The sequence below is a fragment of the Dinoponera quadriceps genome, unplaced genomic scaffold, assembly GCF_001313825.1.
Source record: "Dinoponera quadriceps isolate SergipeBrazil2010 unplaced genomic scaffold, ASM131382v1 scaffold278, whole genome shotgun sequence".
Taxonomy (NCBI): domain Eukaryota; kingdom Metazoa; phylum Arthropoda; class Insecta; order Hymenoptera; family Formicidae; genus Dinoponera; species Dinoponera quadriceps.
Genome location: NW_014554664.1, coordinates 647,012 through 717,936, shown reverse-complemented (window position 1 = coordinate 717,936; position 70,925 = coordinate 647,012). Strand labels below are relative to the sequence as shown.

Below are 70,925 nucleotides of genomic sequence, written 5' to 3'. Positions count from 1 at the left end.
ACGTTGCGGACCGGAAAAACAAGAGAGAGAGAGAGAGAGAGAGTGTGTGTGTGAAGAGGGAGGGGGAGGAAGAGAGACAGAGAGACAACGCAAGAGAACGAGCGAGTAAGAGAGAGATAGGGAGAAAGAGAGCAAAAGCGGGTGGCGTAAAAATACACTCACTGCGCTCGTTGTTCATGCTGAATGGCCCACTGACCGGATCGAACTGACGACACTGAACACACCGTCGTCGCCGGACAACCGGGTGTCCATACGTTCACATTTTCCTGCCCAGTGGTTCTCGTGCGTCGAACCGGCCGAACGTCAATTTTTCCATCCGCGCGAGAACGCCCACGCCCGCGACGAAGCGGCCACACTGGCCGCTCGGTATCTTCCACCATCGGTGGGATTTTAACGGTCTGAGCATCGTCGGGACACGTGGGACACCAAGGAATACTCAAGAGTCTCTAATCGGTATAAACGAACGACGAGAGACCACCGAGGGTGGCTCCCGTCGCGAATCATGGGCACCTGCAAGTCACAATTTCAAATGTGTATTTCAAACATAACAGTTGCTGGAATCGAGGGGTGATGGGGAAATACGGCGATAGCATTCCGCTGTGTGGTAATATAGCGAGCGAATTATGGAGAAATGAAAGGAAGGAAGACTCCGGGAAATTATATAATTGGGAAATAATAAACGTGTAATTAATACAATTCAAATAATGAATAGGATAAATAAAAAGATCAATAAGTAAAAAATATTTGCAAGTAAAACAAGAGTAATAATATAAGTCAGAAGTAATAATTAAATAATTTGGAAATAAAAGAAAATTGCAAGAAAAGGAATTTGAAGATTAGAAAGTCTGAAGAATGAAAATTCTGAAGATTAAAGATCTTGAAGAATGAAAAGATTGAAACTTAAAAGGAAATTGAAATCAACTTTCAACGAGTCAGGAATAAACAATATTTAAACATGTCGTGAAGAATAAGAGTCAACCTTCAACGCTAAATGAACGAGTCAGTTTCTCGCAGAAATTTTCTTACAGAAACAGGCCGGGAAATCGGATTAGATTTGATTTATAGTAATTTGTGCGAGGATTCAGTGAACTTTCTTTCCTTCTCCAGAAAGCTTCCCTCGAACTATTTCACGATTCTTATTACTCGATTAGAAAATACGGGGGCGTTTCTGCAATAACGCTCGCGCCTCCGCGTTCCTGGAATCGTTCCGGTAATGATTTTTAAGCACACGTTATTGCTGTCATTTACATAGAACGGCGTTCCGCAAACACGTGGGCGGGCGCCTTGAAGCGGTACGGTCGATATCATCGTTTTCCTTCGAATACCGCTCGAAGTTCAGCTTGCGGTGATCGCTGATTAATCGCGCACCGAGCAACACCGTTTACTCTCTCATTTATACCCGCCGTGACTGCACGAATCAGATTAGAAACCACTATGCTCGGCTTCTCCTGTTTATGGCATTCCGTCCGTGTGCGATTTAACGCGGCGCAAATATGGGACGATCTGGAAAAACTGCTGAGAAACTCGCGACATCTAACGTTGTCACAAGAATCGATGCAAAACTGCATTGTAATTTCATAAAAAGAAAAGAAGCTTATCATATAAATCGTAAAAATAATTTTACGTAGTTAATAAATATGTAACATATAATACATAATATTTCTATAATTGATAATATAAAGTGGAATTTAAAAAATAATATAAAAACATAATTGTCTTGTTAAGTATTACATTATGACTCTGCCATCTTAATTATGTAATGTTTAATGTCTCGCGCCAAACTTCGAAATTTTTTATTTATATTTGACGATACTACTTATTCATTTCTTTTTTATCTTAAATACTCATGTTTATTTACTTTTCATTTATATTCGATTCGATCGTATTATTATTAAGTCAATGACAAATTCTGCCTCGACTTGCGAGTCGAATTCAAATCTATCGCATTGAAAATGATATTCGTCAACCAAGCGATCGCCATGTCTGTCTCTTATCCTTCGCCAATGACTCGCTGAACAATCGATTTGGATCGAAGGCAATAAGGTCAAACATAACTCAAAAAAAGAAAAAAGGAAACAAGCCAAACTTTTCGACCGACTCCGACATCTTCTCGACTTCCTCGAGCCTTCGCGCTGAATTATCCGCTGTCGTTCGCGCGGAAACGCGTTCGATTTTCACCGGCGACATCGAATTTCCCAAGACGAGAACGAATTCGCGGGATTTCACGAGACGGCGGCAGCCTCTCTCTCTCCGTCTCGCCGCGAAGTGAAATCCGCCTTTCGCGTTCGATCGATCGTCTCGCGATTGAATTTTGCGAATGAGACGATTAAAGCGATTGCTACGACATGTAGAGAGCGTGATGCCGCGCTGTCGGGAGGCCGGCGACGCTATTAAGGGGCCTCATTTGCGTAGAAAAAAAGGGAAAAGCGCTTCCTCCTGCGCGCAGTCACGAAAGAAAGAAGTGCGTAACTCACCGAGACGCTTATGTAACTCCAGTTCCGCCGCTTCCACCTGAAAACGAAAACATGCATCAGGCTCGAGAAAGGTCCTTCCGTTTTCTCATCGCTCTTGCGTGCACGCGCGCGATTGGAGGAGCGAGCGATTAACCGAGTGAATTGAATTAGCGTTCATCAGCGAATTCGAGAGGGGAAACAAAGCGCGTCCGTTTGTCCAAAGCGACGCTAAAACGCGGGGATAAAAATTACGCGCGTCAATCACACGAAACGTACGCGTTCGTAATATTAATCAATCACGCGCATAATTCATCATATCGTAGGGGAGAACTATTACGGGGCGGAAATTACGTGTACGCTATTAAATTAAATACTCTGTCAGGCTCGATCGACATAATCGTCGATGAGAATTAATTGGCGAAGGAGTCACGAGTCTCATCGAGGTAATGACGATCGAGGACGATCGGGGACGATCGGGCGAGCCGATCCGCCGGTAGGTGAACTACGTATCGATTCGGTATTCCAGGGAACGCCGAAATTCCGGCCGGAGGTGCGCGCGGTGCAACGCGACCTCCTCGCGTGGCCGAGGAAACACTGGGTATCGCGGAAAAACGTTTATTACGCGGGGAGAGAAAGTGCGCGCCGGGGAACTACGTAAGACACACCACCACGCCGTATTCATTATTCATGCAAGCGAGACGGACAGATAGCGAATAGAATAACCGTGTACACGCGCGGGACCGTTTCGCGTGTAACGCGCTCGCTCGTTAATATCAGGGGGGGAGGGGGAGGGGAGAGGAATCGCGGCCGTTTTCCACGACGGCTCGCCGCAAGAGTCGGGACGCCCGAATAAGGGAAATTCGGCCGGCCGTTGTTTGTCCGTCGCAGCTCGCGTTCGTGTTGTCGCGATTACGAGGAGAACGAGGACGACTAGGACAACGAGAACGACGAGACGTGGATGTGACATTGTAATCGATAAACAGCCGGCTGGAAGCGGGGTCGATTAGGAAGAGCAGCGTGACATCACACGCCTGTGCGAGCCCTTGGATCGCGGAAAAGATTAGGGAAACTCGATGACCCCGATAAAGCGAGATGTACATGTATATATGAATAAATGTCCCGTATATGTATATATAAATAAATGTGTAAAATAGAAAGTGAGAGAGAGAGAATTTTGGTTCTAGCGAAGGCCCTGTGAGGACTTGAAGTAATTGATGCACCGGGTGTCGTATTTTCAGCGGTGCATCAAGGGACATCGAGCATCGCTCGTAAATTCAGTAAGTATCGTGCAAAATTATGTTCCTATACATTTACTTCCCTATCTGAATAATAAATATTAACTCGAAACGAAAAGTCGAGACAGACATGTATTTATGATATTACAAATACGAAAATATTATCACTTTTTATTCTTTTCATTAACGCAAATTTTGTACATTGGTAGGGAAAAATATTTCGCTGGCGCGGTAAATTTTACACTGTCGCAGCAAAATCTGTCGGTTATTACTGTGGACAACGAAGCGATTTAAGTGTACTAATTGCTACTCGCTAGATATATTTTGCTGAATCTATGAATTATCGTTATAAGGATCACAATTAGTGAATGTAGAGAAGCATCATTTTGTTTTAACAACAAATTAATGTATCCTAAGGACAAATTCACTCGGCAGAATTTTCCTATCCTATCCAACAAAATGGTTACTGCTTTTCATTACGGATAATTTGCTGATTTGGTTATGTTAACTAAATTTTATCAATTTTATCGCGACAAACATGCAATAGCAATGATGATTCTGCCAATGGTAAAATTGTTCTCCGTGCAGAAAACAAATATCAAAGTACGTGTATACCAAGAATAAATACATGTTGCATATGTATTGAATAAAAATTATTCTACAAATAATTCACACACTAAATCTATTCTTTAAAAAATTTCGTGAATTCTATAAATATATTTAACAAATATCACAGCATTAATAACATTTTAATATTTCGACGAACAAGCATAGAGTATCGAATATCAAGAATAAGTGCAGGTAAGTATATCAAGCGCAAGTATCGTCTCGAACAAAATATTTTACAGGTGTGCAAACGTGTGTAATTGAACAATCGCCCCCAGGATTAATGTATGCGATGGAAAGAAAAACATTATTTACGAGACAGCGCAATCCTAGAGAAAATTGGGTCTCGAGATCGGCGCCGGGCTGTTCGCGATGTAATCAGGTGATACCCGCCTGAAACAAAGTAACACGGCGAGTGTACACACATCGCCGATTGTCGTAGGATATATCATCATCATCTAACCGCAACTGACACGCGAGCATAAATGACTGCGCTCGATTGATCGTAGGATAGTGGTGGTGCGACTGTGGGATAGTGATTTGAGATTTATCGTCGCCGAGTTTATGCTACCGGTAACCTGGCGACTGGAGGCTCGATTAACCGGCTCTTGTATAAATTATATTAAAGTATCGGCGCGTCACGCTTACTAACTGACCGAACTTTACGCACCAGTGATCGCGGTGGGCTCGTCGCGCGCGCGCGCGGTCATTAAAAATCGACCGCGATTGAAGTTGACGATATCGCGTTATTATCATGCCGACTAGTATTTTACATTATTAGACTGTGATATTAGATCGCGTTTTCAACTGCGACCGGTTGCCGATCGAGAGATAACGTGCAGGTTGACCGAGCGCGTGCGACCCGATCTCGGTTTATCTAACGTCATCGGCGTGTCTCGGTTTATCTAACTTCATTTAATGCTGTCTTCTCGTCGCGATTTCCCGAAGGGAACTTTGACAGAATCCCAGAAGAAATGATCGATAATATTTCAGGAGTAAAAGAGGCTTTCGAAGAGTCGAGTAATACGTTCGATGTAATGTTCACGTATTGGGTCGGTCAAGAAGCCCTTCCGTCTTGATTTTTGAGCCAAATTTCATTTTATTGTTATCGTATTCAATTTATATTATTTATAATATTTATTGCATTCAATGAAAACGAATAAATCGCCGTCCTGGTCTGCGATCTTTCGCCAATGTCGTGGCAATATTCGTACGTATCTACCGTGAAGTCCGTCGAAGAAGACGTTGGAAATCAAAGCGTGCGAGCTTCCGACCGACTCGATCAAATATTTCATTGATTATTGTTACCATATTCCAATTAAGCGATATTCTTGTATTCCAATTACTGCCCAATTGAATATGAATTAACTGACAATACCGTCGACTGCAATCAGACACGCAGTGTTGACGATTGAGCGGTATCTAATGATAAAAATGGGGACGATTGAAAGCGGGGATATCGCTTAATTGAGGAAAAATCTTGTTTCGTTTAATTCTTAACCGGATAGCGTCGACGGTACTGTCAGTTAATTGATATTCAAAATAGGCGAATGCCGACCGGCGAATGAGACAGGTTCGACGGAAAGTAGCACTGGATTACGAATGTCGCAAGTCGCAAGTCGCGCCCACGTGGTGCGCCGGACGCGTTGCGCAACCGAGGAGGGGGACGGCTTCGATCGGGAAGTGCACTTCGCTCGCTCGCTCGCTCTCGTATTTCGGGGCCGTAATAACGATTCTCTCTCTTTTCGCGCGGTCACCGGAGCGCACGGCGCCGTGACGTCGTCATAGGAAAACGTAGACCGCGATTTCCCGTACATACACTGCAAATCCAAATGTGTAATCAGTACACTTGTGTGTGTACGTGTGTGTGTGTGTTTGTGTCGTGATTTGATTTTCCGTATAAAATTTACACATTTTCTCGTGTAAAAAATAAATTTATATATTTACTCATTTATTTAACACATTTTATATGTTGTAATACGTGTATATGTTATAATATGATACTATACATATAGTAAAGTGCGTGAAAAAGAAGGAATGTGTGTATTTCCAATTAATATAAATATGTAAAAACACATATAAAACAATTTTATACATTTCACACACACGTTCATAGTTGACTAATGGTACATTTTTTTTTTTTTTCACAAAAACTGAAAGAGTGTAAAGAAATGTTAAATCCTCGCGCGTAAATCACGCGTTTTAAATACGTTAAATCTAATACATAAGCATGAAAAATGTACGCATTTAACTGTGCAAAACGACACAAATGAATCATGTAGCAAAATAATGTGCGCGGAAATGCGTAAAACTTGACTACGTGTTATTGCGTATACTATACGTATACTATAATGTGTGAAAATAATTGTGTAAAAATTACACACTTGGAGTTGCAATGTAACTGGGGAGTGCAACGCAACTGGGAAGAAAAAGTTTTCCCTCTCGCGGGCCAATCGGCGGCGAAGCGCGCGAAATAATTGCGAACGGCGAATAGCGACGGCGGCGACTCGCGAGCGGTCGTGCCGGGCCCGCGAGCGGCGTTCTAAAAGGAAAACAGCTCATAACGTTGCAGCTGCTTCCACCCTTTCTCTCCTGCCGCGGCTGTTCCACATGGAACGGCACTCGGCATTCCCATCAAGTTGAATGCGAGCGTGAGCACGAGACAGCGGGGGCGGGGGGGGAAAAAAAAAATGCAAAATCTCCGAACGACGTGCCGTAATTACGTGGCGGGCGATTGGGTGGGTGTGCGCGACACATCGAGAAGTCGGCCGTGCCGCGATAAGACGTTCACTTCGATGCAAATATCACGACGTCGCGAGCGACGTGCGGGTTGCTTTTCTTGGCAATCGTATTGTGAGAGCAAATGAATTTTCAGCGACAAGGGGAGGCATGTTCGTCGGGTTTGACCGCCGAGTTATTCCCTTTCTTTCTGTTTCTTTATCTTCGCGTTCGCTTTTTTAAGAATTATATCATGTTCTTTTCTTTTTTCTTTTTGATCAAGTAATACATTCGATGAAATATTCATTAGGTGTCGGGTCAATCGAAAACTTCGGTTCGATTCTTAAAGCAACGTTGATTTTACTGTTATTGTGTATATAGAATTTTTACATAATTCATAGCTTTTTTCATGTTCCCCGACAAATTCAACTTGTTATATCATCATAAGAACTAATAATGATTTCGTTATTCTTTTTATTATCTGAAAATTGCATCAGTAAATAAACTTTATGGATCCTCCTTTTGTTTCCTTCTTTATCTGCGCGGCAATTTTACAAAAATTGTCGTATAATATTTTGTTTTCTTTTTTACCTTAACTTTTTATATCACCGATAAATATTTTAATTCTTCTTCTCCTCCTTTTCCTTCATTTATTTTACTTGGAAGTCGCTTCGCGAGTGTAAATAAATTTTCACGAATTTCCGTTTTTGTCTTCACCTTCACGTCAGTTTTCCAAAAATTGTCATTATCATTTCGCTCGATATTTTCCACAAATCACAAATTGTTATATCATCATTCTATATCTTTATTATATATTCTTCCTTTTATACATAGAATATGTGAAAAGTCAACGCGACGTGTTGGATTTTTGGTTCCGCCACGAGGATCGAAAGTTCATGTTCGAGAAGTTCCGTGCGATCTGCGTTTTCTCAGCGCGTCGGAGCGGCTTTCCCCGGGAAACGAAGGTGCGCGCGCTCAAGAACTAAGAACACAACGCATTACGAGCGCGATTACGAGCGGCGCGAGGATTGCGTAATCGTGTCGACGAACGCGACGGGATATAATATCGGCCGGCCGGAGCAAAACGTGAACGACGAAACACTCGTAATCGCCGTAGAATCGAAGGTATGCAAGACGTGCGGAACCGGCCGCCGGCTTTCCTCGTGCATGTTGTTCCTTCGTTTCTTCGTTTCGCGGAACAATTCCGCCGAGATATAAAATAATTTGCACCCTCTCTCTCTCTTTCTCTTTTTTTCTCTTGTGCAATCATCGGCCGAGATTTGCCGAAAGAACAAGCCGTAAAAATTAACGATCGTAAAATCGGTTAACGATCGGCGTCAGAAGAGCGCTGGCTAATCGCGTTGAGAAATTCTCATCTCGATCTCGCGCGCTATTCCGAAGAAATCTCCGACGGGATTAATGAATCAAAAATAGGAGAAACGTAAGACCGTGAGTTCGGAACGTTAACATGAAAACAAGTTAATTAGAACCAGGCGCTTCTTGTGCGAAAATAAAATATCTAACATGGAAACCAAATTGTTTGTTTGACTAAACATTTAATTAACTTAATTAATTAATTCAATTATTTATTTATTTATTAAATACTTCTTTTTCATACATATTTCAAAATCGATAAATATTACGAATACCAAATACATAGCGTCGGAATATTTCAGCGAACTTCAGCAGGCAACACTCGAAATGGAAGTGAGTTGAAAAATCTCGTCACAATCGAACCACCTAAATGAATATTCGTAATATTTACCGACGACTGGATTTTCTTGAAACCAGCGATATCTCTTATCTGCCCGTTTTTTCTACCGATGTATATTAATAAATCGGTGGAAATCGCCGGGGTGACCTCGTTTTCCTCCCTCTTTCCTTTTCTCTTGCGAGCGAAACTCGCGGGGAGCGAGCGAGCGAGCGTGCGCGCGCGCGCGTCTGTCTGCAAACGGCGTCGCGAATGCGAAGAAATCGAATGGTAAGTTCCGAGCGTAAACTCGGATGTTGTTTCCCTCCTTGGGTTTATCAATGTCACTTCTATTTCCGGTCACGAGCGGGGAGAAGATCGCGCGTCGTATTATAAGCCACCTGGTGTTCTAGGACGTCTAAAGATACGCCTAGAGAAAAGTTCTTGAGCGCGAACTTCGACGTTACACCCTCACCTCAGTGCATCCACGCGCAGCACACATACACATAAGAGGAAGAGAGACAGGCGGACAGATAGACAGACAAACAGACAGAGAGAGAGAGAGAGACCAGCTGACGTTGCACCACGTTGCAGAAGTCTCCTCGACAGCTACACGAATACAAGAAGCTCGGACCTCGAAGAGCATCGTCGCCGCGGTTCCTCCGGCTTCTCCATCAGAGCGTGCGTTCCTCTCTTTTCCTCTCCCTCCTTCCCGCCCTCTCTCTCTCTCTCTCTCTCTTCCTCCGGCCGGTGACTTCGGTCGCGGCGCGTCGCGAATGGCGAGCCGATTAATTATGCGCGCGCTGAATTATTGCGAGAGAACGCACGTGGCTGTCTCGCGCGATCGACGCGCGTTTGCATCGCGCCCGGCACCCGTTTCTATCGTAGCGATAGAAACGACAGCGACACGGCTTTAGGCTCGGAGGGTCTGTTTGGACGAACCGTTGCCCGGCGACACGTTAGATTGATTCGCGAGGCGACCCGAGCGAGGAGTTTCTTCGCGCGCGCTCACATCCGGGTGCTCTTGAAACAGAGCGACGACTCGATCGGTCGTGAAGAATACGGAAGGGTCGAGTCCAGGGTGGAGCGGGGTCCGCGTAGAAGTTTCTCGAAATCTCACCGGGCGCTGTCTAATTCTCGATTCAAATAGCCGGATTTGCCTCCGAATGGAGTATCGGCTGTGATATCGATCGGAAATCCTGCTCTCATCTTAAATACGAGTCCCTTTCTTAAAATTGACTTTCCATTCTTTTTTTTTTCAACGGTTAAATCGATGTACTCGTGTGAAATGTACTTTTACGAAATCGAGTGGCAAATCTGATTTTTACATCAACACCGTTGAGAATTGGATGCAAATAGAAAATTCAAATCACGTGTATCTTAATTGTGATGAGCTAATGGAAATTGAGCCGGGTGGGTGTCTAGTCACGAGGTAATTAATTTGCATCTAACGTCGCTATTAGCCGGCCTAATGTAATGCTCGCTTCCTCGAGCGGCTAGATAACGGCTAAGTAAATAAGTTAACTAACGGTTAAACAAAAGAACCGAAGGAAGAAAATTACAGTTACCAGATGAAAAATCGTAACCAGTTACCTGGCTGTAATGTAACTCTCACTTCTGCTGTTTCCTCAAGATTTTTAAATGTCAATGACGGGTAATAGCTAGATTATATATTTTAGAACAGACAATGCCATCTGCTCTATGATATTTGATAAGTAATGGCCAAACGACCAGGTCGTAAAACCTGTATTTTAGTGAATAATTCGCCGGAAGATTAATCAACGCGTATTTAAATGTATCAATGTCTATTTTTAGACGAGTCTTATGACACATGAGTTGAAAGAATTTTCCGACAAAGACTGAAAATTATCAACGAATCTTCTTCATAGTCAAACTCGCAAACTGGCAAATGTATGTACGAGATGCCCTCCACTTTATATATATATATATATATAATTGTACAGTTTAGGGCCAATTTTGTAAATTCGTCTAACTAGACCGTCGACCTGATCGGACCTTATGAGACCACAGGCCATGTTGGGATCATCCACGTCGGTGTCTATTCAGGATCTACCTTTTCAGGCCGCATCTAGACTTAACGAGGACAGGCCTATTTCGGGACATACCTATCTAGGGTTACTATAGACTCATGTTACGCTTCGATTAATTTCCACGTGGGAGTATTGTCTTTCAAGTCCCGGCCGATTGCTATGATCCCGGGCGTCAAATCGGTATTTGACATTTGGTACCGTTCGCTAGAAATCGGTGTACTAAGCCAGTAGTTCGCCGGCAGAGTTATTTGAGCAGTTACATGAGATATCTATCACCGTAATCGCCGTAATACGCCGGGCGAAGTGGCGTGCAACGGAGAGAGATGGCCGAGTTGGAACCCCGTGGCGGAACGGGGCCGGATTGTTTACCCGCTCATTGTTGCGGCCTTGTTCGCGAGAGCGAACTTTCAGCGAACCGCTCCCGCTCTGTCGGCCGGGGTTGTTTGCTTCTGCATAATTAATCCGATACGCTCGTTGCGCCATCCGGGCATTGCGCTTTCACGTGCATACGCGCGTGCATGTGTACGTAAGCGAACGCGCACGTGTGCGTTTCGAAACACACGAGTAGTCGCATAGTCGTTCCCGTTTCTCTCGTTCCAGTTAGGCAATACTTGTTCGACGGTGTTGCGATATTCAGCCGGTAAGGATACCGCGGCCGGCGAGCGTTACAGGTGCCGACACGCGCGCACACAATCGCGCGTCGTGAGGGTGGATCGAGACAGAAAGCAGCTGGGTGGTCTTATTTTTATCACAAGACGTAAAAATCAACTTTTATTACAAAATAAATAAAAGTGTTGTTGCCGGGAGAGACGAATGGTGAAAGAGGGGGGGTAGGGGGGAGGAGAAGGGCGTCCGCTCTGATGTCATGGTGTCTTCTTCGATGTTATGCCGCACAATGAATTTCGAGATCGAGAAAATGGGCGAATGGTGGTTGTCGTCAGGGGGGAGGGGGTTGTTGTTGCTGGTTGTTGGCAGATGGATGGCCTGGCGGATCTCTGGTCGGATCCTTGCGTCTACGCGCGTACTCGGTGTTGCTTGGTGGTGATGTGTGGATGCGTGTCATATGTAGCGTCAAGGTGGCGAAGAGAAGAGTCATAGAAGAATATAGTCGGAAACAGTTGGTAGAAGAAGAAGAGATACAAGGGGGCTTTGCTTGGAGTCTGGCTGCCTGGTCTCTGCGGTCCTCGAGTGGCCCAAGACGTGCGGCTATCCTGAGGCAGTCGAATCCCACTGGTCGAGCCGCCGTCGGGCCGCGGCCCGACGGCGTGTCCTCCCGGCCATCTCGGGATCCTGGCCGGGAGTCGCGCACGCGACGGAAGATCGACGATTCGCCACGAGCGACCGGCCGATCGGTCTCACCGGCCGGCGGCCGTCCCGCGCGACCCGCCTGTCCGTGATCTCGCGTCTGCGTGGTCTCGTGCGTGTGAGTGAGTGATTATTAGCATGCTGCCTTCATATCAGCCTCAGGATGACGCGCTCGGCGTGGACCACCCCGGACCAGCGGGGGTCTGCTGGCCGTCTAAGGACTTCTTCTTAGTGGCCGTATCCGTGTCCTCCGTGTCCTCCGTATCCTCCGTGAAGAGCAATGTTCGTGACGCTCGGCTCGTAGTGCGGGGCATCGTGGTACTGCTCGACAGCCACCAAGTGCGGATGCCCTCCCGACCCTCCGTACCCTCCTGCGTTACCGCCGGAGTAGTGGATCCTGGTGGTGTGGTCATTACCATGGGGAACGTACGGGGCGGCCTTCAGGTCCGGGATCGGGGGGTTGCCGGCGACGTGGATCACCTGGGGAGCATGCTGCGGAAAACCGCGAGGGAGCATCGTTGATTAACCCCGAAGTGCCGGTTCCGGTGGCGGTACAGATGCCGCCGGTGGCGCGATCACGCTCGTTCTTCGCGCGCGTCCCCAACGCAGTCAGCCGCGAAAAAGTCGCGGTACTTTTCTTTTTATACATTTCGTCCGAACGTATCCCGTGTCCGATAGGAGAGTGCAGTTTTTTTTTTTTTTTCAATCATTTTCAAGAAATACGTGTATTTTTATAGATAGGTTTTTTCTATCGGATAAGAAGGTGTGTTGTGAAACACGTGGTGAAAATGGCGTTGCAACCTTTTCTTGCGGCTGACCGAGTTTGCTCGAGACTTGTGCGAAAAGTTCTTTCGATACGGTACTTTCGTCACTTTCAGGTCGGTATTTATATGTAATCCATTGCTATATTTGAACCAACGATAAGACAGAACGAGTCTAGCCTCTAGTCACGGTTGTTATAGCAATGTAACACTTTTCATTTTTGTGGATATAAATGTTTCATGTTTAATGTTGCATTTATATTTAAAATCTGAAATTTCTCTTAAAATATACATTTCTCTCGAGAGGAATTTATTTTAGGATAAATTTCAGATAGTTGTAGATATGACATTGTGATTGACATCGAAATTGTGTGAAAAAGTTGTTTTCGCTCTTAGAGTCTTGGTTCTCTTTTTTCCCTTGATATACAGTAATTGTTAGATCAAATCTTCGTCGAAATGAATATAATTTTTAAACTCGATCATTCGGGCACTTGACGACACGCGACGTTCGCGTGAAACATGTAAACATTGTAATTACGCGGGGGTTAGGCAAAAGGACTAAGTATTCGCGCTGGTCGTAAAGATCGTAGATACATCGAAGGCATTGCGAGAGTCGCGTCAACGAGCGCGATCGTTCGGATTGAACGATTTTCGAAATAACGAGTGCCAGTAACTTACGTGGTATCCAGCGCTGACAGCCGCCACGATGGCGAAGAGGACAATCTGCAACGGGAAGGCATGATTTAACGTAACACGATTAACGACAAATTAATATAATAACGATATAAAAAGAATTCTTTCGATAAATCTTTACAGATTCGCGGAGTAATAAACAGAAGTCGGCTCAACTTCTGCGACAACTTCGATTAAATACAAGCAATTCAACTGTGTTTATAAGTAATGAGCATCTCTAAGTAGATATGTAAAGAGAACTCAATTTTCAACAACTAGACGTTAGAAAACACAGATACTTTCGGAAAATAAGAATAGACCGCGGCTTGAAAAATGGTCTCTATTAAACTAAGAAAAGAACGTGCAACTAAATTGATAAATGGATATGACCAACCGCTCGTATTTTTAAGCAGCTACAAATGGAACGATATTCAATTCGGCAGCTAAAACGAGTTTAAAGCGAAGATCGCTCTTTAGACCAGAGCACAAAAGAAAGACGGGGGAAAACACGAGAAACGAAGTGCGACTATCAAGGCGATCGGGCGAAACGTGCAACGCGCGCGACTGGTTCACAGCGGCGGGCAAATAACGCAGAAACAAAATCTGCGACAGACGGACAGAGGTACGATGAGAATGAAGAAACGGCGCGACGGAGTCCGCCGTGTCTCGAGGAGGGGCCCACAACTTACGAAGCACTTCATGGCGAGCGGTTTTTCTTGCGTGTTATGCGGGGAAACACTACGTGTTCGAGGGGCGCGCGGTATGCTTTTATAGCTGAGCCCAGCCCAAGTCCAGCCGCTCAGGATCAGGCGGGGGGGTATAACGTTCGCGTGGCACACGGACCCCTTTCACCGGCACGTAGCGAGCGACCCTTTCGGACCCCTTATTGGGTGTACGCCCAACTGCGACCGGCCAATGACACTTCCGGTGTCAACGACGAGCAGGCGACGGAGACGACCGGGACAACGACGAGGACGACGATACCGGGCTTCGTCGCATCGCCCTCGGAGGATGCAAGGACAGCGAAATCGCGGACCGCGACGGGGAGACGCGCGGCTGCGGTTGCGGCGGCGGGGGCTTGTCGAGACTGCGCGTCATTGATCCGGTTCGCGAAAAAAATCCTCGGTCTACATGCGCCGCTCGAATCGAGAATGTCGGCGATGTCGTGTTGAAGCGTGACGCTAGATTACTGTGATTAATCGGCCCCGAGGATTTCGCGAGATCGCGCGCGCGCTCCGTATTTTGCGGGGTTTTGCGCGCCGTTCCGCAAGATCGCGCGCGCGGAAAAATGGGCCGGCGCTCGGGACGCATTCGCATAGTTTTTACGCTCCTTACCGTGTCTCCGTTTGCTTTTTCCCGAAGGATCGTCAAAGGTCGAGCCGACTCGTTACGCCGAGACCGGTCACGGAATCGTGTTATTCGATAAGGTCGCGTGTGAGAGGGGAGCTCGGTGCTGCACAACACGTATGTCTTCCTTTTTCTTTTTTCTTTTTTACCGAATATCGCAACATGCGTCATACGCGTATGTTTGGTTTTCTCTTGAATATCGTAATCAGCTTGTTGACGTTATCAACAATGTACCCAACGTTCCATTGCGTTATTAACATTCTCGGGATAATTAATTACTATCGTCGGAATTGGGGATTTCGTTATGCCGCGCAGCCGCGAGAATAGACCCGTTATTGGTCGATCCTGCGGGCCGCTCGGCGCTTGAGTTTGTTCGTAACTCGTTCTTTGTGATTTTCTAGTTGCGCAGCGTGAATTGATTTGTTTTCTAATTCCAGTTCCAAGCTGCACGCGCGAACTAATTCTACTAATCGAGTTACTTCACGATGAGAATCGCTCGAAATTCGAGGCCGGCCCGATCTCCGACACGATTCGAGGTTGAATCGATGAGGTTGGACGAGGTTGAACAAAGAGCTCTCGTTGAATCGGGGATTTTGCGAGGCGGAAAGCGACACGGCGTCTCTCCAAAGGCAAAGCTCCACTACTGGCTACTATAAAAATGTCATTTTATAATATTATAATATTATTTAATTATTATAATGTTATTCAATTATTATAATATTATCATATTACTTTATAATATCATGTATCTTTTTATGTTATATATATCATATTCTCTTATATATTATGTTGTAATATTTTTCTCGTGCATATTATTATTTTATATGATTTTACGTATTATTATATTATATGTGTCATAATATCTCACATAATAATAAATGCATATGTTATTAATATATTAATATTCTTACGCAACACGATATCGTTGCTATCTAATTTGGCGCAGCGTTTAACGCAGCATTCAATTGCAGCGAACGTTGCAAAGTGAACTCGTGGTGGGAATTTGGGACGTCCAGTTGAACTCTCTCGACAGTCCGCACACCTGGGCCGAATAACGTCACAGGTCTACCCTTTCAGATCGATCGTCGACACAGTTCATGTCGATTTGCTGCTTTTAATTTACGCCAAGTGATTGCTACCACCGGCGAAACGGAATTTTCCATTTTTCTCCGTTTTCTCTTTTTCCCTTTTTCTCTTCTCGCTCGATGCACAATCCCGTTCGCAAAATGACCCAGTTCACGCGAGGGGAACGTTAGGAGACTTTCACGGAGACATTTGAGTGCAACCTCGCGCCCATGTAATACTTGTAAACACATGTTTGTTACACACGACTGATCCCGCGGAGACTCCGCCGGAATGCGGCTCTCGTCCGGAAAAAGCCGCCCCGGGAGGAAATAACGGCGGCGGAGAAACGGTAGAACTCCTTTCGGAAAAGGCGTTGCGCAATTTGTTTCTGCGTTCGACTGCGTTCTACACGACCGGGTGTCGCGTAATCGATCGACTTTTCGCTCAACTTTGTTCCGACCGAACGATCACGGAGGCGGCGGTTGCGCCGGCGGTGACGCGTTACGGTCGCACACGTGGGCGACGGGGGGCCCGGTCGGGGGGCTGGACTCGGACGGAGAAGAGGGCTCGTCGAATGAAACGCCAGCGAACTAGTCTGGTTTTATCACAAGACGTAAAAGTCAACTTTTATTAGAAAATAAATAAATTGCACCGCGGACGAAGAAGAGAAAAAAAAAGACGAAGAAAGAGGGAGAAATAGAGAGGCGGATAGAGCGGGAACGGGGGGTCCGAATGTGGGGGGGTAAACGAAGAGAATGTTTGAGAGAAAAGACCGACGATGATAAATCAGGGGATGGGTGGGGGGTGGGGCAAGAAGTAAAAACGCTCTGTCTGATGTTGCGTGACGTCTTCTTCAAGTATCACACGCCGCACGGAAATTTTTCGCTCTTGTTGACAGGTGGTGGTGATGGTGAACGCGAGATCGGGGGGGTAGATCGCGTGATAGATTGCCGGACGCGGATGTTGTCTTTCGTGTCTGTGTGTGTTTGTGATTGCGTGTCATATGTAGCGCTAAGAAGGTAATCAAGAAGAGAAGTTGCGGACGACTGCTGTTTTTTCGAGTCAGGCTGCCTGGTCTGCTGCGGTCCGCGGGTGGTCCAAGACGTGCGTCCATCCTGAGGCTGTCGAATCACGGGAGAGGCGAGCAGAAGGGGGCGGGAGCCGCTACCGCTGATGCCGCTGCTGCCGTAGTCGCCGATGTCGCGCGGGGGATCGCCTGCTGGCGGGTCGGTTCGCGAATCGTCGCGATGGTCGTCGCCGTGGATGCCGAGGCCTCGGAAGGGCACTCGCGCGCTCTGGACCACTCTAGACCGGGGGCTATGTTGGATGGATGAGGTGTCGCGCGCTTCGACATTTACCAGCCGTGGCCGCCGTGGCCGGCCTTAACGACGCCGATGGCTGGCTCGGGCGCTGGTACGTAGTGCTCGACAGCCACAAGATGCGGATGGGATCCGCCACCGCCGTTGGATCCGCTGTAGTGTATTCTGGTTGTATGTTCATTGCCCTTGTAGGATGTAGGATTGGGGTGCGGCGCGTGGATATTCGGGGTGCCTCTGGAGCCTCCGCCAGAGTTGTCCACGTGGTACGTCTCCTGTGGGAACAAAGGAAATTTCAAGAGACTCGCTGAGACATCCACCGTCCTTCTGTGTCGCTCATAAAGCAGCGTGCAAATACTATTTCTCCCTAGATATTCCTTCGATCTGCCGATGAGAAGTATTCGTTTTCCAAGTTACGTAGTAATCGGTCAATCGATGCGCTAGTGAAAATCAAATCGAATCAACTCGTCGCTTTAATAATAATTAATGAGCGATCTGTTGATCGCTTTACTAGTAATTAACAAGTAATCAGTTAATCGCTTCAGTTCTGTCGTTATCCGAATTAGCTATTCGCTGCGAACTCTGTTGCGGAAAATTCCCCTGAGCGGGGACAAGTTTGTGAAAATTCCCAGCGAAATCGAGTCCATTCCCAAGCCTTCGGCTTGAAATCCGCTGTTTCTAACGAGGCGGCTGCCCCCGAAGCGCTACCGTGGAAGCCGCGATCGGACGGTAGCGGAAACGAGCGGTAGAACGGGATAATTCGGGAAAGGCTTAAGAAATTCTAACGAGGCCCGACGGCGACGTTCGTTGCACGAACGCGAGAGCGAGCCCGGTGATTCCGGTGCGCGACCGAGTCGCGTGGTTTCGCCACGGCTGCCTTTATGGGCCCGATTAAGCAGGAAATCCAATTAGCTAACTGTCGGACACCTATTCCGTCGCGCGGCGTGCGGCACGTAACCACCGGCGAACACGTAACCGCCGGGGCCGATCGGATCTTGGCGCAACGTAACATTAGAAATCGGCCCGGTCGGTCGTTAGGGCGACAGAACCGCGGCACCGTAATCAGCGGCACGATATCGCGATATCGAACGAGACCCGGTGTTCGCGAACAGGCCCTCGCTCGCAGGCTATCTCGCCGTTTCTCGAAACGCCTGATCGCCGGAGCGAAGGAAGGGCACGTTTCCCCGACGATACACGCACATATATATATGTATATATTCGCGAATTTTACATCGGTTTCCCGGCTCAGCGGGAACAGTCGGCGATTTCACTTTTCGCCTTCCCCGTCCTCCCCGTCTTCTTCTAACCGGCAACCCGGAGGTTCAAAGCGATATATCACGCGAATAACGGGGATCGGGGAATGAATACTCGTACTCGCGCCGACCGATCGAAATGAAGAGACTTTGGTCCTCCTCCCAGCTTGCTGTTTCCCGCTCATTACCTTGGCGTACGCCGCGGGAGCGGCGATCTTGACGTGTTTCGGCGCGGCCGCGACCCAAGGCTGGGGCGCGACCCAAGGCTGGGGTGCGACCCAAGGCTGGGCTGCGACCCAAGGCTGGGGCGCGTGCACCACCGGGCTGTGCGCCACTGAAGCGTGCACCAATGCGGCCGGAGCTACCCAGGGCTGGGCGATCTGAGTGCGTCAAAAAGTCTCTCAGATCGGAAAGATCGAGGCGTTACGCGTTACTTCGTGTTACCTCCGAGTATGTCCGAAGTTACTCGCTTGCCAGAGAAGTTGAAAGACAAAGAGAGAGAGAGAGAGAGAGAGAGAGAGATGTGGATAAAGAGATGGTCGCAGAATGACGCCGACTGATTGAAGCGAGGGACCATTAGAAGATGAAAAGTTACTCGCAGAGAAGAGATGGAGAATCACGAAGAGTGATAGAAGAGCGATGTTGCGGAGAAATGAAGTAGGGGAGAGAGAGAAATCGAGAGAATAACGCTTTGTTACGATCGTCGGAAAGAATGAGAGAGAGAGAGAGAGAGCAATTGATAAGTAGATTAGAGAACCTGGAGAGAGAAGAATAGAGAGAAGTTGAAGAGTCTGTGAGATGCGTTAGACGACGTGGCGATCGTGCTTGATGAACACCGACGAGGAGCCCCGACTTTGTCCCGTGAGATTAATTGGCGAACTGGAAGATTAATTCGTGACTTCCCACAGAGTCCTCCTTGAACTTGATGATTGACTTATGAGCAAGAAGTAGCGGCCGCCCGAGTCGCTCGTGTCTCGCTCGGGTGACGAGGAGTATGCAGTTACTTGCGGAAAGACAGTCGTTTTAAGATGGACGATAGATTTAAGATGGCTGAGAAGACATTAATGACTGTTGAATGAAGACGTCCGGCGAGATGGGTTGAAGTGTCTGCAGTTTGACCGATTAATCGGTGAAGATCGAGCCGACGTGTTAATTCGTGTAATTACGTCGCGGTATTAACATCACACGGCTGTTACCATAAATATATAAAAGCAAAACGATCAAATAAATATACAACGCCGATTAATGGAAAAAAAGAAAAGTTCAATAAGGTAGATAAATAAATTATTGTATGCGGATAAAGATCAATTTAAATATCTTGCATAAAGAAGGAGCAATGAAAGATTGAACTTTCGGAAATGTCTATCGAGTGTTCGTGTCGAGATGCGCGAAAGTAACGTTTCTAATGATCATACGGCATTATGGTCGCGCAGCTCTCGCGAAATAATCGTGCATAAAGTGGCGACTTTTTCTCTTCGACCGAGCGTGAAGTACTTACGGCGTGGCCACCACCGTATCCACCGACGTATCCACCGCCATATCCACCGCCGTGTCCACCGACATATCCAGCGCTAGCGGCCGCTACAACAGCGAGCAGGACAATCTGCAACAATACAATGGCGGTGTAACGCAACGTGACTGAATTTCACGGCGGAATACTGGCAACCTCGACGAGACCGGCTTTGTAAAACGGACGTTTCGTCAATCGATTCGATCGATCGATACGAATACAACAACGCGAGATTCGTCTCTTCTCTTTCATCAAATATCACCGAGCCGCTAATTTCTCCGCGTTGCTGACCGAAAGATACGTGAAAGTACATCATCGAAAATACCGTACGAATAAATTTTACACGCAAAAACACGGCCAAGCTCGATAGAGTCTACGACGATCACGATTCGACAGCAACGTAACTTTCCCGATAACCTACGACGTGGGAAGTCGATCGGCGAGAGATTCATAGTCGATTCGCGCTCTCCCGGCTCAGTGTCTCGTAATGTGACTCGATATATATATTCGCGCGCGGGAAGACGCGGTCTGAGGTGCGCCGCGCAAGAAGCAACGAGTTCGTCGAATTCGAGAACAATGACGACGATGAGACTACGTCGCCGGCGGGAAATCACGCTGGTGATCATCTCGCGCTGCGGCGAAGTCTGACTGGCCGCACGGCCGTCCGCACGCGGCTCGCTTATGTGCGCGATTACAGTAGGAACTTACGAAGAACTTCATGGTGGACAGTTTTTCTGGTGCGGTACGCGGGAAAACACTACGTATCCGAGGGGCGACGCAGTATGCTTTTATAGCGGTGCCCTGCCCAGGCCCCTGCGCCTCAGGGATGAGGCGGGGGCACGCGCCGCTCGCGGACGGCTGCACCGGCGGACCCCTTTCACCAATGGCGGATCGCGCGACCCTTTCGGGCCCCGTTAACGGCAGTGATTTTGCACGCGCCGAGGACTCGATCACGGGACCCTCTCGCTTCCGGTTCTCCCCCGGATGCCCTCTCCTGAGACACCCCTCGGGAAACTCCCGGGGGATGCCAAGGACCACCTGATGGACCACCGGCAAGAGGACACCTCGTCTCGGCCGTCCTCCCCTCTAGCCCCATTCCGCCTCTACCCTGCTCCCTGCTTCTTGACCGGACCCCTGGTCTCCCTCCCCCCGACGCCTACGAAATCCGCAACTCGTTAACCCGGTTAACGCCAGCCGAGAATCAGGTGCGCACGTTGCACGAATAAAGAACGGCACGCGCGCGCGCGCGCGTTAGACAACTAGCGTTACGAGCGATTGCCATTCGACATTTTGCAAGATCGTCGTAATTTTTCGTTTTGCAGAATTATAGCGTTTCGCGAGATTGCGTAGAGAAAATACGTGTCTATGTGTGTGTGTGTGTGTGTGTGTGTGTTGCGTCTGTATACTCGGTGTATGTACGTCTGTCGTTTGAATGTGGAGCGGGGGCGGGGAATGGGGACGGGGAGAGAAAACGACGCAGTTAGATCACCGCGCGATTAAATCGATCGATCGATCGATTGATGCATAATTTGCTACATTCGCCGTGTCTTTCGTTTTGGGGAATTATGTCGTTTCGCAAGATCGTGCAGGAAAATAGTTCCATATGTCGCAGAAGGAATGCGGGAGAGAGAGAGAGAGAGAGAGAGAGAGAGAGAGCGAGAGAGAGAATACTGTGCGTTAAATCACGATCGTGTCAGATGGATTGACGACAATCGCCTCGTGTCTTGTATGTATTTAAGAAAATGACAGTCTTTTCACGGCAAAAATCATAGAAAGCGAGTGAATTTTTAGCGCGCTAAACGTCAACATCGCGAGTATGCGTTGTATGTCAAGCGACACCGATTTCCTCTTAAGTAAAATCCTGTAAAAGGGAAAGAAACGAAGGACAAAGGGGAGACGGAAACAAAAGGAAGTGAATAAAGGGAAAGAATTAGAAAGAAGAAAAAGAGGAAGGGGACGAAAATAAGGAAAGAGACGGAAGGAAAAGGGGAAAGGGATAAACAGAGAAAGGAAGAAAGAAGAAGAAGGGGAAGGAAGAACAACGAAGAAGGAAAAGGGAGGAAAAAAGTCAAGAGTATTTTATATACATATAAGTAAGCCTTTATGTAATTATCTTTTCTCTCTCGGAAAAATTGAAACGAGAATATCGGGAAATTTCCGCAGGCACGTTTCGCTCGCACGTGACGCATTTGTGGCGCGGGAGTCCGATTCCGCGAGATTTTCCATATACTGCGCAAAAATCGGAGGTACGTCCAAACAGGTTTGTCCGAACGTTGAGTGGCCGGTCCGGCGTTGTCCGGATAGTTGCACGGACGCAGTTTCGCAGGTGCGTCTTGCGCAAGTCGCAAAAACGAGCGATTTTCTCGCTCTCCCTCTCTCTCGCGCTCCATATTTCACTCTCCGCATCGCGTTATATCCTAATCAGCTCCATCGGCGCGTACGCCCAATTGCACGTGGCAACGCGCGTACGAACGCACACGCCGATCGCGAGACTCGGCTTCGCTCAACGCGCGTTACACGCTCATCGGCGCGGTAATCCCGCGTCCTGCGCGTCGTCGTCGATTTACGGTCCGACGATCGCGATCCGCGGGATCTATGAGCGCGATCCGGTGCACAAAGTCGGTGATACATATTAGGACAATCGCGGGTATGACGCGGTGCCGTTCGTTCGAGTTGCGCGCGCTGGCTGTTCGCACAATAAATCTCCCCGGGCGTAACGGTCCGACGATGAAACAGATAGCGGCAGATATTACTTAAAACGCAGTGGACTGTGAATTCGCCTGGCTGTTGAGGCTTCTGATTGCGGCGGAATGTAACGTAAGAAGAAAACCCGCAGGAGATAATCGAAGGAGGAATCGAGAGGCAGTTAAAATAAAAAAGAATTGATTATTTTAATAGAAGAAAATAAACACACACACAAAGCACGCAGATAGCAAACGAAGAATGATATGAAAGCTCTTAAAGTGAACAATAGTAAGTACGGTAAGCAAATAAGGGCCGTCGCTAGACATTGGCCACGAAATTGATAAATCTTAGCTTATATTCTATTTAAAATTGTATAAAACTGTTCACATTATATTTATTGTTTATTATTGATTTGTTCATTCATTAACAGGAATCTTATCCGTTTAATTTACAATACATACAACGTAATCAAGAAACAAACAAAATATATCTACATGGAAATAAAAAAAGGGAGAAACGCAATTTTTATAAAGCATAAAGGATAAACGGAAAGAGGGAAGAAAGTGAAGAGTTAAAAATTCGAGGAATGTTTAAATTAAAATAATTAAAAATAATCTTGAAAGTGGGCCATGTAACGAAGGTCAATTATATTGCTAAAGTTATTCGTAAACATAGCTAAATAATCAAGTGGTTACCACGACACCACACGCTTTCAGGGATCGCGTTATGTCTGTGGAATGTGTCATGATCATGCGAAGTTTGAAGCGATCGGTCGGAGAACGAGAACTTCCCCGTTCGAGAGAAGTTCATCGTCGAGTTTGGCAAGGAAGAGAGCTGAAGCAACAATAGAGAATTTCCTCGCTTACTCGCCAGTTCTACCGATTTCGTAATCGCACAAGAGTTACCGGGTGTATTTCGCGAGAGGACGTGGAACCCAACGGCACAACGTCGATCATACCTCTCAGAGAACAGCGACATTACGAAGACGAGGAAACTGATTGATCAATAGATCCCTCGTCTTCTTGATCTTTCATGCTGATTACAATATTCCGTACGCAGAAAAATAATTATATATATATTTACTTATAAGAAATTATGAATCCTTTGATGCAATACATAAATTTCAATCTGATAACGTGTATAAAGAAAAGACAAATTTCTGCAAAGATAACTAATACGGGAACATGTAATAGAAAAGAAATAGAAGACGCAAATAAATCGATCAAAAAATAAATGTACATATTTAACTTTATAATTTAAATCAATTATAAAGAATCAATTAAATTATCAATAACGACAACTCTAAAAAAAGGTGGACAATGGAATATAATATATAATAATAAGTTAAATTATTAATAGTTAAATTATTAAAAGTATAATAATAATAGTTAAATTATTAAAAGTATCTCCAACCACAAATAATCCATTAAACAATTTGAACGTTCTATATCGAATCCGACACTTTCTCACGTAAAGAGACGGATAATTTCTGAGAGACCTATCATTAAATATTAAACTTTAATAACTTTGAGATACTGGAATGTATAGTTAGACCCCCCTCAGAATCCTGAGTAAAAATAGGAGGTCAGTTATCGTGTGGAGATAATTCCGCAAAATGCGGCTGGAGTCATTTCGCATGCTTCGTTCCGTCGATTAGGGCGGCGTCGGTGCGAAAACCCCGTCCATTCGTGTCTAATTAATTCGCGCGCGCGTGCATGCCGCAACTTTGCAATCTCTATGTACAATATTAATTTTGCAACGGCGCAAAACGCGACCGAGTTTCTGCGATCGGCGGATTTAGCTCTCCGCACGCCCGTGGAAAAGCGTGTGATCCTTTTTTCTTCTCTCAGCGAGTCATTCGTCTCGCTGGACGTTGCCGCGTGTCGAAACCCGCTATTATACTCCGAGAAGTTGCCGCGCGTACGCATTCCGCTAACAATGAAGCCATTATTACGCTCCTCTAGGACTAATTAGATAATACACCGTAAGATGAAGAACAAGAGATAGCTTTAACCGGTGTATAATGATCCTCCTCAGCCGGAGAATTCTCTGAGAATTCCCTGAAAGGACGTTCTAAACGTCTCCCTCCACGCGAATGAAATTTCTTCGATTGCTTCTACACGACGATCGATGGAATAACATTGATGCGCGTTACAATTAGGTTACTGGCTTCTTTTAACACTATACATTTCTTAGTAAGCCTTAACGTGAAACTATCACGGTATCATAGATTACTGATTTGACACATCATTTTAGCTTATTTAAATTAATTTATTTATTTATTAGAAAAAAATTAATAGATGATAAGTTAATATACAGTTCGCGCGTTTAGAAAATGTATCCTCATAACCTAATTTTACATTGTGTGTTAAGGCTGTGCTGCCAGGTAACGTGCATTAATCGACAGAATGGCCTTAACACGCGGAGTAAAAATAGAGTACCTGCATTTTATAACCGTACACGTTTGTTTTTTCCTTTTTTAGACATTAACGTGAAGCTATTGCAATGATTAATAATTTGACATATCGTTCCCGTTTTTTTTTTCAACAATCAAGATAGATAGTAAATTAGTAATAACAATTAAGAAATTCTAATTAGCTAATTACATTGTATGTTATGGCTATTACGTTAATTAATGTATATTAATCGACAGGATAGCCTTAACACGTAGTGTAATTAGCTTACTAGTATTTTATAACTGTACACATTCCTTTTCGGAATGTTAACATAAAACTGTTGATGATTACAAATTTGACACATCATTTCCGTTTTCTTAAACAAACAATAAATAGTAAATCAGTAATATGTATGGTTAAAAATGTCTAATTACCTAATTACATTGTACGTTAAGGCCATTTTGCCGATTAGTATACAAGTTCAACAAAAATATTCGATTCACACGTTATTGCTACATAGAACTAACATTGAAATATAATACTATTGTCGAATATCTTCCCGAAAAATGTCTTTTTCTCTCGAGTCAAAAGAGCAGTTTTTCGCGAAAATCGTTCTTGGTGCTCGTTTCTATCGAGGTGAAAGAACTCTCATTAGGGTACATTGCGGAATCCGTTTTATACGCGCGAACAACGCGGCAATTTCTTTCTCTCCCTCTCTTTCTCTCTCTCTTTCTTTTTGTCCTTCCACCCTTTCCGCGCTTCCGCCAATTTTCCGTCGGATTTAAACACCGACTGTCGCTTTTACGAGCAGCGCGAAGGATTTCGCAAGGCAGAGAGGCGCACAATTCTCGCTTCCCGCATTGACGAGGAAGTATATAAATTTAACAGCGGCTAAAGGTTGTATCTTTTTTATGAGTCGTTTATATGGTAATTATATTTATCACATAGAGTGACGGAAAAGGAGATAAAATAGAAATACGAAAAAATACGGAGAGAATCATCACAATTTATTCAAAACAATATGTCGTGTGAAATGTAATGTAAAAATCTAAATCTAACATTTAATAAATTTATTGCTGCATCAATATAACAAAAAATTTACATCTGTACGATGTAAATTCAATAACTAATTCAATACGGTATGTTTGGTCGAAATAAAAAAAGTTACAAGTATTAATACGTCTCTGCTAGTGACCAACAGAAGAACAAAAATAATGAACAATAAGAGCTTAATCACGGCTTGTGACGATATGTATAAAGTATTGTCCAAAAAATTCTTCAAGGTATGTGCATATTACGATGACACATTTATATCCTCCTACAATGATAATTTATACACATCGCTACAACAGTCACGATTAGGCTCTCAATGGCCAAAAAGAAATTGCTCCATAAATTTAAATAAACTTCCTTATCATAAATATAATAATAAATATAACTGCTCCATAAATTAAAAAAAAAAATACACTCTAATCACCGTATAATACAAATTTAATGATTAATTGGATGCGATGTATTTATTCCATGAATTACAAAAATTGTTTCGCAAATTCAACTAGAATTTCTCCACAACGGATATAATAATAATAAATATAATCGCTCCGTAAAAGAGAAGAAAATTCCTAAAGTGTACATGACCGTTGTACGACAATCATAAAAGTCAATTTGGATTCGCCGGCGCGGACACGGACGCGTTCAGCTCGGGATCGCGTCCAGAGCGTGTCGTCGAAGTCTCGCCGCTTGTCCACTCTCCGAGCGTGACACTGGAGTCGGCAAGAGAGCGCAAGGGCGCGATTTTCGCGAGCGGAACGCCGTGTTCCGCGGGAGAAGTGAACGCCCCTCTGTGAAGTATGCGCGCGTTCTCGTCGCCGTCGTCATCGCCGTCGTCGTTTTTTTTCGACCGATCGCCGTAATTACTCGCGACTAAGGCCACGCCGGTCTCTTTTGCTCGGTAAGAGAGCGATCGATCCGCGGGCTTTGNGAAGTACGAACACCCCCGCCGGTAGCGGCTCGTGGCGGCCAACGGACGTTAAACGGCGTCGCCGGCCGCCCCGGCCGTTCCGCTCGCCCGTTCGCTCGCTCGCGTCAGGAATCGCGTTGCAAAACCTGGAAAGTTTAACGATTCCCATTATTTTGTAACGCCTCGCTCGAGTTATTCGGATCGATGGAGTGAGAGAGAGAGAGAGAGAGAGAAGCGAACGTGTGTGTCTGTTGGCGTGGCGTAGAAATATTAATGCAACGCGCAGCAGCGCCCGAGAGGGATTTCGCGGACGGCACGATCTCGCCAGATCTCTCCTAATCCCCGCAGGAAATCCGAATAAATAGAACTACGAGAGCTACGGGAACGTTAGGAATAGTGAAGTGGTCTCATGGACGATTGGCATTTCGATTTCGAGCGCGGCGATCGCTCTCGGGCGAATCGGATGGAAACGTTCCGTTAATCGTCGTAATATCGATCAAACTTGGCGGGATTTATCTCTCTCTCTCTCTCTCTCTCCCCTGTTTCTCGTTATGGAAAAATTGCATTCCGAGAAACTCCCCCTTTCCTCGCTTACCTTTCAGCTCGATCCTGAGAGAGAGAGGAAAGGACAAGTTCGAAAGGACAAGTTCGAAAGTATATCTTGAAGAAATAACGGCCATTTATACATTGGAAGGAGAAATATAAAAAAAAGTAAAAAGTACTTATACGACGGACACTAATAACATATTTACCTGAATCTAAATTCTTTTGTTCGAATAGATAAGTCTTGAGAGAACGTATTTGTTCATACGAAGAAAACGTTACCGTGGTGTAAAGTTAGATGTATTAATGTAAGTAAATATGTTATTAGTACTTATCCAATAAAAACTTTCTTTTTATTTTATTAGATATTTTTGGTCCTTTTTTTTTTATATACACGACGAGAAAGAATACATGAAATAGGAATGAAAAGAAGAAGTAAAAATAAAAAAAATAAAATCCTAATAATAAAATAAAAGAATTATGAGAAGGGGAAAGGGAGGGAACATTCTTGGCGTTAACATTTACACAGCAAGAGAAAGGATCGTTCACCCGCCAGCGAATCGCGTATCAGTTTCATTATTTCATTCCACTTCCATTGCTTATCGTGCGATGAATGTTTATGTAGTTTCGCGTTGTGGGCAGTTTTACTGCAACCGCTTGGCTGGTAGTTAGCCAGCGATCAAAGCTCGCGATTGCGAGGCGCGTCCGGATGAGAGAACGTGGCCGGGACTTCCGTATCGGATTTTCCGGACTGGTTTTCCAGATGAACTTTCGAAATAGAAGAAAAACTAGGTCTACTGCAGCGATTATGCACCGTTGCGCGTTTTTCCGCGCGCGCGTGTTGCACATTGCTGTAACTCGTGCATCGTTGCTCTCGCCTGTCGCTGTTGCTGCCGGCCGCGAACGATAAGCCGATCACCGCCGTGCGGCGAGTTGTAATGCACGACACGATGATCGAACGTAGCGGGAAACATATCGCGGGAAATATGTAGCGGGCAGGCAATTAAGTATCCATTCGCGTTCGCTTCTCGCGTCTCCGCCTCCGCAAAGCTCGATCGTGAAGACGGATTAGCGGGGAAAAATTTCGCGAGCGCGAAAGGAAGTAAACGTGAAAAGGGAGAAACGGAGGAAACTGACGAAGCGGGTCACGCCGCGCTCGGCGGTTTTCCGTGAACGCGACCGTGGAGAAACGCGGAGAGTACAATGAACAATAAACGCGTACAATATGTGTCTTGACGCTTATCTTATAATTATTATTATCTTCTTATTATTTGTTTCTGAAAAAATCCTCTCAGACGTATGTTATTCAAAGAAACAATTTATTAGGATTTTCCATTTCAAGTTTCAAACTTACGCGTTACGTGCGAATTTTCACAGAAAAATTTTATATTTAAATATACAATTAAGTATGAATATACATATTTTAAGTTATTATTTTCTATTTATTATTTATATATTAAATTTATATGCATATGCAATATATTTATTATATGCAATATATTTCAAGTTACTATTTATTAATCATATATCATAATCGATATATATATTATACAACTAAATTTACGTATTTTAATACATAGAATTAAATTAGCTAATAGATGTATTAAAAATATATAATGAAATTAATATACATTAAAGTATAATTACATTTGAAACATGTCCTCTGGGAATGATTAAAGAACAAGTTCTCTCTGCTATTGGATACGGATGAGTTGCAAAACTCACCGAAGAGAAGAAGTGTTTGCAATCTTTTCAACCTTAAAACACACAAGTAACTTTGGGTAACAAGTAACTACAATGTTACGACATATTTCTGACATGACGCCTGGTGTGTCTAGAGATCCGAGACGAAACGAGCAGAGAATTCATTGGAACGTGTCACGATCGCAATTTCCACGCGTGCAATCTCGGCTTCCGGATCTCTCACCGCCGTCGGCTAGCCGGCTACCACTTGATATTCAAATTTCACCCATTATTAGCCGCTATTTACGACGCTTACGTAATGCATTGTGTTCCTTCACGTTGGCTGGTATCGCCGATTGCGCGATTCGCGGGCGATTTCGCGTGTGCGCGAGCCGATCGCAAATGCGATCGCGCCGAAACGAAAAATATCCGCGAATAACCGGCCGATGGGAAAACCATTTATAGGCGAGAGCGAGAGAGCGGGAGAGAGAGAGAGAGAGAGAGAGACCGAAGCTTTACGTAAGTCGGCGAGATTGCGTAAGGAACTTTCGTTGGAAAAAAAAAAAAAAGAAAAGAAAAATCCCATGACTCAGAGTATGTTCTAAGCTCGATCTACGCTCTCGGTGAACTTCGCACGCGCACGCTCGCGTTTCTCCAACGTGAATCGAAACTTGGCTGCCGTCCGCGCCTCATGTCTCTATTAGAGCATTCTCCTTCTTTTTTATTCGGCGGTGGCCTTTTCGCTGCAGCTGTGACACAGGACGTCCCCGTACTTCCAGATACAAAGGCGAACGAGGCGAGCGAGCGATCGGGCGCGCGGAAAGAAGGAAAAAAGAATCGTGTCATTGATCGCATGTCGCTCCGACGTTGAATCGATCTTTGTGATCGAAATACCAATGACGCGATTCGTTCCTCATCAAAGTCGCGGAGCGACATAGACGACGACGGTGACGGTGACGGCCGGTATTCTTCGCGTGCTCGCCGCGAGCCAACTGCTCCACATTCCCGTTCAAGGACTACCGTTACCGAGTATCTCAAAATTTATGTTATATATAATGTAACGTTGTCATATACGCGCGCTGCTCTATTTCTCTTCTCGCTTATGCCAAAGCCTTTCTTACTATTAAAGTATCATTATCTCATGTTTGTTTAAAGTTGCTATTATAACAAATTTTTTTATTCTTTGTGAAAAATTAACTTCAATCTGTTTCCTCCTTTTCTTACTTCTCACCATTTCTCTTCTATTTATCTTCGTATGTGGCCTTCATTCGTCCTCTCTCCTTCTTTTCGTAGTCCTTTCCCTTTCTTTCTTTCCTTTATATATCTTCTTAAAAATTATAAAATTCGAAAATTATATTGTTAATTATATTTGATGCACAAGGGGGATAATTTTCCATATAAATAAGAGAAATATGTAGAATTTGTTCAAATCCACCGACACACCGAGACTCTCAGATATCTTCGATATCTGAATTTTCCTAATTTTTTCCAATTTCTAATTTCTGATTTGTTATACATGAAAAGAATCTCTCTCGAATGTCAAACTATTTTCTTAATGCCAAGATGTTTCCTCACTCACGGTCAATATTAATGCGATAAAAGCGTAAAGAAGTCTCGAATGATTTCCTTATTTATTTTCATTTTACTGCTAGAGCTCTTTTATTATCACTTAAGCAAACCTTTTCAATCTCCTCGCATACAGATCTGGAGCGCTTAGTCGCAGTGTTGTATTATACGATAGGGGTGGTGCAATTCAGCAGAATAATTTTATACGGAAGAAATATGGCGTGCGGATGGCGAATGGAATTCAAGGAAAGTAGCATAACAAGCTTGTAAATAAGATAAACGACTACGCTCTTAGGCTAAGTGAAGGAAACTATATCCGTAAATTTGCGGCGATGATTTACGGTAACGCAAATGAAGACGTCGTCTTCGTGAACTTCTTCCGTCGCGCACTTTTTTCCGAGCGTAAATACATTCCCAAAGACGTCATAAATTTTACTATTGGTGTCACGCGACACATTTTTCTCAAAGCAATAAGAATTATTGGAAGAATCATCGAGATGAATTATTCATTAACCAGAATTTCATGGTGATTCGAAACACCAATCTCTACTTGAAGTCTCAAAGCTAACTGCTGCGAGCTTCGATCCAAATTCCCCGAGAATGAAAACGAAACCCTTTTCATTCGCGCGAGTTTAACTTTTGAATGTTATGAGCGTGTGTGTGTTTGACAAATTTCTTCAGATCATACTTCCCACACAATTAACAATTATCAAATGTTGCTATAGATATTCATATTCATGTTTTTCTTTACATACTTTACTGACGGTGATAAACAAAACTTATTTCATTAGTTTTATTTCATATTTATCATTTTATCTCATCACTCATTTTATTTTAATTTTTATTATTTCGTTATTTAATTTCATTCTCGTTATTTAATTTATTATGTTACTTCATTATTTATTTTATTCGATCCTTTATTGTCCTATTTTCTCTCATTATTTTATTTTTATTATTTAATTTTGCGTTTTATTTCTTTCACCGATGGACCACCGATAGTCGAAAATACTTCATTCTCAGTGCACTCGTTCAGCTCCAAGTACTCCGCGTTCAAAGGGTTAAAACTGTTCGGGATCAACATCGAGCTCGAATTTCTACGCCTGCCGAGCTAAGAATTGGCGAGCTGAGCCACTGAGTTTTTCGGTTGCCGAGAACGCTTCCTCCGTGACCTGCGGAGCTCTTCTCTCGCGAATTGCCGGCCGGCGTTTTAATTAAACGCTCCGTAAGGCACGCGAGCATAATTAAATGATTAAGCCTGACTAGCCAGCAGTCGAGGGCGTAACCCTGCGGGCGGCGTTTACTTTCTAGGCGAGAGAGTGACGTCGTGTCGCGAGCTCCAGCACTCGCTATCGCAGATATAGGAATCCGCGTGGCCGCCGGCCACCGAGACGAAGATCGTGGTGCAATCGCCATCCTTGGACGCGAATCTGGAGCGTGTGCTGCTCGACGTGGAAATTGACCTGACCTATCGGCTCTGCCAGGGAGAGACTATCGCAAAACTATCGGTCGATCGACAATTTTCGTCGATGAAAGAGATACAGGCCTTGCGAAATTAATACTCTCAGACTGCCGGAACGAGCGCCGAAAGGAAGTTCGAGGAATTCTGGGGGTGGTTTATAGTGAGCGATAAGATCAAGCGGAAATGTCCGATCGACTTCACCGAAAGCGAAAATGGCTGAGAAGTACAAAATATTTATTCGGTGCGCTAAGAAAAGGTCCTCACGGTTCAAGCGGTATTTACTTGATACGAGTAAAATGGTTACTCCAAAACTCCTTGGTAAATATTTATTAGGAATGTAAATGTAATGGACTGTATACACAATACGATATTTCTTTAATATAAATAAACATTTACTTGTGTTCAATCAATTGAAACAAATATTATATTTATGATATTGGAAATTTATTTTTAGAAAATAATTATTCTCTCTCTCTCTCTCTCTCCATCTCTCTGGACAATGAAATCTTAATAATAACAATAATAGTAACGTTCAAATATTTAAATAAAACTTCGAATAAAATTAATAATAATAACAATATAATCTTAAAATCATTAACTTTTTTCAACGGAAAAAAAGTATTAAAAAGAAAAGAAAGAGAGAGAGAGAGAGAGAGGCAGAAGCGATCGGCAGAATACAAGGGTCCAGCGCTTTAAAACAGATCAACTATTTGTCCTCGAATGAAGAAACTATATCGTATAGACGCTATTGCTAGTTGAGGAACAGCTCGACCGTGTACAAGAACGTTATTTACCGAGAGAATTTAAAAAATACTGTTTTTTAAAATTTTCCAAGTTTGTAAGATAAAAGCAATTAATATGTATACATACAATCAACTAATGACATGGTATTATTATCTTGTAATCGAATCTTGTAACTGATTCATAACATATTAGAAGTTTCGCATATATTTACATTAAAGAAATACGATTCCGCAAAAATATGATTCCTTCTTTCACCCTTTTTCCTTATATAAATCGATTTTTCCCGTTTTTTTTTTTTTGCACGTAAAGGCGCCGAGGACAATAGGAGGAGCGGACGGACAATATTCGTGTTTTATTCCGACGTGCCTCGTTCTAGATACGCGAGGTATCACGCGAGGCACATTCGCTTTTCGACGTGCTTCTTGCGCTATCCCCCTTCTCCCTTCGCCCCCGGGGGGGCTTTTTCTTCACCCAAGGCGCGAAATTATTCCGCCGGCTGGTCACGTGGATCGCCCGAAGCGAGTTTCCATGAGCAACGCGGTCGGTGGTGCCGTCTCATCGCGCCGGAATGTCCCAGCAATGACTTTGAGAGCGACAAACATGGCACCGAGGCTTCTTACACGAAACGACGGTTTCCCCGACGGTGGCGAAATGGGTGGTGCTATCCGATACCCTTCACTCTCGACTTCGGAGCCGAGCTCGCGGTGACGGCGATTTATTGCGAGCGCTATTCACTATCCGCCGGGGAAACGTTACTGCACCGTGCAATTTATCCGCGTGCCGTAAAAATGATAGGAAGAAGGAAAAAGGATAGAGCGAAGGACGAGGGAAAGAGAGAGAAGAAAAGAACACGAGAGCCGAAGGAAACGTTGTAAACCTGACCCATTTCAGCAGAACGCAGAAGAATTAAATTGCGGTTTGCGTTGCCTTTTATTCAATTCTCGCGACTCGCAATCTCCATTCGCGCTCCCGCGGGATCCGTACTTGTTTTACATATTCGCTAAAAAACACCAGTGTCGGGAGAGTCGGGAATGGAGATCGCGAGTCGCGAGAAAACGGCGGACCGATGGCGAAATTCTGATCTCGTTCCTGACGTTTCGATTTCGATTTGTCGATACGATGCAATACGAGACGACGGTATATTAACGCGATGATACAATAATACCACGATACAATGAAATATGACAGTATTCATAACGTTGTCGTGACAACATCGTGATGATCATATTGATAATTGCCAACGCAATGACAACAACAAGTCGTTAAATCGTAAATCGACAAATTCTCAACTCAGCTTCGCACCGGAATCGCCGTAACGGGAGTGATGAGTCGATATCTGTGCTAAATACGATGTGAAAATGAAAGTGCGATTCAAAAACACGCACCCGCAGGTGTACGCACGTGACCGCACTTCGTGTCGTGCAACGGAGCGCATAGACAGCCGGAGCGCATCGTAATTTACGGAAGCGATCGCCAGCGTGGATTTTCCTCGCGAGCCTTATCGGATCGCCAACGCGTCGCGAGCGATGCATAAGCGGCTGCGAACTGGACGTGCACGCACGCACGCCCCGACGGACTTTCATTCGCGAAAGCGGCGTGCCGCGCGAAGTAGAACCGTATTACTCCGTCCCGGAAGAGAACGAGCACCGGTTACCGCAACCAGAAGCCTCGCATGCGCTTTACCGCCGTAAAGTGCATTAAACAGTTCGTAACTAAATTGCATCGTCGTTTCCCGCGATCTAATATCCGAAAGCACTCCGCGCTATTATGCGCGCCGTCGTTTCCTGCATTCGCGCACACCTCGACGCACGGGAGAGCGAGAGAAAAAACGTGGAAGCGAGAGAGAGAGAGAGAGAGGGAAGAAGGAGGAAGAGTGGGGGAGAAAGAGACAGATAACGTGTCGTCTCACGGGCGATACGTGCTTCTGAGAAGATAAAACACGTGGACGTGTTATTACGCTAATCTTCCTGTCGGCCACTTCGCAGATTGTTAATTATCGTGTCTCGTTGTTGCGACCGCGCGGATCAGTGATATTTCTGTCGCGCGATATGCGTCTAATAATAACGCGCGCGTAATCGCACGATACCGCCGCCCGATCTCGTTAAAATCTCGGGTAAATTGGCGGCAGTCGCGCGAAAAAACAAAGAAGTAGGAAACGAAACGCTCGGAAGTGAATTTATCTTAACGACGCGCGCAGTCGAGGATGGTCGGTGATTTATGTATATATTAATAAAGCAGGAGAAGAACCGAAGCAAATTTCCCGCTTAATATCGTATATTTGATTCCAGCGGTGCCTCCTTTCCTCCGAATAAATAGGCAGTCTATAAAATGGCGTTGTGATGAAACGGATCGAGCAAATGTTTTATTTTCGCTTGACATATTTAATTCGAGAGAGTTATGATCGTCCGGAACATAACAGGGCGTCAATGAGATAAAATTAGGGGGAAAAAACTGGCATAAGTGTGGAAAAGTGACATACGCATGTTTCTCGACTGTAAAGAACTGTACCGAACTCTGTCAGACGAAACATCTGACGGAATTTCGTCTATCGTGTACAGTAGTTGGAGCTGAAGTGGCAGTTTCCGTTTGCACGAGCGAGTTTCGTTATGTTATCGGCGTCTTTTAATTTTTCGTTGCACTGAAATTTTTGTGGAATAAACTGTCTTTTTATGGAAATTAAAGTAACGCGTCGGGGTTAAGTAATTTATTTGACAATGCTATTTTCCGGGTTGGGTAAGTTGGTATTTCTTTTTAATTAAGTTAAAAGTCAACTGCCTAAGAAACTAAGTTGATGTTGAAAGTTACGTGGACAGGACCGGACATTGTATGAAGAAAAATGGCTTACTTCTGAAGATCTCCAGACAACGATGAGCATCAATTGAATTCTAAAAGCGGAGTATCGCAGTAAATAGCGAGAGACACGTGGCTGTGTGTTGAAAAGACGCCTCTCGCCTATCAGTTGATACCTATCGTTGCCTGGAGATCTTCAGGAGTCAGCTATTTTCCTTTCTTACAGGATCTAGCTTACCGCTTCGGTCATTAGCTCAGACAAGATAATTAATTCCTCGCTAATTATTGCGAATTTTGCACAATGATATGTGACTTTTCCGCTCAGTTTTTATCCATTCTACCTGCACACTATGGGAACCGAGAATAATTCGGAACACTTTGTATAACGATATTATAATGATATAAAGATTGACATTATAAAATAATATATTACAAGAATAACCAAATAAATTCTACTTAATATACATTCAATATTTCCACTTCGTATTATATATTTATGTTTTATTATGTCGTACATTCGATGCCATCGAGAGTAACAAAAAGTAATTTCCACGAATAATAAATTATCGACAAGACGCCGAGGGATTACCGAGGATTATTAGAAAAATTCGCGACGGATACGTCGCGGATCAATTTAGTCCTTTTCAGAACCCAGCAGAGGTTGTGCAATGCAACGGGCAGGCCAGCGGTTCGCCGGATATCTATCTGTATGACAATGCGTTTTTCAGGACACCAATTATTTTTAGAAAGGAGCCATAATACTCCCTAATAACAACGTCCCGTGTCGAGGGGTTTTACCGCTTAGGAATTTTTCCACCGAGGAATTCAATAACATTTCAGTGAGATCGAGCGCGAGGGAGAAACAGGACGTACAGCAGTGCACGTTTTAATGCCGGTCTTACGCATGATTTATCGTCACGATCGACGTGCAACCTGAATATCTCGCACAACCAGGTATCTCGCGTTTAAACGGAACAAACAGAAAGTAAAAAGAAGCAACGATTAACACATCAACGACAATGTGTTTGGGAAACAAAACTTCTGGACGGGAAGCAAGCAAATAAGGACGATAAACGAAATTGAAGAAAGAAAAAGAAAACCTTCGGTTTTACGCGAGTCTAAATTAATATCCGAAGTTTACAAATTTACGAACAGCATTTTTACGGCAAATATATAATAAACAAATGCAAATGTATAATAAACAAATAATAAAAAATGAAATTATATAGTAAAATTAAACTATGTATATAAGCGAATTATTTTCCAAAGGTATCCTATGTTCTGACGTGAAGCAAGGAAATAAAGAAAAAAGAAAAAAGCCAAACGTTGACTGATCCATCACGTGTCATTTCCGAGAGAAATGTTCGATTTCACGCACTAATCTAATGAAATGTCAAAAATGTACTTTCCGACCTGCGGACCGTATATTTGCAGGAACGACTTTTCTCACGAAGTTATCAATATTTAACTACAATTTAATGAATAATAATTAATTATAGTTTATTCCGGATTTAATCTGAAACCTTTAGAGATAGGTGGCGATTGCGATTTAATTAAAACTTTTTACATCATAGCGTTGGCCTTCTTTAAAAATAGATTGAACGACAGCTCACCTCCTCGTCCTTCGGCATTTCTTGATGTATTTTAATTAAGACACGCGCAAGGCGGTAGAAAAGAAAGTGCTTGCCAAGGCCTGCGTGACAATAAATCTCGGCGAGATTATTATTAAATCACTCACATTTACCCATAGCCGGCCGATCATAATCGAAGATAGAATCGTCATCATTTAAGCGAAATACGTGAGCGCTAATTAATTGCGAAACGCTTAGCGCAGCTGACCCGAGTGGTGTTAAATGTTCCCCGGTTGCGTAACTGTTTTTATTCTTGCGAAGTACACACGTAAACGTCGTGTAATACCGTGTCGCTGTATTTAACGGAGTGTGTAAGAGAATATTCGAGAAAAACGCGACGAGGGAAATATGTGCTACTTGAAAGTAGCTCGTGGATTTATTATCATATTAATTAGCTATTTGCGAGCGAGCGTATGGTCGTCACGCCAGCGGGTCTCTTACATTCCTCTATCGCTTTTTTTATTATTTACTATGTACATATTTTGATTATAAACGGGGAGAATGTCTCGCGATACAGTCCCGATTAATTTTCGGATCGGCACAAGTGCCCCCTGGAAAACAAACGCGTTTGCTAACCGTGATAGAATGAAAAATGACGATGCTCGCATTAAATCGTATCACGACGACGAATATAATTGTCATTGCAAATGTTGTTGTTTAAAGACGAAATGTTACGAAGAATAAAATACGATATATTAAAGATCTATCTCAATGTCGCATATTATTATAATGTGTTAAATTGTACTTAAAGCACACTCTACTGCAATATTTTGTATTATCATTGAATTGTATTGTAATATATACATTATATATTATATTGCATTTCTATTGTGCATTATATATAGAAATTATAATATATATCTCACATTTCAAAAACAACGCAATATCAATATATAATACTTCATTGAAATTGCCTTGAATTCCATTTTTCCAAGTAGTATAACTCAACAATAAATCAGATGAGCTGAAAATGTTTGATTTATTTCTAAATATTCTTAAATATCGACTTTCTTCTTGAGTCGTGTTCTACGAATAAAAGAAGAATCTGCTAATGCAAACTTTAATATATGAAAAGTGGACTTGTTAGGAAAATGAAAAAAACAATGACGTTATCTAATTCTAATTATCATTTCTAGTTATGCGTTAAAAATACCTGGATATTTAATTTATAATAAAGTATTAATTTTACAACTTACATTTATCTTGATATTTTATAGATATAGACCTATGATAAAGTATATTGTACACTTTTGTAATTCTATATTTTTCCGCGTTTATCAAATGTGCTAATTTAATAGCGAATTTATCGATAAAAAGTTATTAAACAGGTTGTTGGGCTTTATTCTTATCTTGTTAATGCCATTAGATTCTACGTGATTTGTTAAGGCTAATTAGTTTCTCATTTCTTTTCATTTTTTGGTTGCTTTTCAGCAAGAGACAAGTGACACAATGTTAGCTTGACGAAACACCGAAGCACCTTATTTCATTGAAAAGGAAATATATTCAGAAGGTGACAATATACTTTATACAATTGAGTAGTAAAATTGAGTAATTTGTGAATAGTAATTTATTTTTAATAATAAAAGTTTGACATTAATTTTTAAGAGATTTTTTTTCTTACAGATTTACATAATATTTATCGTGATAATAACAATTTTGAAGTAGCAAAAATGACTTCTTTTATTTTAGAACTTCAACTGAAATCTTCAGTCATATAAAAACTGATAAGAAAACATGAATCATGTTTAACTATGAAGCGCAAACTGTCGTGAATCAAATATGTTCCAAAAAACAGTTTTATACGGCACTTTAATGTCTGACACTACGTCTAAACAACCTTGAGAAATAATATAGAAAATTTTTTTAGCAGGGTTGATTTTCTTATTAGAGAAAAAATTACATATAGCCATTAGGAATGATGCCTATTCGGTTTATAATGGGAAAATTCGGCTAACGGGCTGCCTAACGCCATCTACCGGTATCATGAGAACACTCGTTGCACACTCTTAACAGGTTTGAGTTTTTACTAAGGGTTCGAGTTTCGGCTAAATGACTCACTACATTTGGAATAGTTACATTTGATAAATTTACATTTTATAAGACAAGTCTTCGTTATCAAACTGCTATTATTTTCGCCAAAAAAGCAGGGAAGTAGTACTTGAATTTAAATTTCTGTGTTAGTTCTAATATTAACTTTCTAATCTATCGGATAAAGTACGTTGTATGGAATATAAATTCATATAGATGGTTAAATACTTATTGCGATAAAAGACACTGTCCATATATAATTATATATGAATTTTGCCCATACATGTGGTCACATACATGATTATATATATATATTATATTAATACAAAAAAAATGATGGTATTAATACAAAAAAAATGATGGTATGTTATTTAACTAAATGTCGATATTATGCGATGATCATTATACATTTTTTATAGACATTACGGTAAATACTTATCATGCTCGAACAATAGCGACTTGCTCTTAATTACCTCTTTTCCCGTTCTTGTTGAATAAAGAACTGATAAGTTTTGATAGTAAAATATGAAATGACATCCGTTATCCATTTGATATAATATTCAAAAAATGCTTAAACAAATTCATAAAAGTTATAAACAATTAGAAATTACATGTACTTCTCAATCAGTTACGACAATAATGTTAACATATTTCGATTCCTTATTCAATTTCGAATAAATGAGTGAAAAAAAAAGTTGGTAACTCGCAATAGGTAAATAACAACGTTCATTTGTTTACATCGACGCGCAGCGGCGCGAACTGGACGCGGCGCGCTGTTAGTAAATCATTTGCGTGTTTTTTGATGTAAATGGGAAAATTTTGATAATATTATTTTATTATCTTATTAAAACAAAACAGTTCTATGTAGCATGTTATTTGTTTGAGTACAGAATAATATATGCTTTAGGGGAATTTAATATCCCAAAGGGCGCTGAAGTTATTACACCAATGTTAGCTTTGAACCAAAACGAAAAATATTTGCCAAATGCGTTGAAATTCGATCCAGATAAATTTCTCCCAGAGAACAAGTAGGACCGTTACCTTTATTGTTATACCGTTTTACCGTTTAGTAATGGTCGAAGGAATTGTATAGGTGCGTATAAAGAAATTGTAATATATTATGACGAAATATGGAATTAATCGATAAAATTGCAGGTATGAAGTATGCTATGATTTCGATGAAAGTTTTCCTAGCAACTCTGGTTGAAGTAGATGGTTGAAGTAGATGAAATAAAATTGAAGCTGAATATTACATTAGCTTCTATAGTCGCATTAAAAGTTAAAATTAAAAAGAGGAATTTATATTGAAAGTATGCCGGTGGAACGAATGGCGGTATTTTTTATTGATGCAACTGTTAATATTTGATTTACATTTGAATTTATTCACAGTATATAATAATTAGGTAAAGGATTATTTGTTGTTATCAAAATAAAACAAAATATTAAAATTAAACATTATGAAAAGAATGCGACTAAATCCAACCAAAATTTTTCCGAACAAAAGTTTTGAATCCTATTTCGACTGAAAATAAAGATCATGATATATCAATATTAACATCTTATACAGAAGAATTAAATGATATAAAATAATTAATAATTAAATAATACAATTAATAACAGAAGGACGGAAGAGTTTAATCATAATTATTTATTTCAGACGATATATCAGACAACATATCAGACGACGTGTCAGACGACGTATCAGATGGCGATGAAACACTCAAATTTTTGAAAACAGTTAAATGATGATTACGATAAGACACACCGTCGTTCTCAAGATCTGTACAGGGCCTGATGGAACAAAATTTATTTTTTTCGTGATATGCAATATTTAAAGGTGAACCCAGAACTTCGAATAGCTTATTTATGTTCTCTTCAACTTTAAGTTTAGATTTGTCGGTTAAAAGCAACGGACAATTTTGATCCCGTAATTTTAAAATCAACTCGGACGATGGTTCCCAGTCATTAAAATCTACTTGAAACTCTATAATTACCTTTGGTTTTATATACATATCACTGTTAACATAATCACAGTACGATGTACGATGGCATTCGAAATTAAACTTCCTCTGCGTAGGCCTGCATTTAATACAAGTTTCTATATTTTTACGATCGTCTTGTAATTGCAATCCTATTAGTATAATTCTTAATTGCGTTTGCCAACGTAAACGATGCAGAAAAAGTCCCCAAGAGGGTACATATGCTTTATCAACAATGTTTGCAGCTACTATATAAACAATATAGCAAAAATGTTCACCTTGGGGATTTAAAAGAAGTACATTTTTCATCCCATAATACAGTGTCAGTGGTCCTGATATATAATCAGTGTAGCAATACAGTGTGACAGAGTCCAAAAATTTGAAATTATGTAGTTTAAGGAATGATGACATATCAACAGAAGGTTTAAAGTACACTGGAGGGTTGATGAAATGATGACCTAATAATGTTGAACCAAATTGTAGTTTGCTATCAACTTCAAGACATAACTTCAGCTTCTCGCAATCAAAATTACCATCTCTTTTCACAGTGTCTGCATGATCAAAACAATAGTTGACGGAATAACATCTTCTACAAGTATAAAGATTCTGTTGCTCGTGACATATACGACAAGCTTTTATGAACATGATCATCTGCTTCATATGGCTCTAGATCACATGACAACTCTGCCTTGATTAAATGCACAAATTCTTTCCTCGACTTGACCCATTCCTCCAGGTTGAAATACCCACGGAGCCAGATGTGTTGCTCGCTAAGTTTCTTTATAACAGCGCGCAACTGCGCATGATGCATCAGTTTGTGCCTCTAGCTGCGGTAACTTATCATGCAGCATTGTTCACAAATTTCCTAATTATCAGTATTTTTAATCTTGCAAACATGACAAATATTCGGATTAAAGAACTTGTTATATTCGACAGGCATATATATCTCTCGAAGTAATGCACACATTCCGAAACTTTGGTGTAATGGATAATTGCTGATATCTGTTATCTGTAATATTACTTCAGAAGTAATGTGTAGTAATTTTACACCTAGCAGATATGTTGCCCACTACTCGGTTTGTATATCTACTTGACGACCGTTCGAAGGACACTAAGAAGATATTGTTATATCCGAGGTACTCCGAACACCATTTCCCCTGTTCTTCCCCCTTCATTCTCCTTTCTCAGCGCTGCTCCCTTACCTCGGTGGTCGCCTGCTGATCTCACGCCGGCCCAATTTCTACGCTTGAAATCAATTATATTATTAGTTTATAGCCATAATCATATCGCATTTTTAATTATCGCGTAGTTGTAGAAATGTAACAGTTGGTGCGTTTTTGCGCTCCAATCAGCAGTATAATAATTATTCTTTAGAAATTAATCTTACCGTAAATTGTGACTGTCTGGCTGTATAAAACAATGCACACGACCGATCGTGGTCAGGGCGCCTTTATTTGCAGTCGTGTCGGTCAGTAGATTAACATCTAACCGTTTTAGAGGCAAATGATCCTTTATTTAAATAATTCGCACTTTCTACTCACCCTCAAAAGCCTCATCTTCGGGAACCTAACCCCATCTGTCACACATAACCTAGTCTCTAGACTCTGGTGCGGCTTGGGTACAAAAGCGCCGCGTCGCGGCCGATCATCGAAATAAGCAGTATAGAGATTGATGAATACCCCGGCCGCCGATAATTTCTTTTCTTTGTGTGTACACGCAATACTTTTTTTAAAAAACCAAAGTTATAACTTTTGAGAACGTCATATATCGTGTTTCGAAACTTTTAGTTCAAGAATCCAATCGGTTCTTTTCTTATTTCAGATTCACCGTTTGGCCGAAAAGTTGTCAATGTGATATATCCGTTTTCTTTTTGAATGGTCTTTCATTAACAACTAATAACTTTGTAATAAATAAAGATACAATAGACTCTTCCTTACGAAAATATTCGGGGAATATTATATTATTCATTGCATAAGATGGCTTTTCTTTAACTCATCAGAGTTTTCTAAAAGAAATTGTTGGAAATACCTCTTTCTGAGACGTTTATATCGGTCCGATTTCTTAATTGGATGTAGCGTGATGTTTTGAAACGTTTAAATGATCTTACTTCTAGTGTGATACGGGTTTTTAAATTTCCCAAAATTCAACTTGGTTTTATATCTGCAACTGTTCGGACGATAACAAGATAAAAAAAAACTGTTTCCGCCCGGGATCGAACCGGGGACCTTCCGCGTGTTAGGCGGATGTGATAACCACTACACCACGGAAACTAGTCGAAAGATCCTTCATATTACGCTGTTATCACCAGATTCAAATCTCTAAATTATTTACATAACATATAATTTACGTAATATATAACTTATTTACTTTACACTATTATTCAATGTCCGTTGCTGACAAATGACACTAAAATATATTGTGGACATCCGGAATGCGTAGCAACAAAAAATAATTCATATAACTTACAGCACGTATTTAGTGTTACAATAATATCGTGGTATCTTCTTAATTTTCTTTTTAATGTGCGATTATTCGGAGCTAAAAAAATTATCATAGAAAAAGTAAAAAGTACATCTCAGTATTTGAAGGAGGAGTTTTCTAGAAATTCGAATGTCTGTGGGAAATTAACGCAAAGCCGGTAAAATCATACGAGCGTTCTATTATGAATTTTTCGCACGAAGAATCGTTGCATGAAGAGTCGATCGTGGGAGATGTGTGTTTCAATCGGCCGATTATTTATCAGTCTTTAATTTATCAGCGATTGAAATCTGATCTTCGTACCAGGAAAACCATTCGTATCGCGATTACTCCGTTCTATAAAAATATTATGAACGTCGTTTCACGTATCCGCATTGGAGATAAACGACAATTGAATTAGGCTGAAAGACTCCGCCGTCGCTCTCACCGGGCGATCTCGTCATCGATCGCCGATTGCAATTCACTTTACTTTCGCGCGGGACAAATATTATCCCGCTATAGATTTCACACACACGTGCAATACGCGCGACGTGGGATTATTTTTAACAACGGCGATCTCGAAATTTTTCCACGCGTCACGTGACGGTTCGNGGGGAGGATTGCCGCGCGCGGAAATAAAATGAAACGAAGTTTCGAACTCGTTGCCAAGAGGACGATAGAAGGAATGGGATTTACGATGGTCGAAATATATGAATTAATTCTTGCGTATCTTATCGTAACGAAGTTTGACGAAGCAGTCGAACGGATCGATTTCGAAATTTGTCTTTTCGTGAACTATCGAAGCGCAAACGAGAACGAGAACGCGTAATCGTAGCCGATGCCGATAACACGACAGTGTGTGCACATATATAAATGTATATTTATGCCATTAGATAGACGCAGTAAAGCACACGCATTGACGACTGTGCTGATATAGCTTCGTAGAAGCTAAAATCTATTTAATAACATATGCACAGATACTATACGTCTATGTTTACACGATCGGTATGGAGCGAGTTTGATGTTATAAAACTTTATAACTCAAGTATGGACGTCGTCACGTCCCTCGTCACTCTGCGTCAACGCGACGAATGTAGGGCAGTAGCGACAGAGTTGAAGAAAATTCATCGATTTTTTGCTATTCACGCAAATACAAGTTACAAATGTTATTAAACCAGTTTGACAATAATACCGTCGAGCGGTATCGCCGAAGAGATGTTATTCGTCGGTCGAATTGCGCCGAAACGAAAATACATTCCGGCGACGTTCTTAAACGTGCCAGCTGTTTCTGCGCAAGCGCGTTTTGAACGCGTCGATCTCAGTGAAGTACACGATTCGAACGGAACAAGTTCACTTTCCTCCCCGACCGTTCTTAATATAGTTTTCAAGTTTTCGAAGAAACCCCCAATTTTTTTCCCAATTTTTCCGCGGGTTTTTTCTTCGTTTCATATTTTCTTTACGGTAAAAATAATGCGATGGGTTTTAATCCGAACACGCGTAAATTTGTCTAAACGAATTTGTATATTTTAGGATAGAAATCGAAGAAATTTGCGGAAAAATTGAGGAAAAATGGTTTTTCCGGAAATTTTGAAATTGTAGTTTTTAAAAGTTTCTTTCTCTCTCTCTCTCTCTCCCTCTCATTTAAAACTTTGAATTCAAATTCAGACCTTTTATTTCAAATTTCTTGAACATATGCAACTTCTTCATATGTAATATATGAATATATTTTTTATACACAAATTCCCTTTCTCTTTTATTTCACGAAATTTCAAACCGGTATAAAATTCCACGTGAATAAATTAGTCGCCAAATAAAATTGAAATACCCAGATTTGAGTTTTCGAATAGAATTCATTTGCGCTTTCGCATTATTGCTCTTCACTTGGAATTCCTTAATTTAGGTTTCTAAAAGTGAAAGATTCTTAACACGTTGACTGCCGCGTTGATTTCTGTCGATTGCTCGAAAGATCATCTGACGATTAAATTACCAAAGATACAATAGGTCTGTTACGTTTTCGCCGCACCGCTGAACCAGTGCAGTAAGTTGATGTGAGAAAACATATACTTATCTCGCTTCAACTTATTGCACTGGTTTAGCGGTGCAGCGAAAACGAACAGACCTGATACGTCGGTGCGATCGCACGAGCGCGCATGCGCGGAGTGCCGGGCGCATATAGCAACACACGTTTCTGGTGGTAACGGCGGACGTCGTCGACGAGTCATCGTTAGTGCCGATGAGATTGTCGGTGTGTCGGTCGTTCTTGTAGTTGCCGCTGTTTTCCACTAACCGTGCGCGCAGAAGAATCATCCAATATCTTTTCAGGCGTCGAGTCGTCGCGTGTCATCGTTGTATCGAGCGAGTACTCGGCAAGCGAATCGAGCAATCGCGAGAACACGATGAAGGAGCTTCTGCTCGCGCTCAGCGCGCTTCTGGCTGGTGAGTTGCTTTTCGTGACACAACTGATACGTCGATAATCATCGCGGTCGGATGTTCCCTTTGTTCGGCTGCGATGATCTTGTTTCGCTCGGCGATACGTCAATCTGCGTGTGTATTCTACGTAGACAACGTTCTTTCCTTTGTTTTTTTTTTTATTTTTTTTCTTTTTATTGCGCACTTCCTGCCATAACGTTCGCATTGGCAGCCGTGCGCGCGCACGCGTGTTCTTATTTCATTTTTTCCTATCTCTGTTTTATAAACACGATATTGCCGGAGCTAAACCGAGCGATAACATTTGCATGTGTGTAATATTTGTACGGACTCGGACTTCATCGATCTTCCTCTTCCTCCTCCTCGTCTCTAATTACGCGATGTAACCCCGGATCGCGTTCTTCCGTCTCTTTTGTTCACTCGCTCGCTCGCTTGCTCTCCTCTTCCGTCGTGCTGCGTGATGTATCGTCTCTCTCTCTCTATCTCTTGCGTTGCCGGCTAATCACGTTTCCATTACTCACTGCGACGGAATTCTAGTTCCTAGGACGAATAAGGTGATTCAGTCGATTGGAGAGTACAAATTGGAGGGTTCGATTTAGGTTAAATATTATTGTGAAAATATGCGGTCGTGTTAATAACGTCGCGATGACGTCGCGCGTACTTATCACTTAGCGCGATAATCGTGTTTTCTCGGAGAAACATTCCGTTTCGGCATGTCTTACATTATCAAGTTACTCATGCATTCCACGGATACAGTGATAGTGTATCACCATATGACGAGAGACGTCGAAGAGACGTTTGATTCTTTTGTATTTTACATGTCCTCTAGCTGACTAAGAGTCATCAATGGTCCATCTTGTGAAATTTTAGTTAACTTATAGTAAACTTATAGTTAAATTATAGTAAACAATAAACATTAAAAGAAAACGTTTCTGTACTTATATCTCATGCTATTTTTCTACACACACACACACACACACACACATCTTTATCATAAATATGCCTTGAAGTTTGATCATCTGTTCAGATTTACTCTAGATCTATTCTTTATAGCTGTACTGTATTGAGTTGTATTGTCTATATTTAAAATTAAATAGATACATATGTGACATTCCATGAAAGAAAGAAGAGAATAAGAAGATTGTGTTAATTCAGAAAGTATAGCGCTATATAGAATACTTGCACAGAGAATATATTTTTATTGCAAAGCTCTAAAAGTTGTTAGTCCTTATCTACAATAAATGTTTAAGCTTCAAGCGTTAAGAAATTGAGCAATCAATCGAATGTGAGGAGAATAATCGATGGTGATTGTTCAATTTCTTAAAGTTTAGGGCTTAAAGAACCTATTGTAGACTGGGACTTATCAAGAAAAAGAAACAAAAGATAACATGTATTATGATATGAAACGAGTTCATTCTAATTCAATTTAAGTGATACAAGTTAAAAAATCATATAAAACTGTCACAATATGGAATATGTTGATTGCATTATAAATTACTATTGCTATTGTGGGAGGCTGATGATCAGAAGAATTATAATTATATAATCAAAAGAATATTATTATGCACAACACGCTTTACAACTCTAAATTTTTATGATATATATATATATAGCTGAACATTATGGAAATATACTTTGTTTATTTTCAGTATCTACAGCTAGTGTAATTATAACAGCTGAACAACAAGATCATCGGCCTAATTTGGGCACAGAGGAGTGCACATGGGGTCCAACTTATTGGTGCGAGAATCTAAAGTAAGTTAAGTTATTATTTCGTAATGTAAGTTATATTTGTATTGTATTGTAAGTTATATTGAAAGAAACCGAGCAAAGAATTGAAATTGGCTTTCAATATTAATATTAATATATCCAGTGATACCTGGGTCTAGCTTTTGAATTTGAAAAATACACCTCATTACATATTTATAATATATGAGACTACCGAAATGTAAATTGCGAAGTTTACATGGCGCAATATCAAACGGGTTTGGTTAAATTCCAATAGCATTATTAGTTATAATGTTGATCGTGAATATTAATAACAGAACGGCCAAGGGATGCAACGCTGTCAAACATTGCGTCGAACGATATTGGGAAAAGATGGAAGTCCCGGAGGATACCGACAACGTGTGCGGGATTTGCAAAGAAATGGTGCAACAAGCGCGGGATCAGTTAGAGAGTAATCAGACTCAGCAAGACTTGAAGGATGTTTTCGAGGGCAGTTGTAAACTGATTCACATCAAACCGATTGTCGACGAATGCATCAAGATCGTGGATGAATTCGTTCCTGAACTTGTGGAGACGCTAGCGTCTCAGATGAATCCGTCTGTAGTTTGTTCCGTCGCGGGTCTCTGCAACAACGCGCACATCGACAAATTGCTCGCGGAACATCAGGCGATGCTATCGAAGGTAATGATTGATTACCTAAAGATTACCAAGTGCGCATTCCTTAAAAGTCCTCCCTCCTTCTAATATCGCAACAATACATTCATGCTATATTTAATATTGTCTCTGTATAATTGATAATTACGACTGTTGATCAAAGAATATGTGTTTTATTTTTTAGAAGGACACAACCAAGTCGATTTTATTGAAGAATGATGAACTTGAACCAGATGAATGTACTAAATGTTACACGATAACGAAGCATATGGAAAATAAAATGCAACATACGTCACGAGACACGATGTTTTTGCGGATGTTACACATTTGCGGCGAATTTGATTCTTTTTCGGACGCCTGTGCTAATATCATCATATCGAATTTTGACAACATTTACGAACATATACGGAAGAATTTTAACGCAGACAACATATGTCATCTATCAGGACAATGCAGCGGCAAATATCACAAACACGAGGATGATACTGATGCGGTATTTTAAGTTTTAATTTTAATTTTCTATCGAGCTGAAAATGATCAGGTTGAAATATGTGCTATGATAATTATAGATTCCAAAAGTAGAGATAACACCGTTGTCGAGTGTAGGCATGGTAGAAGTTGACGATGACCTACCATGCAAGCTGTGCGAGCAACTTGTGGGTCACCTGAAGGATCTTCTGGTTGCGAATACGACGGAGATAGAATTTAAACATGTTCTCTTGGGCCTTTGCAGGCAGACAAAATCTTTTGCCGACGAGGTTTGTGATTTCAACAAGAATCATACATCATGTATTACATCTATGTATGCAAGTCGTAACAAAGAATTATTTCTTTTTATAGTGTGGGGCCATAGTCAGTCAGTATTACTCAGAAATTTACGAGTATCTTACTAAAGGACTAAATAGCAACATTATCTGTCATATGACCGGAGTTTGTCCTTCTCCAGACAAAATGCCGGTGAGGATATATTTTATTGAATTTCCTAAATAATACAATACGCGTCTTTTACGGGTAGTAATGGTAGAAGTCGAATAAATTTCATACATTGTATCCTGTGATTGCAGGGACCAATTTGGCCTCTGGTCTCAGAAGAATCCGCACGAATAGGATTAAATATAATGAATAATAATCAACATGAGAGGGAAGTTGCTATTGGTCATGAACGCCCGAAATCGGAGGCCGAAGAGATGCAATTGCCACTTGAGAGACTAATGCCATTTCCTCTGCTGCAACCTGAAAGTATAGAAGGAAAGGAAGCGTGTGCATTGTGCGAATATTTGTTGCACTATATACAAGATACTATTTCGAGTCCTACCAATGAGGTAATATAATTTAAATAAAGAATATTTAAAAATTAATTATAGAAAGTTATAATAATTAAAATATAAAATAAAATTAATAGGATTAAATGAATTAAAAATACATTTGTAATAAGGACAAAATTAATTCAAAATGAAATATTTATATTTTCCAACGATATATACAGAGCGGTCCATTTTAAATTATCTATATTTTGCCAAAAGCATTAATTTTACAAAAAAAAAGTTCTAGACCAAAGGTACAGGGTTTCATAAAAAGGGGACATAAAATGGATAGTAATATTATTATTATTGTCATTAAAATATTTTTTCTAAAAGTTTGACTTTAATTTTTTATTTTAATGACAATAATGGTTCTATTTTGTGCTTTCCCTGAAACTGCAACTTTTATTTCGAACTTTTTTTTTTCGTAAAATCAACATCTTCGACAAAATAAAAACGGATTATTTAAAATAGACCTCCCTCCATATAAGTACATATAAAGAAATGTACTTACAAATGTATATATTAAATTTTCAGGAGAAGGTGAAACAAGTCCTTGGAAAAATATGCCGAAAGTTACCTAGCATTGGGAACAAGTGCCAAGAATTTGTAGATACTTACGGAGACGCGATTGTGGCCATACTAGTTCAAGAAATCGATCCTGCACAGGTAAATGCATTTTTCACATTTGAATATAAAGTCGATGAAACGTAATTTAACTGTACGATCATTTAAGGTATGCCCAATGTTACACGTTTGCCCGTCGAGAGAATTATTGCAAATGTGGGCGCAGATCCCTAAGGGATTCCTCCTTCGCGAGAAGGTAGAGGATAAACCAAGTTGTCCGCTTTGTCTACTGGCAGTGACGCAAATTTACAATGCCATCAAGGATAACAAAACCGAGGTACTAATCTACTGCTGATCATGTTTGTGACAATTCAAGTGCGTGCCTGTACAATTCGTTCATATGTGGTGCTTGCGTTACAGGCTACTATCGAGGCTGAATTGGATAAACTGTGTAAGCACTTACCAAACAGTCTGACTGACCAGTGCTACGATTTCGTGAAATCATACAGCAAGGAACTCGTAGATATGTTGCTCGCAGATTTGACACCTCAAGAAGTATGTGTCTACCTTAAATTGTGTGATGCGACCAAAGACGCTGGTCCAAAGCCAGTTTCTCTCATGGAGAACGATGGGGAGATTCGTGAGTCATTCTCATCAAGTTTTCATGAACAACGCGTAGTGCAACACGACGCCACACCGATAAATCAGCTATGAAGATATTTTTGTGAGAAATGATTTTATTTTTTTTTTACATTTCAGTAACTAATGAGATACCCGACTATCCGCTAACCCTCGCAAAACCAAAGAATGTAATAGATAACGGATTGTGCGTAGTTTGTGAGTACGCAATGCAATATATTGATCAAGTGATTGGTAAGGAAAAGAATCGAGAAAAAATCGAGAAGATGGTGCATGGTGTATGCAATCACTTGCCAAAGTCGCTTGCCTCGGAGTGCAATCAGTTTGTGGATAAGTACGCTGACGTTGTGATAACTATCCTCTCACAGGATGTCAGCCCTAAAGAAGTCTGTGTCATGATTGGCCTTTGTAAGAACAGCTTGCCGCATGTTAGAGGTATATTGACTTTAAGAAGTATCCGATTATATAATTAATATATAATTACTATTATATATGACCGATACCGTATAATTAATGCTATAACATTTATACAATTGCTACTATAATATTATAATATATAATTAATATACAATTAACATATCTGCACGTGACGCGAATAAAGTTGTTTTCACTTGAGAATCAGGATGATATATTTAGTGTTTGCTATGTGTCCAGAATATGGCCGCAAATATATAAAGAGCGTAAACAATTATAAGGAAAATCAATGTACAAGGATATGTATATACATAGAGTGAGAGAATCAGAAAATGGTTATCGAATCTCTTACCCTCTTTTCTACCCTTTTCTACCTAGAATATTCGCTCGCGCTGCCAGCATAACAAACGACTGACCGATCTCTTACGAGAGATCGCCGACATCACACATGTATAATGGCGATAATTTTTCATTCCACACCCGCGAAAATAATTAAGTCTGTTTGTACATTATTACATAAAGAAATGCCTGACCCGTTCATCTGTTTTCGCAGAATCTATAGTGGGATGTGCTCTATGTCGAGCGGTTGTATCGCAGATTGATCATGACTTGGGCGACCCAAAGGTCGACGCTAAAATCGAGGATGCCGTTCTCAATGTGTGCAAACGCCTACTACCGCACCAGTACTCTATGGTAATACATTGTCATTTCGTGATTTTCACCGAAAAGCCATCGTTTCGTAAGAACTTGTCTCGAGTTAAACTTCAAATTTGTGCAGTGTAACACGATGGTGAAAACTTATGGACCGAGTATGATCAATATGCTGAAGAACCATGTAGACAGTGAGGAGATATGCGACAAGATCGCTTTGTGCATTAGGGATGAGTACGTCGTGGCGTCGTTAAATGGTAATTCACGCGTGTTACGATCGATCGATGGGCTCAAAATGTGTACATGGGGCAAAACATTCATATGCTCAAACGAGGATGTAGCTAAGCTTTGTAACGTAAGTGCATCAATGCACAAGATTTCATTAGAGATCGATCGATCGATCAATCAATCAACCAATGAATAAATCATTCAGCGGGATCGCGCTAATTTTGAATTATTCCTTTCTTTTCTTTTTAATCAGGTTATGAAGCAGTGCGAAATTTATCTTAAGAGCGACGAGGTCGCGTAAATCGCATGTGTCGCGCGAGTGAAAACAGCTGTAAATCGGAAGAGAAGCCATCAACAGTGAGAACGGAGAATGACGTACTGTTCCCAACTGGAAGTTGGGTATTTTATTGAAGATTCTAACCGTAGCGACTAGATCGTATCTCACGTTATATCATTATAAGGGTGATTTGTATAATCCTTTGTTGTATCAGAGTAACATCGACTTGTGTCGACGCATTAAATGTCGCGCAGTCTTCCTCGCAGCAAATATTGCGCTTGGTACGCATACGTTTAAATTGACGCTACACAAAGTTTTTAATTATTATTAGCATTCTGCAGGAAATACCTTTTCTTCCACTATGTAAAATAGGAGAAAGAGACAACATCGCAATATTAAGAAGACATTAAAATTGTATATATAGTTTTCTCTTTTTCTTCAAATATATTCCAGGAATAGAGATCTGTTGTATCATCTCGAGTTCAACTGTGATAATGGTATAATAAAGAATATAAAAACTACCGCTGTAATCGCTTTGTGTAAATTGTATAATCCTAAATATATGATTAAAAAGCAATTTGTATTTGTTTAATAAAAATATTTTCGAAGTATTCTAAGTAGAAGAGACACTAGAATCATTTCTCTGATTTTTTCACTCTATTTATATACGTATTTGTATATATTAACACATATTTATTTATTCCTTTATGTTTTACATTTTATCGATATTTTATAAATAACATTACAGACACATAGCGAATGCTAAATAATATGTGTATTCTATGCCATATGAGAAGAAAGATAATATGATCAAGCAAATGTTTTAATAGGAACGTAATATTGTTTGTTTTTTCGCCATCCAAGCTTATCTGTGACATTTGCCTTAACGATGTTCGTAGTCCGTTTAATCACCGAATTCAAATCAGAGTATCAACATTTCCCGAAATCTACATATATGAATATTATACTAATATCTTCCAAACAGTCGCCGAACACATCTACGTTGCGCATATATTATTCTTTTACATTCGTTTGATGCATTAATATTGAATTACTATTCAGAAAAAAAGGAACTTGAAACGTCTGTTGGACAGACATTATTATTATGTGAATAATAGCGAAAACAATGGGAAATATAATGACTTATTTTTAATTAAATTACGTAGTTAAAAATGGATGATAATGCGGGTATATTCACAATTTATCGCAAGTATGTGCACTACTAGATTTACTTTTACAACCTGTTTGGTACGAAGTAAATGAATATAAATCTCTCAGATCATACGGAGACGATGAAAATGATCTGTTTTATCGTAATCGTATTTTAATCATCTATCGGAACTTATCCGATCTTACATACATGTAGTAGAGTATAGCGAATATCCATTCCAATCTTGGAGCAAGATTGGTAGTTGGTCCCATCTCTGAAAATATTGCACGCAAGTAAGCTACGCTGACTCTTTTGGAAAATGATTTGTGAATGTTTTAATAAAACATGATTTGAAAAAAAAAAAAGAAAAACATTAATGCAAGTATCATTCCTTTTTCCTGAGAGAGAATTATTATTGCTTCAACATGTATCGAGTAGAATGATAACGGTAGCATAATCTTGTACTTATTTGTTATCGCGTGAAATACAATATAACCGAATACTTGGTGTTCTACTCTCTCCTATTTTTATTCACATTTATAAATGTGAATAATAATATATGCGCAACGTAGATGTGTTCGGCGACTGTTTGGAAGATATTAGTATAATATTCATATATGTAGATTTCGGGATAGATTTCGGGTTTTATAAACATTTCGTTTTTCATTTTACGGAACGAGTTTACCTATACGGCACATAAACGTTGAGTAAACTTGTCTCGGAAACTTTGCATCGGTTATAAGGTTTATACCTGCGATGTGAAAACCTAGAATGTGAACTACCCCACCAGCGAGCTCGCTGCTACTACCGTATGCAGTTAGGTATGTGTAGGTATGTAGTAAGTATTTGTGTAATCTTGAAGCAGAACATGTAGATAAATGACAAAATTATAGTATCGACGAATCTTCTCTATGGGTAATGGGTAGTGTTGAGTCCTTTCCCTGCTGTGTCTACGAGTGAGTTGAGAGCAATGGTTTCTGTCCACAGGACGCGGCAGCGCTTGCCGCGCGGGAAGAAGCGACGCGGTAGCCAATCAACGTTCTTCCACGAGAGCTAAGAGTTTACTATCCGTTGAATAGGATTTCTGAACGTACTGACTGAGGTTAGAATGGCATGGGAGGGTCCTGTTAAGCCCGTCTCACACTATTGATCAAGATTGAGATTGGATTGAAATTTGACCAATCAGAGCAAGTTTAACTAATCTCAAGTTTGTTGCGATTAAATGTCCTATTAAAAGTTCTATTAACTCAAATTTAGTTTAACCTGCTCTGATTGGTCAAATTTCAATCCAATCTCAATTCTAATCCATAGTGTGACACGGGTTTTAGTTCACTGTGCGATAGCACACATCCACTCATATCGGCCGATGCCTGAGGTCTTTCCGCTGAATCGTTGATTAGAAAATTTTATATAAAATTAGCCAATCACCTATGTGGGTATCGGAGCCCGCCCGAACGGCATTATATTGACCAATCAGGACAGAAAGAACTGAGATTTCTTTAGCATGATTGGTCAGCATGATTAAACGCCACTTTACCATCAGTGTGTATTCCCGAACGCTGCTCCGAACGCATCGAATGGAGTATCTCGTGGTGATCTAACGGCACGACCGCCATATTAGTGCATCGATCCGTTTTGTCGTTTCGTGTACGACTGTTATCATTTCGTGGACGACTGTTACGAAAGTTCGGAGATACTGTTTGAGTATTACTGTGTATTGAGAGTTGGCGGCCGTAATGCAATACGTTTGTTTCTCGTGGTAGAGAACAAATTGTCGTCTGGCGCGCCGCCGACTGGATATATTTCACTGACTTCCGGACCCTAACACGCTATCTGAATGATGTACACAGTAAGGAGGCCTTAGTATATCATTTTGCTATCAATTCATCACAATTTTTATGTTCCAATAACTTCCATTCTGTACTTCTGTTGAAATAAATATATAATTAATCTCCCGGTAAAAATAATTAAATCAGTTATTAAAATGTTTTTTTGCAACAATTTATGAAATAGTGCAGAAAAATATGATATATTTGCAACATCTTGTTACACAAAAGTATATCCCAATAATTATCAAACACTATGCGTTCGAACCACAGCAAAGTACATGCCGCAGGGAACGTAGTATGAGTAAAAGGTCATGTGATTTCTCTTTTTCTAAGTAGATGACATAATCTTCAATAAATTTAAGACAAGTTTCTTGTCTCAAATAACTTTCGTGACTCCAATAATGGAACAAGCCTTTTAAAGATATAGATGGATAACAAAAGTATCTTTTTGACTAACTTAAGCAATTTTTTCTAATTCAAGGATTAATTGGAAAAATTATAATTTTGTAGTGACCAAGTGAAATTTTCACTGCATTATATTTTTAATTACTCTGTAATTTTTCAGGGGACAACCGCGTCGCAGGATACAAGATTCAGCGACAAGGAGAAAAAGCTTCTGAAACAGATGAAATTTGGAGATTCATTAACCCAGAAGGTATTTTACATTCTTACATGGACAAAAAATGTTATTGAATCAATAGAATTTTTAATAGCACATTTAATCGCAGCAAATCTTGATTCAGTAATAATATTACTGAAACTAATATATCATATATTGTTTGAATAGGTCAAGTATTAGCTCCAATGATATTGCTATTGAATTAAAAATTTGCATCAATTAAATGTACTACTGGAGATCCTACTGATTCAATAGCGTTTTTTTTCCATGTGCTTTTCCAAGGCTCAAGTCTGAATTCTCAACGTATATATTTTACCGCTTTTATTTAAATAATATTCTTGTAGATAGTTGGTAAAAATAATACTAAAATAATTTCTAATCTTCAAGTAAGCAATACTGGATCTCCTTTTTCACTTAACTAGGTTGCACCTTTCGCACTTCAAATGAAATATGTGACTTAGCATTGAAGGAAAAAGAAATAAAGTTCCAGTGCAGCAGTTCTGGTTCGGTTAAAAAGAAAGTTTATTGTCATTTTTAAACAGGTGATGATTTCTGTTGAAACTCACTTATCATTCAGATATATGAGGACGTGGGAGTTAATGTATTAAATACAAGATCGGGCCATAAATATGAGCCTTATGCATCATTTTATACATAATAAATTACTAAATAAACTGAAGTTTTTTTTTTATAAAATCTTGTTAATCTTTTTGGTTCGAATATGGACTTTAATCAATGCCAGAAGCTTATGTAAAACCATGCATTGCTTTAGTTGACAAGTGAAATCAGCATATATTTTTCTCACTCAGTTATTAATTTTTGCATAGTAGTAATTAATTGGGAGATGTAATGCATACAAATGTTTCGCACAAACAGCAAATGTTCTTGCGTTTATCGTTCTCAGTCACTGGATAATTCTATGCAGCAAGTAGTTGACATATTGAGAAAGTTTCTCTTTAATGGTCGTTTCATTCGAATAAAGCTCAGACAGTTTATGTAACATTCTTTTGTGATTTTGTGATGCAAATAATTGCCTCACAGGTCGACATGAGTAAAGTGAAGCTCGATGTCATCAAGCCATGGATCACCACGAAGATCACGCAGATTCTGGGGATGGAAGACGACGTTGTGGTAGAATTTGTATATAATCAGCTCGAGGAGAAGGTAAGGAACGCATTGCACTTAATCGAAACGAAACTAGGCAATTCGATTAGAGATAGACTTAGCGGAATAACTCGAGAAAATCAGTAATGTCAGATGCGTTTTTCACTTGGCTTTTTCCCCTCATCATATAGGAAATCGATATATATGCATTATTTCAGCACGATGTTTTTTTTAGAAGTCGCAAGCAAGTCACTATCCAAACTCCGCACACGACAGTGCCGAGTTTGAGTAACGCAAAGCAATGAGGCAGAACATTCTCTCTTAGCTGTACTTGCCGCATTGTTTTCTCTTTTTTCTTTTTTATTATTTTTTTTCTCAATTTCCATAAGTTTCATCGTTCCCACGTATCCTCGTTTTCGATCGGTCCACATATCTCCCCTCTCTCTCTTTCCCACGTTCGAGCGTATCCACTTTCGACAAAAGAAAAAGAAAAAAAAAAAAGAAACGAAAAAGAGAAAAGAAAAGAGGAAAGAAAAAAAAAAGAAAAGAGAAACAAAAAAAAACTGATCTGTAGCTGATCCTGCAATAACGATAACCGTACAAATCGATTTTTATCACATCTGTTTGAATTCCCCCGTTAGTATAAGTAGAGACCGTTGGTGGGGCTCAACCCTATTGTCCAAATGGCATTCGGGTGTGCTTCTCTCTACATCCGATTGGCCGCCTTTCTATCATCCGTCAACCCTAGCGTCAGCTGGTGGCAGTCGGTATCTCAGCGTCACCTTAGAACCGCCGACAAATCTTCAGCTTCAGCAGCTACGGTGGTGGCAACACACTGTCGACATGCCGTCGTCGTGGGATTGGCTGCAGCGTCCTCACCGAGACCCGATACCTCCGTGTGCGTTCCTGCTTACCTGCCTCTCGCGTCTTTTGCCGCGAGCCTGCCCTGCAGGAGGAATGCTCCACGTTGCTGTCCGCTATCGACCGGTTACCCTGGCATCTCGTCGTCGGACACCATCGTGCCTCTTGGTCGTCGTACCCTCGCTACCTCGACGTGGAGGTGGTGAGCAGTCAGCGTGATGAGCACCACGTCGGAAGCTCGGCGGCAGCTTCCGCTTGCTCGGGGATGACAGCATCGGCACCGGTCGACTCATCCGAGGCGTCTCGCGTCTATTTCGGAAGGTCCACGAGCCACGCTCTCGGAGACACTCCCTCGAGGACACATTCTCGGGTCTCGCCGCGCGCTGAAGAGTGAAGCGGCCTCAGCCGGAAGGACCCCCCGGTAGTTACCGCCTCTGCGAAGCTTCGGTTCGCGACGGACCTCGATATTCTGGACATGCATACCGACACCATGTCGACGGCGTGTCGCGTCGACCGGCGTGAGATTCAGGCGAACACGGCGCCGGAGGTATCCCTACACGGTTTGACTCTTTGTCAATACCACAGGTTGGTGAAAAGGTGATCCTTTTATACCACATTATTTCTCCGACTTTCAGCCCACGGGAGCAGCTCACGCCACGGATACTTGATGTTACGCTTCCCTATCGTTTCAGCGTAATCAGAGACAGACAGGCAGAAAGAAAGAGACACACACATATATACATATATATATATATATATATACACACGTGTATGCCTTGGCAGTGTGAATATGTTGAATATAAGCCTCGCCTGAGAGAGGAGAGTGCGACGAGGTATAATCGAGGTGCATTTTGCGCCACCCGAGCGTTTTTTCATGTCGATGAATTTAATTGTCCTTTCTCTTCAGCATGTAAACCCCTTATAACGCAGGTACGGGAGGTGCGCAAGCGGCCTCGGAGGCGGCGGTGGTAAGGCATGCTTAGCGATAACAGAATAAATAAATCTGCTTTTTCGAGGGGGAAAAGCAGTTCGTAGCAAAATTGTATTTAGGGATACGAATACTGATTGTTCTTTGGTCGAGATTCCGAAATGGAACTTTAACGCAGTATTCTTTCTCTTTGTGATCTTTTTTGTTTGCTTTCTTACCGTGGACAGTCCGTTAGACGCACCGAAAAACTTACCTTCACGTGTCGCTATGCGCGGAGAATTAAATTCGCACGCTATGTGTTTTGCAGTTCCCCGATCCCCGAAAGATGCAGATCAACCTTACAGGCTTCCTGAACGGGAGAAATGCCCGTTCGTTCATGGGCGAACTGTGGGACCTCCTGGTCTCCGCTCAGGAAAGCGTCACGGGCATTCCTGAGGCTTTCTTGCAGCAAAAGAAAGATCAGATCAAGAAGCGTTTGGTAATTATCGATTTTCGTCTCTACGACGTGAATTAATGTATGAAGACTCGTACGTGTAATGTAATAAGATGTTTCGATAAAACTCTTATTTAAGGGGATGCCAAATTTGCAAATTTTTCTGGCAAAATTCTCTTCTATAAAGTTTTCTTCTATAAAAATCCTCTTTCTATAAAGTCTACGTTACATTGGCTGTATAACATTACAAATACTCTTACACAATGAAAGTACGCGCAAAAATGAATCGAAGCATTACTCAATATATGACGTAAACGATTAAAAATATCAACATTGATATTTTTAGCTGCCAGCGTAAACATTTACCTGTTGCGAAAAACCTGCAGCTGGTACATACCGAATGTGTCGATGCTGCAGTCGAGAAAATCTCGAAGAACATTATATATTTTCAATTAAATTCGGAGGTCTAAAAAGATACCAAAAGATTGCAAAATAGTTCTTATATATTTTAGTTAGATTTTCGGTTAGATATAATAAAACAGAGCAATGCATGCTCAGCGCATTTACATTTATGTCGCACTTATGTTTAAGTAAGATCTACATGCACAAAAAGATATAAAAAAATTAATGTAATCGTGTTAGTATTTATGTAACATAATATTTTGAGGATTTCCTTTATGTTATCGACGTTTATCAAGTTTGTCATCGTCTTTGGCATTCCTTTAATAAGTCAAAACTTGTTGGATATATGGATGGAGATTGTTAGAAAAACTAGTAATTTTCTGGCCTGGTAAATATTATAAAAGACTATTGAAACTTGAGATAAATTTGCTGTTAAATGCGACTATTCAGCTTTATAACATTTCGTGTGTCTTTCGAATAATTCATACGCGGATTTCCGACCGTGGTGAAATTTTGCCGCATTGTTGCCGTATCTCGTGAAGTACTTCAAAAGTAAAAGAACAATTGAATCGCTATATCTTGACATTCAGTGGGACATTCAATGTATCCAAATGGATCAGATCAATTGTATTTATATTTAGTTGTACTTGGTTACAAAAAAAAACCCCCGATATTTTGTACAAGAAGTAGGCTTACGTTATGTTGTAACATATTGAATTAGGAAGAGCAAGAGAAGCTTCAAGCATCGCTGGCGGAGAAGGAGAAGGAGAAGGAGCGCGAAAAAGAGAAAGATGACGCCGAGAATAAAGTGAAGAAGGACGAGAAAGATCGTGGCTCGTCGAAGGAGCGTAGGAGGGATCGAAGTCGAGATCGTGACCGAGAAAGGTATTGTCATTGGGACAATCATTTTTCACTTAGACGTAAAAACAATTTTCAACCTTGTGCCCGACCGTTAACCTAAACAGCACAAATTTCGAAAAGATGTTTTAAAGACATTCTATTTTTTTTTTTAGAACTCTTTAGGAAGTTCGTGTTGTCTGGGAAGTACTATGCCGTTACAATTATTATCATATATAAGATGAGGCAATGATTATTGCACTTTGAATATCTTCGAAAATAAAAGTATTTTATTAACGACCGGATGAAGGTGAAAGAAGTTTACATTTGCAGAAAGTGTTTGGATAAATGAGATAAATAAATATTTCTTCTGCTTTCATATTTCATAGATATTCAGGATGATAGATCATTGCTTCGTCCTGTATATTATAAGATTGTATATTGACTACTTAAAATAATAATAATGATGATGCAGTCAGTCCGCAATATATAGTTACATACAAACGCTTACATACAAACCTCTTATCACTTTACAGAAGCAAAAGGAGCAGATCACGGGATCGACACAGGGATCGCGATCGATCAAGCCGCAAGAGGAGGTCCGCTTCTAGATCGCCGAGCAAGAATTCACTGAAAGACAACGGGAAGGATATGCCAGAGGTTAAGATCGAACGGGAAGACTCACCACAACCGGAAAATGCAATACCTTTGATGCCAGTTAAAACGAAGCCGTAAGTAAATCGAATCTTGGTCATTACCGAGATCTGTTGACAGCTTTCTGAGAAAACGTAGACCTCGGTTCGAATGAAACATTGTCATTAAAACTCCTGGCTCCCTGGTCCTTGCTATCTTATTTGATGACGTTATAGGTGAAAAAAGCGCACGGCCAAAATTCTTGCGAGATATATCGAGATGAGAAAATGCGTCTATAAAAACACGATCGATTGAGATTAACATGACGCGCAACCTTCCTCCTATCTCGTGGTTTTGTCAAGTTATACAAGGCCATGCAGAACTATGCACAGGACTAACGGTGCAATAAACAAATGAAATCTTCATGAGACACACACCGAGCCTCGTATCCTGAATGCGCTTACGGCGACATTAGCTAACAATTGAATTCCTCGTTCCGCGTCCCTTTTATTCCACCTGAGCTCTAATGCGTTTCCGCGTGTGTCCGCAGGGAAGCAGCGGTCGCGATATCAAGATTACAGGCGAAATTGATGAGCATCGCCGATGGAAAGAAGAAGAACAACCGCACGCCGTCGCCGGAGTCGGTGGAGAAGTCTGCGAAGAAATCACGATCCAGATCGAAGTCGCCGGCGAGTCGTTCGAAGAAATCCAGATCCAAGTCGCCCAGCCGAGACTCGAAGGCGCGCCGGTCCCGATCGCCCGCCTCGAAGTCCAGACGGTCTCGCTCCAAGTCGAGGTCCCGAAGATCACACTCCAAGTCCAGAAGATCCAAGTCGCACTCACAGGACCGCGCCAAGTCCAGGCGCAGCAAGTCCAAGTCGCCGAGGTCGCGCTCGCGCTCCCGCTCGAAGAAGTCGCGTTCCAAGAGCGACGATCGCAGCAAGACGAGGAAATCGAGATCCGAGTCGAGCGACTCGAGATCCTCCAAGTCCCGCTCGAAGTCGCCGGACAAGCGGAAGGACAATGTCTCGAACCGGAAGCGCGACGGCAGCACGAGCAGCAGCTCGGAATCCGAGGAGGAGAAAGGCGCGAAGGACAAGAACGATTTCGAGATACGAAAGAAAAAGGACGGCGTGCAGGCCAAGCGATCGTATCGGAAGACCAACAAGGACGACAGCGGCAGCGACAGTGACTCCAGTCGCGAGAGGAAATCCGCTCCCAAGAGGAGGAGCCCGTCGCCGCGCAAAGGAGACCGGGGACGCTCCAAGGACAGGGGCAGGTCGCGGGACAGATCGCGGGACAGATCGTCGCGGGATAGATCGCGCGATAGATCGCGCGACCGCAACCGAAGGTAACGTTCGTAGATTCGTATTTCTCCGCCGAAATTGCCGTCTAACTCAACGAGGACGCGCCGTATCGCATCACGCTGCATGCACCGTGTGCACTTGTTGAAGCACGGAATTTCGACGGGAAGAAATCCGCGAGGAAACGTGACTCACGAGTAATTGCTCTCGTTCTGCGAGAACCGCCCGGAAGACGCGGTCTAAAAGTTAACACAGGTGGCTCTGTGTTGTTCGACTTATAAACTCTAATATTTGTATTTTTCAACGCAATTGTACGCGTGATTGCGCGCATTTTTCTCCCCCAGCAGATTTTACATACCGAATGCGCCAATGTTCCAATCAGGAACATTTCATTAGTACAAATCGTTTCGCACCTATTATTTACATAAGACTATTTCTTGTGGAAATTTGACAATTTTCCTTTAGCGAAAGTATCACGTGAGAAATTATCGTTCAGGCTGACTTGTCAACATTTAACATATTTTTGTAGCCAAACTTCGAAATAAAGTTCTGTCAAAGTAATATCAGTTTGAAATTGATCGGAAGAAAAAAAGAAGAAAAAACAAGAAATTATAGACTTATAAATTCGAATATTTGTATCTCTCTTCGTCAGGAGATCATTGGAGCGGGATCGCGACAGGAGACGCGAACGGGAGCGCGAGAGGGAGCGGGAGAGGGAGAGGATGGACCGGTACAGCGGCAGCCGCAGTATGCGGCCACCTTCGGTCCGCAGAGCGCCCAGCAGACGCAGGCAAGTGTTCTCCCGCGTTTTCTCCGGATATTTCCACGTCGCCAGTAGGAAACGAGAGATTGTCACGGAGAATTGTTTCTCGACAGTCCGCCGCGGAGGAGCCCGGCACGATACCGGCGCAGATCACCGAGTCCCGGCGACAGGCGGCGCAGAAGGTCTCTGGACCGCAGAAGACGATCGTCTGAGCGACGCGACCGGCGTCGGTCGCCCGATCGCCGTGACAGCCGACGTCGCTCGCCGGATGGACGGGACCGATCGAGCAGGTACGATAGATCTTCCTCTCGCGACAGATCGAGTAGGCGGGACCGTTCCAGAGACCGGCGGGACAAGGATCGTAGATCTAGATCGAAGAATCATAGATCGGGTTCCAAGGATCAGAGGTCGCCGGTGGATCGTACGAGGGACGGGAAACGGTCCCCCGATCGTGCGAAGGACGCCAAGGATAATAAGGCGAGAGACAAGAAAGCGGATGAGAAAGCTAAAAAACCGGCCGATACAGGATCGCGAAAAGAGTTGCGAAACGGCCGGTCTAAGTCGAGTAGCTCGGAAGGTAGCGAGAGTAGTTCCTCTAGCAATGAGGACGAGTCACTTAGGTGAGTGAAACATCGCTTTGAACACGGTACTTCGTTCTTACACGGGGTTCTCGCGGTCGGTGGATGATTAATAAAACAAAGAATCGACGGACGCGCTCGGTCTCGCCGACTAATCCGTTGCTCGTTGTGCGAGTGAATGAAGGCCCGGGGGCGTTTTTTATGGCGAGTGCGTTTCTTCTCGGTGTGTCGGCAGGAAATCGGCCGAACGTAAGACGTCGCAGGAGAAGCGAGAGCATACCGACGACCCCAAGAAGAAGGAGAAGGAGAAGGCGGTGAAGGAAGTGAAGGAGGAACTTGCCAAACGGCCGGAGAAGGAGCTCAAGAAGATAGAGCCTGTCGTTGTAAAGAAGCCGGAGCCCAGCGTCTCCCCCAAGAAGCTTCAAGCTGCTTCGCTTCCTGTTACAAGACATCGAGTGAGTTTGAAACTAACTTCGGACTGGTCAGTGCTCGTCAGTACGAGTGTAACCTTAAAAGTGCCAAATTACTGACTTCTTTCTGAAAAGTTCGCGACAGAATTACAAATGTGTTGACTTAATGAAAGTACACGCGAGAGCCAATTGGAGCGTCCCTCGATGTGTGACTGGAACGATGAAAAGTTTCCAAATTCACATCTCTAGCTGTAAATATTTACCCGATACGGATACTCGATACATCCTGCAGCTTTTACATTACCGGATGTTTCATATTTTTGTAGCTAAACTACGAGGTAAAATTCTGTCAAAGTAATATGAGCTTGAAATTGATCGAGAAAAGAATTATAATTGTGTTACCATTAAAGAATACAAATAATTGTGTGACCATTTGGTTGCTTAAGGCTCAGTTTATGGAAAGGTCGTTTTCGCTGAAGAAAATTGTTAGATTTTCCTAAAAAATAGCGGGCTTGTGAAGAAAGATAGTTTATATTCCACATATGTTTACATTTGCATATTGTTATAAACAGTCTTATAAAATTCTCATTTCTCTTGATTCTCCAGTTTTCGAAGAGCCTGTCGCGTACACCGTCGCCGTTCAAGAAGACCGAAGATATCGTGGCAGCAGCGGCTAAAATCAAACAAACGATCAAGTATGTTGCAAGTCGTTTACTTTATGTATAGTATGTATTTATGTATAGTATAATCTACTCTCAATAAACGCAATTGTTTTATTTTCAGGGAAGACGTTAAGGATGATTCGCCGAAGATCGGAGAAGCAGGTTTCCCTATTGGAGATGCTTTCCCCTTGAAGAAAGACGACAAATCCTTGAAGTCAACGAAATTAATAACAGAAGACAAGAAGTCTGCTCAGAAACCGTTGGAACCTGCATTATCCAAGAAACCCGTGGAAGTGGCTAAGAAAGCGAAAAGAGAAAAGCGCGACGGTTCCACGGACAGTGAAGACAGCGATGTCGAAGGTAAAATATATATTTCAATCGATCGATAACATGTGAGAAGTGTTAGAGCTCGGTTTTTTGGACGGTCCTTATTTATTTACAGACAAGAGAAAGTCGAGAAAGCTGGAAAAGCCAAGGAAATCCAGAAAAGGATCGACGGACGAAGATAAGTCTGATAAGAGCAAGGCGGAATCCAGTTCGGATTCCGACGATGACAGAAAACATTCGGACAAGAATAAAAAAACTAGAGAGATTGTTAGACCTGGTTAGTGTTTCGCAAATAATTGGCGCGTCTGTGATTTAAAATCGATGTGATTTGTGTTAATTTTCGTTACTCCCCAATAGATTCCTCGACGGACGATCGTAACAAAGATCGAAAGGACAGCAGAAAACGCGAAATTAGCGAGAACGATTCGCGAAAACGCTCGAAGAAGGAGACCGAAGAGGAAATGAAAAAATCAAAAAGACCGCGAAAAGACTCATCCTCGGGCGAGGAGGAGCAGAAAGCCGCCAAGAGGGGGAGGAGCGAAGATGATAGATCGAGATCTCGAAAGTCAAGGAAGGACTCGAGCTCCGACGAGGAGCCCAAGAAGACGAAGAAGAGACGGGATACTTCATCGGATGATGAGAAGTCTCGATCGCGAAAATCGAGGAAAGATTCGACGAGCGAGGACGAATCCAAATCAAAATCAAAGAAATCCAAGCGTGACTCCAGTTCTGAAGACGACGATGTCGCGGACAAGGACGCGAAGAAGAAGAGGAAGGTTGACGACAGTTCGGACGACGAGAAGGTGAAGAAGAAGCGTAAGAAAAAGGCGAAAACCAGCACCAGTGAGTCCGAGGTAATGACGGGACGCACATTTACACAAATTTATTAATCTCCCTCCCTCCCCCCCCCTTTTTTTCATACATTTCGTTCATGGAGTTCGTGCGGTATTTTCAGGAGAGCGAGATCGAGGAGAAGAAGAAGAAGAAGGAGAAGAAGCATAAGAAACATAAGAAGCATAAGAAGCACAGGAAGCACAAGAAGAAGAAGGTTGCCGATTCAGATGAGTCTGACGTAAGTGAAGGTAATACCGAGGAGCTGGAAAAGAAACTTCGGGAAAAAGCGCTAAAGTCGATGAAAAAGGGACACAGCATTGAACGAAGTGATTGAGACATTAATGTGTGACTTCCGAGGATGTGTGTCGGGAAATCGTACATTTGTATCGCGAGATACTCTCGTTGTGTGCTGCAGATACGAACTCTTATTTCGTATCGGTTGGATTGGATTGTTATTCTCTATGCATCACTCAATCCCTTCGTGACAAGGTCGAACGACACTCCTGGTGTTACGATAATTCCTTCTCGCACGCGCGGAGAACATTGCGACTTCACTTTTTTCTCTTTTCTTTTTTCTCTCTCTCTCTCTCTCCCTTTTAAGTTTACACTCTACTTGTCGGAATTACACGACAATTCATTATATCGTATCAGTAAACGGGCATAGTATGCTATTCATACCTGACATTGAAATCGAGATTTTACATTTCCATAGAGTCCGACGAGAATATAGAGTTGATGATGATACGATCCCTTTCGAAGTTCTTAGGTTCCTAAGTACGATTAAGTGGATTGAGGACTCGTATACACGACGATCTGTTTTATCGTTCATTTGTATAAAACTTGGTTCTCGGCCCAGTGTTTAAAGAATAATAAATAACGTAATGGATGATGATATTACAGCAACATTACACAAGCCGCAGAACTATCAAACATCTATCCACGCTCCCGATTGACACGATCATTTCTATTTTACAGTGAACTGCTAATTTCTTCTAGACTTCAGAGTCGCCATACCGAATTTGCATACGTGATGTAGCTTATTTAATAATTCACGTATATTCTCTAGTACTGAAAGGTAAAATACACAGCATTGAGAATTATAATACGTTTTTTTTATTTCTATATGTCTTACAGTGAACGACCTTTTCTTTATATATGTATATGTGTGTGTGTGTGTGTGTGTGTTTATGCCAAGGTTAGGAAGTAACACGTTATTTGAAGTAATGTTATTTTTCGGGGAGTAATGGCGTTATTTTTCTTGGTTAGTAACGATCACAGTAACATTATTATATTTAATATTAATTATGCTGTAGTGTAGCGATAACGAACATAATCGTTACGTTCGCATATGTAAAATATACTTTCATAAGATGGACGGTACCGAAACGGGAAAAGGGAAACCTCAAAACTAAGGGAGTGAAAAAAGTAACGAAAGTTGTGACGATTCGTTATTTCTTGTGTCACGGAACAGATGAGTTATTTTTCAAAATAAGCAACACTATTTACTTTTGAAAGAGCAACTTTTCTAATCACGGATCTTCTGTAGAAACCTATATCAATTAATTAATTATTAAAGAGTCAACAATAAATTTGTAAAATTCATTATATATGAAATTAATTAAAGATATTAAAATCACACACATTCGAAGATTTCCAGACCCGCCGACGTACGTTGCAAATTTGACGGAGGTAGTAGCGTTTCATTAATCATACGAGGAATCGACAAGGACACCGGCTGTTTCTACATTCATAAACGAGAGATTCTGACGACGATGATCGATGGCCGAGAAGCATACCTCCAGTAAACTATCATAACATTGCTCTTGGTTCGATCTCCTCATTCGACTACTGCCGTTCCGATTCTCCTGAAATTAATATAGAGCNCCCCCCCCCCAGAATCCCTCAAATAAGAATCGTATGTAATATAATACGTTTGACTTTGTAATCAAAATTGGCGTCTGATTTGTCACTGAAAATTTTACCTACGAAGAGTGTCTATATATCGGATATAAATCTTGAAAGATTAATATATCACATTTCGAATCTAAGAAACATCAATGCATATGTAATGCATGAATTATTTTTCTCCTTTGTTGATCCTTTTGTGTAGAACTTTCCGAGGATATATATGTATGAGGGGTGTTCTGTGAGAAAACCGACAAATTTCCAGAATGGTTCTCGAGATAATTCTAAATAAAACGGTTCGGATACATCATAGGTTAATTCGATTCCAATTATCGAGATACCGAGAACTTGATTAATATCGTAACAAGCGGAAAAACCACCGGACATTTATAATTTTAGATAAATATTATTTTCATCAGTAATACATCAGTGATATAATGATATTATTTGTATAAAACGTCCGCTTTCATTAACGTCAATTACATTTCTTATATCTCGATAAGCGAGCCGAATCGATCTGTGATATACATGAAATATACTTCTTTGCTTAGGATGACCTTTAGAACACATTCTAGAACTTTGTCGATTTTCTCGCGAAACCACCCTGTGTGCGATCCACGTCTTATTCAGAGATACGCTGTATCATAAAAGAAAAAAGAAAAAAAGATAAAAGTTGGTCAATTCGTTAGAAATTAATCTCTTCCATTTTCATCCTCCACCTTCGAGCAACGATTTGTCCCCGAGATAGAGATCTTTTTATTCGACAATCAGCTCCTCGTCACTTCCGATCGAACAAGGTGTCGAACTAATCGGCGAGAAATCGGCAGACGTCCACCACCCCCCGCCCACGCTCGCAGATAAGCGGCATCGCTGCGGTAACCTGCGGAAGACTGCGGCGACGGCGGCGATTGACGACGGCGACGTTTTCAGGACGGCTAGTAGCATAGGTAGTGACATGGACAGGAGGAGAGCATAGCCGCCGTGTGATGAGGTCATCGTATGGTTTTTTAGCCGCGCCGCGCGCCGGCAGTCGCGACGCGGAGCGCCCGAACGCCGGCCGCTCGCACGCGTTCCCGTTGCCAGAGCGCGCGCGCGCGCGCGCACACAGCCGAGCGCGAGAGAGGAGCGGTGCTGCGAGCGAGCGAGCGAGAGAGAGCGAGCCCGGCCACATGCGACGTGCCACGTGCCACGGCGTTCCAGCGCCCCGCGAGTGCTCCCAGGACGATCGCGCGCCTGTTCGTCCTTCGTTAACAGGTGGTGAAATCGCTCCTATCTTCCGATACCTTCTCGATTCCCGCCTCCGTCTCTCGTCACCGTCGGCTCGTCTCGCACCCTCGCGTCCCGAAGAGATGCCGCGTCCTTAGATCGGGGGTCCTCTGCCAGGAGAGCGCTGATCGGCCGCTGATCTGTCGTCCAGTCGACCGCGATCTCGACGTCGTGAAATCGGCGGCCCAGCTCGGGGACACACCAAGCGGCGAGATTCGATTTTGGAGATTTCGAGATGCCCGACCTCGCTCACCGCGCGAGAGGTGTTCGATCCCGGCGGGGCCCGGTGTTTTCCCGCGGGGATAAATCCGCGAAAAGTCGCGCCTGTGGATTGCTGCTACGCAGTTCGCCGCCTTCGAAGGCACCGCACGAAATGCACGCGCGCTTCTTTCACCCGATACCGTGAAGCCCAGGCGGGACGCACATATGGATGTCAGCCGTCGTGGACTCGCGATCCACCGGTCAGTCGTGAATCTTTTCATTCAACGTGCACTCGTGAAAAGTGAAAATTGCCCGAAACTCGGAAACACACACACACACACATACACACACACATATATATATATATATGCGGAGGTTTTCGTTTCTCACGAGTTTTTCAGGAGCCGATCGTGAATATTTTCCTCTCTAGCGTGGACTCGTGAAAAGTGGGAATTCTTTCACGTAAAAGCACACATAAGAAAATCGTTCGCTTTTCGCGAATTCGCAACCATAGGAAAAGATTCACGATCGTTTTCCCCAGAAGGAGGCGGGGGGAGGGGGGGGGGAGTAAACGTGAATCTTTCTTCTGTAGTTTAAAATTCGTGTGAAAGGTGGTGTGCGTAAATTTTGCAAACATCTGCGAGTTCGAAAATGTTGACTTTTCACGAGTTTCGCGCCGGAGGAAAGGATTCGCGAGCGATGTCTGTCGCGATGCGTACCTCCGCATCGACTCGCCGTTTGGATCATCTCGCCTGTCATGTTGCGCGTTCACGGTTCGAAAAGCGCCGCGGCCGCTTGCGCACGAGTATGCGAGAATAAAAGCGCAATTTGGGAAGGAAAGAGACAGGGTCAAATTGTACATCCCGACGTAGGAGAGAGTATCGACGAGGTCGCTCGATTCGATCGATCGATGGAGTTGATATAATTTATTCACGAGTCCCCCTCCTCGATCTTTCGGTAATCCAGCGAGCTATTCCCGCGCGCGAGACGAGCCACGTTTCAGGTGTATTTCCACGTCCCGGCTGCCCCGCACGCTCAAGATATTTTTCACCTCGCACGGCGAGAGACCGCCCTTTCTACCATTGCATAC

At 42.1% G+C, this 70,925-nt stretch overlaps 6 protein-coding genes and 1 non-coding gene across 15 annotated transcripts in view; 2 read left to right on the top strand and 5 right to left on the bottom strand.

Annotated features, from left to right (window-relative positions):
• The window catches only part of LOC106740613 (neprilysin-11), a 13,120-nt gene extending 12,912 nt beyond the window's left edge, over positions 1 to 208 (bottom strand). Inside the window, exon 1 of one of the 2 annotated variants that reach the window (XM_014611821.1) lies at positions 163 to 208. In XM_014611821.1, coding sequence (XP_014467307.1) covers positions 163 to 178 — 16 coding nt within the window. In that variant the 5' untranslated portion in view covers positions 179 to 208. The remainder of the gene's footprint in view (positions 1 to 162) is intronic. The other variant, XM_014611819.1, reaches the window with a different exon arrangement.
• An 11,284-nt stretch (positions 209 to 11,492) lies between these two features.
• LOC106740615 (splicing factor 1-like) lies at positions 11,493 to 14,227 on the bottom strand. The gene is made up of 3 exons (XM_014611823.1): positions 14,181 to 14,227; positions 13,498 to 13,542; positions 11,493 to 12,550 (listed from the first exon to the last, which is right to left on the bottom strand). Exons 1-3 carry the CDS (start codon positions 14,190 to 14,192, stop codon positions 12,287 to 12,289), a joined length of 321 nt encoding a protein of 106 aa, XP_014467309.1. The 5' UTR covers positions 14,193 to 14,227; the 3' UTR covers positions 11,493 to 12,286.
• Positions 14,228 to 16,497: 2,270 nt separating this feature from the next.
• Positions 16,498 to 20,775, bottom strand: LOC106740610. Its single transcript, XM_014611816.1, has 4 exons — positions 20,691 to 20,775; positions 19,971 to 20,075; positions 18,661 to 18,852; positions 16,498 to 17,494 (listed from the first exon to the last, which is right to left on the bottom strand). Exons 1-4 carry the CDS (start codon positions 20,700 to 20,702, stop codon positions 17,258 to 17,260), a joined length of 546 nt encoding a protein of 181 aa, XP_014467302.1. The 5' UTR covers positions 20,703 to 20,775; the 3' UTR covers positions 16,498 to 17,257.
• A 20,320-nt stretch (positions 20,776 to 41,095) lies between these two features.
• LOC106740606 lies at positions 41,096 to 43,078 on the bottom strand. 4 transcript variants are annotated; one of them, XM_014611810.1, is made up of 2 exons: positions 42,988 to 43,078; positions 41,096 to 42,686 (listed from the first exon to the last, which is right to left on the bottom strand). In XM_014611810.1, exon 2 carries the CDS (start codon positions 42,104 to 42,106, stop codon positions 41,102 to 41,104), a length of 1,005 nt encoding a protein of 334 aa, XP_014467296.1. In that variant the 5' UTR covers positions 42,107 to 42,686; positions 42,988 to 43,078; the 3' UTR covers positions 41,096 to 41,101. The 4 variants fall into 4 exon arrangements, with proteins under 4 accessions (XP_014467296.1, XP_014467297.1, XP_014467295.1 ...); XM_014611811.1 differs by having other exon boundaries at positions 41,096 to 42,691; positions 42,988 to 43,062; XM_014611809.1 differs by having other exon boundaries at positions 41,096 to 42,691; positions 42,834 to 43,054.
• Positions 43,079 to 43,643: 565 nt separating this feature from the next.
• Trnav-aac lies at positions 43,644 to 43,716 on the bottom strand. The gene has a single exon. It is a non-coding gene; the product is annotated as a tRNA-Val (tRNA).
• A 2,394-nt stretch (positions 43,717 to 46,110) lies between these two features.
• On the top strand, positions 46,111 to 53,319 carry LOC106740651 (prosaposin). Of its 2 annotated transcripts, none has more exons than XM_014611904.1 (14): positions 46,111 to 46,339; positions 47,980 to 48,085; positions 48,376 to 48,739; positions 48,897 to 49,205; positions 49,282 to 49,470; positions 49,553 to 49,669; positions 49,777 to 50,034; positions 50,551 to 50,682; positions 50,750 to 50,917; positions 51,001 to 51,220; positions 51,340 to 51,654; positions 52,187 to 52,326; positions 52,412 to 52,639; positions 52,766 to 53,319. In XM_014611904.1, exons 1-14 carry the CDS (start codon positions 46,300 to 46,302, stop codon positions 52,811 to 52,813), a joined length of 2,634 nt encoding a protein of 877 aa, XP_014467390.1. In that variant the 5' UTR covers positions 46,111 to 46,299; the 3' UTR covers positions 52,814 to 53,319. The 2 variants fall into 2 exon arrangements, with proteins under 2 accessions (XP_014467390.1, XP_014467391.1); XM_014611905.1 differs by having other exon boundaries at positions 46,112 to 46,339; positions 52,412 to 52,541.
• Positions 53,320 to 55,500: 2,181 nt separating this feature from the next.
• Positions 55,501 to 67,566, top strand: LOC106740645 (serine/arginine repetitive matrix protein 1). 4 transcript variants are annotated; one of them, XM_014611891.1, is made up of 16 exons: positions 55,501 to 55,788; positions 56,334 to 56,423; positions 57,429 to 57,551; positions 59,588 to 59,758; positions 60,837 to 61,000; positions 61,489 to 61,683; positions 62,136 to 62,936; positions 63,542 to 63,679; positions 63,766 to 64,272; positions 64,466 to 64,685; positions 65,247 to 65,335; positions 65,424 to 65,662; positions 65,745 to 65,906; positions 65,987 to 66,483; positions 66,585 to 66,701; positions 67,439 to 67,566. In XM_014611891.1, exons 1-16 carry the CDS (start codon positions 55,777 to 55,779, stop codon positions 67,439 to 67,441), a joined length of 3,528 nt encoding a protein of 1,175 aa, XP_014467377.1. In that variant the 5' UTR covers positions 55,501 to 55,776; the 3' UTR covers positions 67,442 to 67,566. The 4 variants fall into 4 exon arrangements, with proteins under 4 accessions (XP_014467377.1, XP_014467379.1, XP_014467376.1 ...); XM_014611893.1 differs by having other exon boundaries at positions 55,502 to 55,788; positions 63,766 to 63,942; positions 66,585 to 67,566; XM_014611890.1 differs by having other exon boundaries at positions 55,502 to 55,788; positions 66,585 to 67,566.
• The last annotated feature ends 3,359 nt before the right edge of the window (positions 67,567 to 70,925 follow it).

Excerpts from the sequence above, each read along its gene's own strand:
- LOC106740615 (XM_014611823.1), bottom strand. Across the intron at positions 12,551-13,497 it reads CTGTCAGCGCTGGATACCAC|CATGCTCCCCAGGTGATCCA; the intron begins GTAAGTTACTGG and ends GGTTTTCCGCAG.
- LOC106740610 (XM_014611816.1), bottom strand. Across the intron at positions 18,853-19,970 it reads GATACGGTGGTGGCCACGCC|ATCGCCCAGCCCTGGGTAGC; the intron begins GTAAGTACTTCA and ends TGACGCACTCAG. Across the intron at positions 17,495-18,660 it reads CTCCCGCGGCGTACGCCAAG|GAGACGTACCACGTGGACAA; the intron begins GTAATGAGCGGG and ends TTGTTCCCACAG.
- LOC106740606 (XM_014611810.1), bottom strand. The coding sequence starts at position 42,106 with ATGAAGCAGATGATCATGTTCATAAAAGCTTGTCGTATATGTCACGAG.
- LOC106740651 (XM_014611904.1), top strand. The coding sequence starts at position 46,300 with ATGAAGGAGCTTCTGCTCGCGCTCAGCGCGCTTCTGGCTG. Across the intron at positions 50,035-50,550 it reads TTTCGAGTCCTACCAATGAG|GAGAAGGTGAAACAAGTCCT; the intron begins GTAATATAATTT and ends TTAAATTTTCAG. Across the intron at positions 52,327-52,411 it reads TACCGCACCAGTACTCTATG|TGTAACACGATGGTGAAAAC; the intron begins GTAATACATTGT and ends AAATTTGTGCAG.
- LOC106740645 (XM_014611890.1), top strand. Across the intron at positions 61,001-61,488 it reads CGAGATCGTGACCGAGAAAG|AAGCAAAAGGAGCAGATCAC; the intron begins GTATTGTCATTG and ends ATCACTTTACAG. Across the intron at positions 61,684-62,135 it reads ATGCCAGTTAAAACGAAGCC|GGAAGCAGCGGTCGCGATAT; the intron begins GTAAGTAAATCG and ends GTGTGTCCGCAG.